This window comes from Leiobunum rupestre, chromosome 7 (genome assembly GCF_980474605.1).
Source record: "Leiobunum rupestre chromosome 7, qqLeiRupe1.1.hap1, whole genome shotgun sequence".
NCBI lineage: Eukaryota > Metazoa > Arthropoda > Arachnida > Opiliones > Sclerosomatidae > Leiobunum > Leiobunum rupestre.
Window position 1 is genome coordinate 58649491 of NC_143390.1, and position 72089 is coordinate 58721579.

General features: G+C 37.3%; 1 protein-coding gene across 1 annotated transcript; it reads left to right on the forward strand.

Moving 5' to 3' along the window:
• The first annotated feature begins 39107 nt into the window (after window positions 1-39107).
• LOC149937581 (uncharacterized) lies at window positions 39108-40599 on the forward strand. Its single transcript, XM_090153849.1, has 3 exons — window positions 39108-39270; window positions 39340-40028; window positions 40594-40599. The coding sequence occupies exons 1-3, from the start codon at window positions 39252-39254 to the stop codon at window positions 40597-40599; spliced, it is 714 nt and encodes a 237-aa protein (XP_090009975.1). The 5' UTR covers window positions 39108-39251.
• The last annotated feature ends 31490 nt before the right edge of the window (window positions 40600-72089 follow it).

A 72089-nucleotide genomic window follows, 5' to 3' on the forward strand; every position in this document is an offset into this window, starting at 1 on the left:
ACATTTTCCATCGTCAATTCATATAAATTTTAAGTAACCGCTGTCTTGACCAAAACCGCTGTTTCAAAATCGCTAATTTGAGAAACGCTATATTCAGAAACGCTGTTTTGACAAACCGCTCTACTGAGGAACGCTTAACCAAAAAACTCTGACTCAACAAAACGCTCTTTCGACAAACCGACGAGTGTCTCAATCCCGATCCTGTACGCATCTCTGATTCGCTCTTTTTCTTGTCTGGTTTCGTGGCGTCGTCTGCTTTTTGTGGTTATATAAACTATCTTTTACAAACACATTTTTATCTTGAATGTATAAGAACTTGACGTGTTAATTTCTTAAACACTAAAATTTTCTCATGCATATTCAACTTTATTTTCTGTTTATTATAGTATCAAATGTGATAATTTTTGACTTTACTAAGTTCATGTCAATAAAATTTACAACTTTACCAAATGTGTTAATATTTGACTTTACTAAGTTCATGTCAATAAAATTTAGGTTTGAAATTCATGAAGACACTAATAGGCTAGTGTAGATGTAATATTTAAAACTATGAAACATGAAACGCACCTTTTTAAAATAAAAAATAATTTTATAGTGTACGATAAACCGTTGTTTTTCTATATAATTACTAAAACTAACTTTTACACTAGTCGTGGAGTACCAAAGTCATATGATAATGATGTTAAAATATCTGTAAAATTTAATTTTTTAGTCTTTAACTGTCAGTTTACTAATCTATTTTACAAAATGTACAACCCTGAATTTTAAACTTCCCTAAATCGCTAATAGTGGAAAATGCAATATATTTAAAATTATATTATATTTTCATAATATCTGTAAATAGTCTTCCCTACACTGTCACAGTTTACTGACTTTATTTTCTAGAAATTGTCACCCCTGAAATGGAAATTGAAGAAGTCCGCTAATAGCGGAAAATGCTATATTTTTAAGAAATGTTTATGTACATGTATAATTTTTATTAGTCCTTCCAAGAATGTATTTAATTAAATTCAGGGAGAATGAATATGTCGAGATTATTTTTAGCGTTTCTCCAATTCCATATTCATTCTATCTGAGTATAAATAAATACATTCTTGGTCCTTCCTAATCTGTTAAAAATTATTGATGTATGATCTCTTTTCAAATGACTGGTTAAAGACGATTAAATTCTTTAGAACAAAACCCGCAACAATAATTTTTATCCATCGTCGATAAATTAAATTAAAATCTGGATAAACGCGAAAATGCATATTCGTTAAACAGAAAACGCCACGAAGCAGACGAGAAAAACAGCGAATCAGAGATGCGTACAGGATCGGGATTGAGACACTCGTGACAAACCGCGGTATTAAGAAACGCTATTTCAACAACCGCTGTTTTAACAAAGCGCCGTTGCAACAAAATGTGGTTTTGAAAACGCTATTTTAACAAATGCTATTTTAGTCAAGCGCTCTATTCCCTACATACCGTTCATCACATTGGGTCACCGAAATAGAAAGAGGGCCGGTAGCGGAGTAAAGATCACGCCCTTAAAAGGGGCTTTCGTAGAAAAATTTAAAACTGAGCCAAGGGCGAGAATGGAGACATCTACCGTTTTCTCTTCGAATCATTGATCAAAAATTTTTAACAATGGTTAAATAAGGATTTACGAATTTAATTACAGCTGTAGCTATGCATTCAACGCGTCGATTGCAGTTTAAATTGTGAAAATCGATGGAAGTACGCTTTAAAAACTACCCTTTATTAAAATTATTTAATTTAATTAATGGAGATATGTTTGAACCCTTAAATTAAATAACGCTGTAGCCAAGATTTTAAAGATGGTTTGCACCAAATTTTGACTTTATATCTTTAATAATATTAAAAAAATTATGGAAGTCCCAAGCGTAATATTTTTGTAAAATCAGTTACTTCCCCCTTAACGTCGCTCGATTCATGTTAATAAATCGCGGATTGGAGAGAGGCAGCTTTATTACTGGGCGCTCCGTTCACAATCAACGTATTGAAAGACTATGGCGTGAAGTTTACCGGCTGGTCAGCGCGCGCTATAGAAGTATCTTCGAGTTTATGGCAGAAGAAGATTTATTAGACGTAGAAAATGAAATATATATATTCGCCTTGCATTACATTTTCAGCCAAGAATTCGAAACTCCTGCCAGTCTCTTTTAAATACCTAGAACCACCATGCTTTAAGCACAGAAAACCATTTCTCTCCATTACAGTTATACTTCATATCACGATGAATGCCGTGGATGTGGATAATCAAAACCGGGAATATGAATGCCAACCGGAAATTTACGGTGTAGAATAACCTATGGGAGAGGCGATTCCGATAGAATTTGACAATAATATTGTAGTATGAATGTCAATTTCTTTGAACCAACGAAACTTACGCGCAACTACACCATATTTTCGATCCAATGGAGGATGACGGAAATCATGGCATAAGCCACTTTGTTTTAGTTATAAACTTTGTAAGAAAATGGTTTGTAGTGTTATCAGATAAAAGATGTCAATAAAACATTTTGAATATAACCGCAAAGTAAGCTTAAATGAAAAAAATATATTATAATTAACAGGCGTTTAGCACTACAAATGTTTACCGCAAATCATTTACTGAATATTTTGTAGAAATGTGGGGAATAGAAACAGCGAATACTGGAAAAACCTTTATTAGAAACACATACACATTACGTTCCATTATTTTGTCAAAAAAGCAAAATTGGGAAAAAATATAAAAATGGAAAATATACTTTTTTTCAATTTTAAAAAACTTATTTCACAAGTTTTTACGTCTTCAAATATGGCAAATAAAACACATCGTAGGAAAAAATATAAAATGTCAAACTTCGGTAAATATCACTTAATTGTTTTTTTTTAAAAAAATCGTTAATCGGTTAAAGGTAATCCAAATTCAAAGGCACTTTTTATCCCTTCGTCCATGTTATTCTGAAATTCTTCGAAGGAATCGAAAATGGTTGGGAGATATAACTTTTCCGCACATGTGTTGGCCTTCGGAAATTTTTTTCCCCGCTTCTGGATCCAGGAAGCCAATAGATGGCGTGGTGTCGAACCTCATCGGAGGAATGGTGTTAGCTCCACAACAAAAGACCAAGACTTCCGTGATGGTTGTTGCCAATTTTTCAGCTTCAGTGTTGGAAAAATGTCACCGTTCCATTCACAACGGAAAATTAATTCACGGAAATACGCGTACGCGCTGCATTCCACACGATATTTGTTACTTCTTTCTTCCGAAAACTCAATATCAGAGAATAAATTCAAGAATTCCACTGCCGTTATTGGTTTTTCAACGTGACACCATAGAGAACGAAAGTCCTTGGGATACTGGGTAATTTCCTGCAATACTCAGAGTTTCTAAGCCTTCTTTAAATCTCGAACGAGCTTCCGTTACTCGACTGAAAATCAAGTAATGAAGGAGGTCTTTTACGATAGTATCTTTATCAGCGAGGCCTTTAATTCTTCTTCTGTCAGAACCACTGTCGGCCATTAATTTTGATAAAGCATTAATTGCGCTGTATAGTTCTTCCATACCTGAACTTTTCTGCAGACGCGTTAATTTCGAGGGGTAAGATAGTCTCAGATAAATGCAAAATTTGTTATTGTCCATGGTTAAAAACTATAGTTAGTAATTTAAAAATAAAAGAATTACACATGGAGATTAGAGTTTAAAAACCTTTATTAGGTTATTATCGTAGGAGCTTTCGAGCTCGAGGCTCTTTATCAACTGAAGGAGAATTTTAAATTTACAATATTGCACCGTTTGAGCCTGCACATGCGCAGATTTACAAGTTTTTTTTATATAATGCTACCCCATTTTTTTAGGTCGATATTTTGACTGTCGTCGAGATTTAAGTTTCAGATAATCTGTACACCGAGTTAGGGCATTTAGCACTGTTAAAGGTACATATTTTCAAGAGTTCGCGAGTTCCATATAGTACTGTCAAAGGTACGGCAGTGTACATTGAGTTCGCAGAGTGTCTTACCCCTCGGTTAATTTGCTCCTATTTTCTTCTTCTTCAACGACGTTAATTGAAATCTTTATGTTACGACATTCACATTTGACTATTGACTCATACGTCAGTTGCGAAATGCAAGACGGACCAGGGCCACCGTGCACTACTGATATTGCTATGGTGAGTCCAGAAAAAAGTACGCTTTCTTGTCGAAAGCAACGACCTGCTGTGCTCTCGTACGGAAAAAATATAACTTTTCATGCAACCTTTAATTAATAAACGGTAAAATTATCTGGTAGGTCCTCCTTCGTCGATTGCACCTTCTGAATCTTTCAGAGTAGATTGACCGGGAATTCCCACAAAACACAAATCTACGAGACGTATTCGGCTAATGTTGAAATGTGTATTATGATTGGTATCGATTTGTTGTTTTAAGGACAGAAGAATGTCTCGAATATTTATCGAAATCTTTTCACGTGCAAGGATTTCGGGTAAAGGAGGAGCTTGAAGTGATTCCAAATCTTTTATATCAGGTGGAATATCTTCTTCGTTGAACCAAATAAGTTACTTTCATACCAGTCATTGTAACCCAATGGAGTTCGTTGCTTCTTCAATTTTCTTTTCACTTGCATCCGTTTTATCTATTACGTTAGTTTCTTCTCTCGTTTGTTGTTTCTTTGTGTTGCGCAAGTCAACGGTATTGCTAATTTCACCTATACTTTCGTCGTTAGTTTTCTTGGTTTAGTTCAAACCGGGACTTGGTAGCTCTGAGTCGGTTAAATCGGCCGATTCGTCAGAACAACGAGGGAGGGTGTCCTCGGAATCTTAACTTTGGTTTATATTGATACAAGGTCGAACGAAAAGCGCTTTTTTACTTTGCTTCCAGATTGTGTGCTAAAGTTGGCCATTACTTCTCGAATAATTTTCTTTCCCCAAATTCGGTTTGCAAAATTCTTTCTTTCCCCCGAAAAGCAACTCGAGTGTTATGTCAGTTGAACGATTGTCTCGAAAGTTCTTTCGAAGATGATCTATGAATTTATCCGAAGACCATTCTCTTTAAAAAATGATCCAGTTTATTATGTAACCAATTCTTTGGAACCTTGTTCTAGTTTCATTCTTTGGCACTTTCTGGCAACTTGATCCAAAAAGCAGAATGGTTTCTAAGCCAAAACTTCCAGCAACCTTAGTTTTCTTTTCTGTCATTCCAGAGCAGGTACTTCTACAATAAAAAAAATACAAAATTAGGAGGATAACTCTACACACTAAAAATAAATTTAAAATGGGAATTAATATAAGATCCGAAAATTATCACCGAAATGAAACAACAACAAAAACATTGGAATGCTTTCTAAATTACGATGTACGGTAAATTTCAGCGGATCGGTAAAGGCTATCTATCTACTTTATATAAAAGTTTCATCCGCGCGTATCAATCAGACCTACGAGAGAATCATTCTGTGAAGGTCGTTTGGGGAGAAAGGGGGTAAAACCGATAAAAAAGGACGGAGGAGTATGGAACGCCAAACCGGAAGAAACTGAAATAAAAAATTATATTAAAGAGCAATATAATATAGTATGGCACGCCAAACCGAAAAAAACTTCGTTATAGCAGAAAAGTCATCTATAATATAATTTATTTATAATATGGTAGAAAAATCATCTAAAATATGGTAGAAATTTTATTATAAAATGAATCCTTCACTAAAATATAGTTTTCCGTGGAACAAAACGCTTCTACTATATGTTAGATAATTTTTCTTCCGTATTATAGATGGCAATGATAATCAGATAGGCTAATACCCAAGGCACCACCTTAACTATAACTCTTCAAGCGACTTTTAAAGCCATTAATTCATGTGGCCGGGTTACCGTATTAGAGATGATTTTTCTACCTAATTTTAAATATATTTCCTTCCCTATAAATGAATTTTTCTTCTATAATAAAGAGTTTTTTCCGGGTTAGCGTTCCATAATAACTGAACTAAGCACCCACGACCAGATGAAGCAGGGCTCCTAGCCAATACCCTCTAAAAATGATAGGTGTGAAAAATCCCCAAAATTATCAATGTATAGGATTTTATCGGACCAAAATTCACGGATACTTTAAAAAAGAAATATCACAAAACTATCACTAAAATTACGACAGAAGTATATCACCAACTACAATTAGGAACGAAATTATATCCCGTAATGTGGCGCCCCAAGCGGAAAAATTTCGCGTAAATCGCCAACTTCCATTGTGGTTGTCTCTTCCCTTCACTCGGGAATCGAGATGGAAATGCTTCTCTCGAAGAGTGCCAGGAGTTTCGAGAAAAAATCAAAATTTTTTCTAAACTGTCTAAGTAGAATTTTAACAAAATGTAGGATTAAAAAAGGAATTAAAGGTTTATATAGGACCATTTCAGAATTATAGGTAAATATCTGTATTATAGATTTGCTAGGAGTCCTTGACTGAAGATGAAAAAGGGGGAAATGATCTTAGAAGAAAAAAAGGGATGGGACTACGCATTTGTAGCACTGAGCTCTTTTACGCATTGTAACCCTGAATTAAAAGCTTTAAAAGTCGCTCGATGACTTAAGCCTAGGATTGTGCCTTGGGTATTAGCCTAGCTGATTATTATTATTATTATTATTTAATCCAAGCCGAAAATAGAGTCCCACTTTTCTTTAAACATGGTGATAGTAAAGACTTCTATATCTATTTTCATTTAAGTAAGTCATGGAAAATGTGTTGCAATTGTTCGATTTAAGAGAAGAAGTGATTTCCCGCCATATCGTTTAGGCGCGAAAATCCGTAAAAAGTGACGCCTTGGGAAAGCCCAGTAGATTCGTACTTCCCCCTATATTCTTCCTGTTAATTTCCCTCTGCAATCGGCGTTAACGACCACTTTCTGTGATATTGACCAGAATTTGATTAAAATGAATAACCTTATAAATTTAGACAAAGGACAGTATATGATTCGAACAAAAATGTTGGGTATTTTCATTATTAATTTAAGCTTTTGTTGATAGTTTAATAACTTTATCACCAGCGGTGTTTTTGTTAAACACATACTCATTTAAACCCTCTTTCTTTCATCTCCCAGATAATGTGCAATTACGGCCAATCGAGATTTTTGACTTGAGTCACGAATTTGGTAAATTACTTTCTTGAAAGCGATTTCGTAATCTTTGTGTCTAGGCCCGGTACCCCAGTAGTAATACGTCTGAAATAATGACTTTCTTATTTTCCTCTGTATTGCTTTTTGTACTTTTGTTCTTTTTCCATGTAGTACCATCAATCGATATGTCTCTAAATCCGCTTTCAGGAATCAAAAACGCAAACATGTCGCCACCACTTATTTTAATATGCTTAGGCAGTGCACTTCTAAAAACTGACCCTGGTTCGAATGTTTCGTCTTCAATTGAAATTAAATATCTTTCAGCTGCTTTTCAGAAAGAGTATGTCTAACTTTCGTTCGAAATGCACCTACAGACTCCCTTGTTTTGACTGGTGTCATTTTGTTTCAAAACTCTTTTGGAATGGTCTTGGTTTGCAGAGTATAGATGAGGGGTAAGAGGGGTTGAATCATCCAAAAGGCATACGTTTCCGTTTATATTAGGCTCGTCAGTGGTAAATTTAAGAATACGTTAAGAAGTAGGACGCTCGTGCTCCTCAGTTTGTGTGGAAATCGTAGACATTGTTGGAGCTGTCACCGGAATTGATTCTATGGCAGCTCGATGGTGTACTAGAATTGAAATATCGTAATCCTCCCGTTTGGGTGAGGCAACAAACACACGGACAAAAAGAAAGTTGCATTAGAGCCAACGTATGGGAGCCGAAAGCTTCGTCGGCGTCGGCTATAACGATAGCTTCAGCGAGGATGGTTGTTTGGCTCGCAATTTCTACTTGGACATTACCTACGCTTCCGAGTAACTTATGGCCGGGAAAATTCGGAAAGTGGTATACAAAGATCGTTAGGAGTCCCTCCGACGGAAGGAGCACCTCCAAATTTAATTGCACTATTAGAGCGGATATAAAGAGTTCCAACGGAACGCTTATGTCGAGCTAGGAAGATTCAGCTGTGACCCTTCCTTCTATTTTAATATTGACCTGATGGGTCATGCGAAACTCCTTAAAAGAAGAATAATGGTTCTATAAGTAGTCTATTTTTCGACCTAGTACTTCTTGAACACGCTCCCACGGAGGCTTCGAGATCGATAGTCGACTAAAAGTAAAATTATCAATTGTAAGACTTAGCTCGGGTTTCGTTTTAAAGAATTTAGCTACTTCGGGTTTTGAACGAAGTCGTTTTCGTGACCCAGGGGGGTAATAATAAATATCGAGAGATGGTCCACTTGCTCGAACTGTTGCTCATGGGTATATCTCTCGGATCCAACCTGCTAGCAATGGTTTTTCCTAAGCTTCGCGTTGGTCATCCGTTAATGAGGATTCAGTAGCTATTAAAGACTCTCGTACCTTTGGAATAGTTTCGACAGGATCAGGGATATCCTTTTGATTTTCGGGACCAGCCGAGAACTGTGGTTCGGATAGGTCATGATCTGGTTGTGGGAACTCTTCATCGTGCAACGGACGAGACGGGATTTCAGGTCTGGGTTCTAACAGAACCTGAGAAGGAGGTTGGTACTCAGGTCGAGCCGAAGTTAAGGGAGCTTCTAAGTCTAGAAGATCCTCCTCCCGTTCAATGGGAGCGATCAATGGAGGTAGCGGAGTAGGTAGAGGGGCTACCAGCTAGGTAGGAAGAGTCAGTGAGGTATAATTTTAATTGCGCGTTATTACTAGTACCGCGTTTGTCGCCAGTTATGGGGTCCTCGAGTTCGTATAGAAGAGGCGAAAGTTTGCCACATCTCTTGCACTTGCTGAGTGAAGCTTCATCGTAGCTAAGCTTAAGGGGGCTCTGGATGCCGCGTCGGCTACCACGTTTTCGACTTCCTTTTTGTACGCTATATTGAATTTGAACGGACTAATCGCGCATTAGGATCTTTAACATTGAAAAGCCATTGCAAAGATTTGTGGTCGGTGATTACTAAAAACGGTTTGGATTATAAATAGGGACTACATTTCTTAATAGCCCAGTAAATGGCTAAACACTCCTTTTCGGTGGTAGTGTATTTTATCTCGGCGTCATTTAGTATTCGGCTAGGTTAGGCAAGCTGGACTACGACATCGTCTTGCTTCTGGGATAGCATAGCTCCTATCGAAAGAGTGTTGATGTTCGTCCGACCAACGGAAGGGAACATCTTTTCTCTTTAGTATATGTAACGGTTCGGCGAGTAGAGAAAATTTGGGTATAAGCCTCGAATGCCATCCCACAAGCCCTAGAAATCTTTGCAATTGTTTGATATTCGTTGGGTAGGGAATTTATCAATGGCTTCGAAACAAATTCCCGTTTCGTTCACTGTATGACCGAGGATCTGTGCTTCATTTAAGGCAAATTGGGACTTTTGGCTTTAAGAGTTTGTCCGGCATTGTTAAGCTGGGAAAGAGCGTATTTTAAAGCTCGAATATGGAAACCACCAGAATATCGTCGAGATAGACGCTTAAATCAAATTCTTAAACATCGCGGAATAGTTCGTCGACTAAACGCTGAAAAGTGCTTGGCGCGTTCATCAAACCAAAAGGTAAAACATTAAACTTCTATTTACCAGAACTGGTAACAAAAGCCGTTTTAGGGATGCTGTTGGGAAGCATTTGAATTAGCCAGTATCCGGAGCGAAGATCCAAGCCGGTTATAAATCTACCTTTTTTCATACGTGTTAACATATCTTCGATATGAGGTAGGGGATACGGGTCTTTAATAGTAACTTAATTTAATTTCCGGTAGTCGACACAAAAACGTATCATATTCAGTCAGGTGGGCTGATATACTAGCACGGGACTTGACCACGGACTAGTTGAGGGTTTAACGATATTATTACGTAACATCCCTCGAACGTGTTCTTCAATAATTTTATTTTTCTCGTCACTTACTTGGTAAGGACGACTTTTTATAGGTGGACTATTTTCTGTTTTTATTTCGTGATAAACCAGGTTAGTTCGGCCATATTTTTCACTAAATACTTCAGGGAACCGAAAATTTATTGAGTGAAGCTCTTGCGCCTTCCGCGGGGGAAGCTCAGATTTCCCTATTGTATGGTCAATTAATTCAATATTAAGGAGTGTTGGTTTATTCCAAGTGTCTTCTTGGGAAAATTTTACCTTCGAGTTTGCTACCGTACAGGTATGATCACAGAAATCTAATACTACATAATCAATAAGTAAAACACTTTGTAAGTAGGGAACCAAAAAGCGTATGCGTGATATAACTATACGACATTCACAAAATTATGTGGGGACAATACATTTTAGTGACCTTTTTCCAACACGTAGGTGATCCTTAAAAAGAGCGGTTTTTTTTTGTTATCCTCACCTAAATGGGAAGTGAGGTTTTAATATTACGAAGAGATTTTCTTCACCAAACTAACAGATAATACCAAAAGTCTGATAAGACTTCATACAAAAAGTACAGACGACACTAATATATAGTAACTAATCAGAACGAGACAGCTAAATTTAAAACTATCCAATAGTTAGGCGAGTTATCGTGACGTCCTGAAAATAGTACGAAGTAAAGGTTTCTCAAATGTAAACGAACGTTTTAAAGCTCGCGTCTTAGTTCTCTAAACGATTTATTAAACTTAGATTCTTCTTAGCATCAGGTAAAAAAAGTTTTTGATCAAGAACTCAGGTAAAAATTGTTTTTTTTTCCCTTATAAAGCTAATAATCTTCTAACCCTTGGCTATGCCGCCTCGAAGAAAACTGTCATTAACACCACTTATTCAACCCCAAAATTAGTCAACACAGTGTGATTTTCATCTGAAAGAAACTTCTTCTAAAGCTGTTCAGAATAACCCTTTTTTTCGAAATGCTGAAACACAAACAAAACACCAAAGATTTAAAAATACTTGGACACAAACAATTGAAAAAAAGAATATACCTGAAACACAGATATCAACTTCGCAAACTGATTATGTTTATACCAGTAATATAGCAACACTGTGTTTCACTTGAAAATAACACATTCCATAGAGACGCAAACTAGCCCTTTGAAAAGGAAATCTGTACATTCAAGTGATCAAGTATCGAAACGATTGAAATTATGCCACGACAAATCATTTACTACATCTGCATTGGACCTCATTTACGATTATATCTCAAAATTAGAACTTAGTAAGTATAATAATAGAATAATTAATAATTTGTGACGTGTATATTAATGTTATTTTTTATTTAAGCCTGTATTGTTTTCCAATGTATGAAAAGTGTGGATGGTACGTTATGTCATTTGGACTTCACCCGATCTGACAATTTAGTAACTCTGGGAAACTACCACGATACCGCTGTCATAATATTTTTTACTATGGATGGATTCTTGACTATTCTATCCCCATTCAAAAAGCTGAGCGGAAAGAAGTATTTAGATCTACTGATGAACGAGGAATAAAAGTCAATTATAACGTTATTGATGAAGCATTAAAACAGCTATTTCAAAATCGTGTATTTTGTCCTGGGATTACCGAGGTTTGTGTAACTTTCTAAGCTAAAGAATAATAAGTATGTGACAAATAATTTAAATTTATTTGTTTTGTTTCTCTTTAAATAGAAAGACTGTTAAAATATTAAAACCAAGAAACTTGAGGAAATTAAATATCCTTTTAGAAGACATCAGTCTATCGATTGCCCAGTTTTTTATGCCGCACCGAAAAATGTACCAAAAGAACAGTTAAAAGCTCAAAGTTATCAGCATCAGTGTGAAAAATGTCGTTTTCTTAATCGGTAAATATTTGGTTTTTGTGTAGATATATTTTAGAGCAAAAGGACTGAAGTCACACTACGAACCCATCTTAAAAGGCGAAGCGTGATTTCAAGGTGCATAATTAGTGTTTTAACGCCCAGGTCAAGAAAGAAACGGTTCATTGAAAATCGTACTCAATCCGGATCAACACAAAAAATGCCGGAAGTAATTGCCAGTATTAATACTACTTGAAGTGAGTAACTTGAAAATGTTTTCCAACAAGCGAGTGAAAAATACATATGCTAGGCATTGCCTTGAAAAAAAAGCTGGAATATAAATGATCAGATGAGATGGGAAAAAGGGAGTAAAGGAAACCGTTGGATTCCATTAACATACTGTATTGCCCTAAGCGTGTTTTAAAGATCTCCAGCTGCTTATGAAGTATTAGCTTCCTTTGACATCCTTAAGTTGCCCAGTGTTTATTCATTCGGTGAAAGCAAGGTATTGACCTTATGTTTCTAAAAGTTGAAGCAAAGAGATTTGAAGAATTAGTTGAAAATTATCCAGGAAAGAATAAACTCCCTTAAGAAGGAGTGCTAATTTTTGATGAGATCAAAGTTATAGGGAAGTTTATGTGGAACTCGAGCACCAACGAGTTTATTGGCTGTTGTATAGATCCGGCAGAATACCCTTCAATGGACGATTTATTTAAGGAAAATACCGTTTCTGACACTTTAGAGGCAGAATATGTTTTACAATATTTATGGAGGTGCGTTTCTAGCAAATTTGATATAATTGGTCCCCATTTTATGCTGTTCAAAGCTGCTTCGAATTCTTTTCTAATTAACACCTCATACGATGTTATCTGGGCATTTCAATGTGTTGGTTTGGAAACATCTGCTCTGGTGTGTGATGGTGTTACTTCCAATATTGCAGCATTAAGACACTCGATAGGAAAAGAGAAGCCGTTCACTCACTCCGAAAATGAGGATGGAACCTTCAATTTTCGGTTTAAACACCCATTTCTCAAGGGAAGGCAAATATTTTGGATTGTTTGCCCAACACACCAATTAAAGAACATGATTAATGCGTTGAACCACTCCAAGGATAACGTTTCTAAAGAATTTACAATTTTAGGAGATATATCAACGATTTGTAACCAACCGAATGCTATGTATGAAAGGGAAGTTGACAGACGTAATTGCAATTAATTGGTACAAGTGAAAGGTTTAATTTCGGCGTTCATCGAAAGAGATCCGTGGATAAAATTAAATGTAACTTCAGCGAAAATTATGCAAACTCTGAAGGTGTTGGGTGAATTATTTAATTACGCAAACCCCATGGCAGAAGATCCTCCCGAGGATAGAGATAATCAGATAAAGTTATGGCACGGCACGGTTACTTATTTGCGTGCCATAAAATATTTGAGAAGGGTTTGCTAGCGCACGAGAAAGTTCGAGTCATTAGCTTCTGCACCTGTAAAATCTATGCTGAAAGGACTGGAATTTTTTGAGTCTTGGGCTACGGATAGATTTTTATGTGAAGAAAATCTAACTGAAAAATCTGGCCAGAAATTTTGAGCGTGGCAAACATGGGAGCTTTTAAGAATTTCCATATGTGGTTTCTGTGACTTTGCTGAAGATTTCACATCACGTAACCCTACCATTAATGATTCTGCGATGGAAACTATGTTAAGCCAACAAACATATGTAACAGCCGGTAAACTCACTACGATACTTCTAGGCGGGCATTACCAATAAAAGGGTGTACAAAAACATCGCAAAACGCAGAATCTGCATATCGTAAAGTTGGAGTTGATCTTTAATGTAAATTATGCAATTCTATTCAGCCAAAATAAAATTTCAATTTTTATTTTAAACTAAGATAATACTTATTTCACAAATCTTTGTATCCATAATACTAAAAGGCCTAAGTTGGCTTCTGCCTGTCCCCCTTTAAATGAACTTGTCTTGAAAGCAAACACCCTGGTGGGGGCCAACATGTTGAACGTTGGCCTACCACCAGGGGGGGGGGACACGCAGAAGCCAACAAATCTTTGTTTTCATAATACTTAATATCAAAATAGATCAATACTTCAATTGTAAATGAATTCATCCATCAATGCCTTTCGCCGCAGGAGCCTACCATTTCGAGACTGTTTTGGACTCGCTTCTTTTTTAATTTTGATCGAAGGCTCCTTAGGAACAGATTTACGTTCAATCACAGAATCATTAGGAATATTTTTTCTAGGTTTCTTTGGCAATACTGACTTTGGGGGCTTACACTGCTTTCGCATTACTGATTTTTTATTTTAGTGATTGTTATTTTTCCCTTTCTCTGGCTTTTTAACTGTATTTCTTTATAAGTAGCACCTCAGATTCTGCCCACCGATACCCCTTTTTCCTTTTATGTCATTTCGTGACTGAATTTTTGCCCTAAGTCACCAAGCGTGACCAATCTTTCTCTGATATATCTTTCTGAATTGTTCTAGTTCGTCAAACGAAAAATCCCTATTTACTATTTCCGTTATTTTGGATAAAGCGTCTAAAGAAAAAATACAACGGTTAGGATAAACATTTAAAATTATATGTCAAAATTCTTACTTAGTACTTATCCTGGTTTAATCTTTTCCCATTTTAAACAATCATCCACAACCAGATCATGAACTTTATCAATTTAAGTGTTAAGGGCAACATGAGATATTACTAATCCACTTTAGTTGATTTGTATTAAAGCTGGAGGGAGATCTTTGGCAAATTGATCCATGTTGCGTAGTGACAGGCTGATTTGGTATAATTTATGCGCAATGTCTCTTTGCTTTTGGGTCAGGGGCTTCTTTCCTTGCCTGATTTTTTAATATACTTGCATCTTTTTTCTATTCACTCGCCACATCTCTCCAAGGCAGCCACCACCCAGTCATTGCAAAGAATAAATCCTGTCGGAATTCTTATTGCGTAAAACTTCCTTCTTAGGTGCAATGTTAACTTGAGTAAAGCTGGCTTTACTTTGACTAGAAGTTGAGCTGGATCTCTGTTGTTTAGCATGTTTTTCCAGTATTTTTTTAGCAATCCAATAAATTAATAATGTTAATTCAATTTCAACACAATTTAGCTTCAAAAATAAATAAATAAATGATTTATTAATTAATAATTTTAATTATTGACTTGAAATATTTTTACCAGAAAAATTACTTTAAATTTCATTTCTTATTTGTTGCCATCACTTTAAATTTGGTAAAAGCTGTGTTATATGTAAAATCCGGAGTAACTATTTTTTGTAGCTCGTTGCCACCATTGTCTTTATACATTTGGTGAAGTGGCGCGAAAGTCACGTGATTTTAAGGGGCCACTTTACAGAGATACCTACCCACGCTGAGGAAGGGGAAAGGATTGAAAACAACACGTTTCACGCCCCCGCGACAGATACGTACTTTTTGTATGAAGTCTATAAGACTTTTGATAATACTTACTATAACTATTCCTTGACCATCAAGATGTACGAAAGGTTTCTTATGATTAGTCTACTCCTTCTGTAGCGGAAAATGGACCCTGCCACGGAAAACGTGCGCTCCACGTCGGCGCTGGAGGCGGGAATCCCGAGGATTCGTCCAGCCAACTTCTCTAGGGTTGGGTACTTTCCCCGATGTGAAAAATGTCTTTTGGCCGCTATCGCGTCCAAAGAACGGACAATAGGGTCTCCATTGACCGTGTTACAATCATCGAGTGGAAATGATTCTGTGAAGTTTGACCGTTAATAACGTTTCTCAGAGAAAAAGTTGAAATGTTTGGAGTTTTTTCCTGGTAAGAAAATATTATCATTTTCCGTCGCGGATCGACAAGAGCAGCCACGACATAGTCGGAATCGACGATTTGCTCCCAAAAGCGGGTTTTTAGGAGACCCAGCAATTCTTTTTTTAATTACTCCGAAGAAGGGAGCGGTAAATGCCAGCATTTCGTCATATACTAGAAGACGTTGTCCAATGACGAGATGGGCAACGGGCTCTTTCTTTTGTAACATTTACCGTTGATGGTCTTCCGTCGGGAGGGCCATCTTTGGGCAATTTGGCCCACTTGAAGCCTCGACTTAGGCTTCCGCGAGAGCCTGTCGTATTCCGGGCTATAGTTAAAGAAATAAGAAAATCGTAATTAGCGAATAAACTTGAAAAATGATAATGGTGTAATTTACCAAAGATAATCGCTCCATCGCCGTATATATGGAGTTCCGTCGAGTTATCACTGGAGCCTTTAAATAAAGCCCCTGTGGAGACTTTTAACGGAATACCTCGCTCCACTTTGGCGAGCGCCTCAAGAACGTCACCCAATCATTCACCAGCTTGACCATCGAGTCCGCTCTTGGATCTTCCTTAATTTCGCCATTTACTACGAGCTGAAGCGAATGGGCAACGATTTCGTATCCATGTAGAAGAAGGCCCAGGTGTTGTCTCGTCCTCGGCGGGTGGAAAGATATGGAGCATTGTGTCCCAAGCTATAAAATTTTCAAATACATATTAGGATGATCTTTTTCACATTTACCAAGAAGATGAAAAAACTTGCCATCATCTAAAGCAAAATCATTCGAGTTCCCGCTTGAAAGCTCCGAATCCGAGAAAACATGATCATCTACATCCCAGGGCTCTTCGACAATGTCCAATATGTTGATGGCCTTGGTGATATTGGCAGCGTTTTCAGCGCACACGCGAGAAATCTGGAAATTAAAATTATTACTATATTGATATCGATATACGTGTATATTTTAAATAGCAGCTCTTACCGAAGAGGGCTCGAGTCTCGAGACCGGCCTCGGCTAGAACAGCGTAAATTTTTTCCAATATCGCCTCGCCAGTGTGACTTCCTGGGAAGTGCTCGAATGACAGCAAAAGGTTGTAAAATTTGAAATCCTCGTCAATAAATTGAGCTCTGACTCCCATCCCCGATTGCTGCCTCGGATTAGACCAAATATCCAGCGTTATGTGGATGGCGCCATCCGGCAATCCAGTTAAGCGGCGCTGAAATATCATGAATACAAAATTAAACACGAGGCGGAATAATATTGCGTTTCAGAATTATTAGGCAATTACCTTGATTTTAGGTTTGATTTCATCTTCCACTATTTGGTGTAACTCATTGACCACGGTTCGACGACTATATTCCCCCAGCTGTAGATTTGCAATAGAAATCGCTTTGCGAAATCCTTTACCTTCCACTACGCTGAAAGGCAAGCCGTCGACCGTGATCATGTACACTAGGGCTCTCCTAAATGAACTTCGAAGTTGCTTGAGACCCGTTTCGTTCACTCTCAGTGGGGGGAGCGGCGTCTTCCACAAACAAAACATCGTCGACGGAATCGGCGGAAGGCGACACTTTAGACAAGTGAATGCCATGGACAGTTTCCTACAAAAAGAAGCGAGGCCAAACTTAAAATTGTAAGTATAAAAGCGTCGTTTCCTTAGACCCATGACATTCTATTGCGGCATACCAAAAATGGTTCCTAATGGGTGGTACCCAGTGGGCCAATGCTTCAAACCCTTTTTTCTGTGATAGCTATATATATAAGAACCATTATGGTATAATCGATTTTAATATAAACTAAAAGAAAAATAATACATACTTCCATTAATTTCTTCGAAATATTTTTAGAAGCGTGCCATATGTCCCAAGAATGTTTTACTTCTTCACATATACCTTGTTTTTTTTCTATTTTCATAAATAACTATTAGATTAAATGTCTAAATTACGTTTACTTCCATGTCTGTCCCCTTTCCTTGGCGTGCCTTACATCCCTGGATTTAATGGATACTATTTTTTGGATGTCGTGGCTGCTAGTGTATACTGGCAATCCTTGGCAGAGTGACCCGGAGAATCGTTCCTTGCATCGCCAGCTAATATTAAATTTTGACCCCTAAGTTCCTCAAATGTTTTTAACTGACTTTTCTCCCAGAATTCGTTGACACACGGTGCAATTAAATGTTATTGATAGCTTAAAAAAATTTAAATTATATAATTTTGTTTTGTAACGGGTGTTAGCAAAAATATTGGCGAAAATACGCTAAAATGATTAAATGGGCTATATATTAGACAACAGTTACGGTGAGGTCGTCAAACGTCTCTACAAAATCAATTATCTTAAAGGGAATATAATATTTGGTATTTTTGTCGCCCTCCAAGGGTTACAATATTTCCCGCTGCCTCCTATGACGTTTCACACGCTGAAAAAGGTTGGGTTAAATATTCTGGGTAAAGTTTATTTTTACCCAGTTAGAGTTAATTTTAACCCATTTTAGGTTGTTCTAAAACTTCTGGGTTATTGTGAAAGGGTTATGTGTTTGGGTTTATATCCGGATTGGTCTTATTAACAACCTTGGGTAAAATGTACCCAAAAACTAGTTAAACTCCATTATGTCGGCTGCTAAACGTTCTGATTGTTTGAATGTTCAGTTTTTATTGGTTTATTTAACGTGTACGCGCCAAATAACCGAAACTAAAACTTTTCTGGAAATGTCAGGATCTTTTAATGTTCCCGGAACGTTTTAGTTTTAAATTCCACAAAACAACCATTGAATTATACGGTAATTTTAAATTATTCTTCATTTAGCTATAAGCAGTATGAACTTGGATATTTTTAAACATTGCATTATGTTCTAAACTAAATTTGATGCATTTCCTTTCCGTTACTAATAAACGTAATTATGTTAATTAGTTGTTGGCTTAAAGTTATTTTTTGAAGTGTTTAGGGGCCTTGCTTGTTTGTTGTGTGAACATGTTTTTTACTTCCAAACATCAGTAAAATTTTACTCGGGTGTATTTGTTTAAAAATATAAGCTTATATGAATACAAAATGTGAACAGGAATTGCTCTTAAATCAAGGCAATTACTATGTTGTAATATCACCAATGTCATTAATGTGTTCAGTTTACAGACAATAAATTACTCAACGAGTTTAATGCTATAAGCATTTAAATAATGCATTTGAAACTCGGAAATGACAAACCAAGTTCTTGTAAACGGAGAGTAACGTTTGATTTTTTTCTCATTTCGTGCATTTGGTAAGCTAAAATTTTGAGGGAAGGGCAAAACTGATATTTTTTCTGGTCATAAATGTGGTTCTGTATTTTGGATAGTATGAGAGGAATTGGTGGAGTTTTTACCTTTACGGGTCGTAGTCGGCTAGCCGGTCCAAATGTCACCGTCGGCCGACTGCACGGTTTGTGGTCGACCTCGAGTCTTTATGTCGGTGTCGGCCCAACTTATTTCTGGATGGGTGGCCCACCCGCATAAATGTACGCCTGCCAACTCATTAACAACTGCATAACAGTCGGCCCTACCTATTAATTCATCTTGCTTACCAGTCGACTCTACCTATATTCATTCATGTTGCGTACCAGTCGGTCCAACCGCGTTTTACTGACTAATAATTATCGTCTTGTCTACTCTACAGGTATATAGGTGTATTATGTATAAAGTTATAAAGAACAATATAATACAGAGCAATAATATGAGTTTCTTATGATTTATAACGCAGATCTTGTTAACTTAGAAACCAATTTGATCACAAAAAATTATATATAAAAATTATGAATTTTTCAAATTGTAATTAAATTTTTACATTTACCACAATCGCAAAACAAAATTATAAAACATTAATTTTATGAACTCAATGAAATTTCACATTTAAAAAAATACCATAAGGAAACAATGAGTTGGCGATCCATTTAACAGACCACATCTAAAAGCCCAAAACTTAACCCTAAAATACTGAAAATATTTTCTTTTATGAACTTTGTTCTTCTTCGTCATTTGCTATTATGTCGCACGCAGCTTAGCTTTGGTTTTAAAATTTCGCCTTTTGCATGCTTTAATTGTACTTTCCACTTCAATTTCTTTCACAACTTTAAGGTTTGTGCTCATTTTGATGGCATCTAGGTATGAAGTACTTAAGTCACTATGCTGAATCGATTTAAATTTCTGTTAAACCAATCATTCCGATTATTACACTCCTCAGCTTCAGATCTTCAAATGGAAATTTCTCATTCGCACCCTTCCAATTGCAGGAAAGAGAAAGCTCGTGCGAAAGGAGTTTAATAATAATTCTTCTTGTTGAGTCCTTGACATTTTTAGCACCCCAGCTTGCAAACGTGGTTACCTAATTTAAAATAATTACAATAAAATTTAGTTAAAACTATAATTTAGTACAGTGGCCTATGACATGAAAAATTATCTGGCGTTTGCTATTCTTTCAACTTAATAGATAACCTTTCTCTATAGCTCTATCATCCTGACTTAAGTAAATAAATCTTTGACCACTCACAGATTTCATTCTAATGTCATCGTCCAAGAGCAAATTCTCAAATTCTTTTAAATTTTCAATATTTGTTATGGGAAAATTAGGCAAGCCAGTGGTACCTAACTCCTGCTTTCCACCAGAAAAAACCGAGTCGTTCACAACTTTAGTAATCCCTTTTAGATTTTCATTCATGTCACACAACATTGATATCATTTTCCTCTTAAAGAACTTACTTGGAATATCTGAAAGACAGCTTTGTAGTTGGAGTTGTATATATCAAAAGGTTTTTACAAGAATGCATTACAGTAATCGGATATTTTGGCTTTGCCGCATTCAGCTGGCAATTAACAAAGCAATGATAGTAAAGAAACGAGAGGTATAAGTTGCGCCTAAATATTCTCTGTTTACCTTAATTAATTATAGTTTTTAAAATTAAGGCAGAAAGACTTAACATGTAAAAGCCCACTAATTGTTGAGGTGAACACCCGTTTTTGAACTTTAGATCTGTAATTGCTATCAGATGTAGAAGATGAACCTGATACGAACAATTCAGAATATATATTAAAAAATAATAATAAAAGATTCGCAAATTAAAAGTAATTTAAACTTAGGTTTTGGAAACTTGAACTTTGATTCCCTACAGTACAAATACGATCATCATTGGGACCAATACTCATATCTAAAAATTGAAACAAACCATAATAAGGTATTATGGAGTAAAAAATGTCAAACTTACCCATATCAAGTAAAGACTTGGATTGTGGTCTATAAATGTTTGAGTCGTTATCACAATTTTCATAAACATCGGGTGTATGGGTATGACCTAAATTCCAAACTTTGTTTTACCACAGTTCACGAATTTTAGTTTTGAAATTCAAATTTACGCTTACAAGATTTGGTAGCTGAATTTTGTATCTTGCTATTTCTACTTTGGTCCTTTGGCGAGAGATCAAAATAAGATGGATAAAAATTAGAAACAAAACATACCATACTTTTACTTTGTTTAGATAGAGTTGATGACAAGTGGCTTGATTTTGAACAAATCAGAGTAGATCGTCGACTTGCTACCGGGGTTTTTCTCTTTCTATAAAATATTAATTTGAAAAAAAATATATTACTACTTTTCATAACATTATATATACATTGATATATTATAATACCATGAGGTGACAGTTCCTCAGATTCTGCATCGCTTGTGATGGGGTTATTAAAAATGGTTGGTTTACATTCAGCATTCAGGAAATTAATATCACTGTTGCTATGAAAGCTGCTTCCTTCTATATTTAAATGTGGTTTGTAAACAAATAAAATAATGAATGTCTATCAGAATGGAAATTTACCCAAATATGGATTACAATACACCCAAAGTAATTGGAATTTAGAACTACCCAAATATAGTATAAAACAGAACTACAATAAAAAGTCCCTAATTTAAACTAGACATTTCCAGGTTTAGCCAACTTTTGATGTTCTTCGAATGTGTACTTCCGAGATTATATCTGGCTACCAGCCATTTATAATTTCACAAAAATATATAGTAATTAGAGGATGAAAATCGAAAAAATATAAGATAATTATTACCAATTTATGGAATGTTTTTTAGGTTAAACTAATGAAATTTATTATATAAACTAGTTTTCAGAAATATTTAATAGTTTTGAGACATCATAACGGAAAATTCTACTTAACTGCGTGTTTACCTTGTATTGTCTAAACTGACTGTGGTCCCACGTACTAAATAAATTTTTAAATTAACGTATACTCCAAATGAGCAACGTCTTTTGAAAAAATACCAAATTTAAAATATTTATGTTTGGTGTTATCAATATTTTTATAACCTGCAGGTCATTTTCATACAATTTCATTTTGTTAAAATATAGTAATTATCGGATAAAAATCATAATATGATTTAAAATGACTGTTTCAGAATTACAGGAAAATATAGGACTATTGCATGGGATCCCTGCCTGAATTTTGTTTATAGAAAAGTGTATAGGGGGAAATTTGTAAGAATAATTGTCAGGTTTTGGAAAGAAGCCGCATTTTTGCTTTAACAACATATAGGGAAATTTTTTATGTTGCCTTGATATTTCAGCTTCGTCTCTTTTATAACCGCTCGGGCTGGCGTATCTTAAATAAATGGGCCTTCAAGATTGATTATCCTTGGTTTATTTTGATAGATGAAACCATTGTCTTGTAGAGTTTGCAGATGTTCCATAAATTTATCAAGAAACTTAATTAAAGAACCTGGTTTGGAATTCCCAAAAAATCCCTACTGCAAACGGCTCTTCAATTAAAGCTAAAAACGCACCCCAAAATAGGCCAGAATTACATGTTTGTGCTTTTATGTATAGGCATGCCATCTATGTTAATAGCTAAAGATATTGGTTCATTATAATAGGGATTTTACTCAAAAAAATTAGTAAGGCCCAAATCAAACCCAATGTGCCAATATTCCCCATTAGAAACTAAGATTATATCAGAGCTATTGTCCCGCCTTAGCTTCCAGGTAATCCGATTTACCAGGCTTAGGTATAAAGATTGTCTGACACAGTTTCTAGGTGCTAGGTATATGCCCTAGAGCAATACAAGCCATATAGATTCTCAGCAGCAGAGGGCAGAGAATATCACTGCCCTCCTGTAAAAGGATAGGAAAAATCCCGTCCTATCCCGGGAACTTATACGGTTTAAATGACTTTTAAGCCCATATAAGCCTAGAATGCGTGACGACCTTATTCGCCACAGCCTAATCTTCCCTTTCGGTTCGATTGATCCTCAAAGGGAGAGTTGTAACAGGATATTTATCCCATTAACAATTTATTGTTGCTCCGGATACTCGCATAACTGACACTATTGGGGTCAGCGAGATAATAACTTTTACTTGGCTGAAAAATCTTAGGGATGTGTTTCGGCTTAGCTACGAAGGAAATAAAACTACTCATTGAGAATTGCCATAAGTAAAATTTAATTAAACAAAACAAGAAATGGCGCAAAGGCCGTGAAAAGGTTATACACTCAAATACATCACAAATTAACCCGTAGGGTTTATGCCAGAGGCATTTAAAATGGTAAATTGACCAAAATACTAAAATAGCATAATTACTAAAACAACACTTACCATGTTCGACGCCCGAAGGCCATTGAAAGTTTTTGGGTGCCGTATTATCGGCTTATAACCCGATTGCACACCGCTAACCATAGTTTGTGGTTAACGCGGAAGTAGCGACGAATCGCCATTATGAGTTAAAATTATACTTACTTTTATTATACTTAAAAAAGGCAAGGTCCAACGAGGTACGTAGTCCGTCGAGAGGGAGGATCGTCGGCTCCTGTTATCGCGGACCGCACAAAGTTAGAGTTGGCGTCGAGGCACCGGTGAACACTTCGATGTCTTTTTTTAACCTTATTTTGGAGTGGTTGGTCGGTCTCTCTTGGACCGAGAGCTAGGAGAGAGAGAGAGAAACTCCAACTTCTACTGATTCTATTTCTAGTTTTCGTTCTGGTTCTCTAAAGCACTGACTTCTGATTTTAATTTGAAGGGGGCCGTTACCCATTTCATCCTGGTCAGATATCGTGTCATACATTGCCTTGTAATTGGTGTCATATATTACTAAAGCCGATATGGAATACCAATCTTTAAAATTATAATAGTCTGTCACGAACGCTGTCGGAGGGGGGGGGGGATTGTGGAAGTGGCATTCGTCTATCGCTCCTACCGTCATTGGGAAGTTCCAATTAGATTCAAACTCTTTAGCCTTTTTCTGCATTTCTTCGTGTGTAGGCCATATGATATGGACGGGCATAAGGCGTTTACACGCTGACGAAATAAACGCTTTGAAGCACTGTAGTTTTCCCGACTCCAAATAATGATACAATCACATGGTTTCAGCTTGAGATGCGAAGCCTGTAAGTGCTATTCCTACTTTCTTGTTCACAGGGAAAGCTTTTTTCATTACCTTATCCTGAGTAAACATATCGTCATTCACTTTGCCTACTGTATATAAAGTCTTCTCTGAAAAACGAAAATGGGCCACGAAATCTTTCTCTGTAAATTTTGGTACCACTACGTCCCACCACACAGACTAAGATTTTTTTCCATTTTCGCAGTACTTCTAGTTCAACTGCTCTGTACAAATTTAATTCCAAAGTTACATAACAAAACTTTTAAAAAATTGGATTTGTTTTGCCATATATTTGTCATTGCTGCATCAGGGACTGGAAACCGGGGAAATATTTTTGGGGGTGAAGTCGAACGTGTCGATGTAAACAAAACGTGAAGTTGGTTCACGTGGAGTTGGAACGTCGTCTGCTAGACTTTATTATCTAAATTAACCCAGGGCCTTAACCATAAGCGTCAACGGATTCCAGGTGTTCAAATTTAGATTTTCAAGTTGTTAGTTTGTTTTTTGATCACACAATGAACAGTCCACACAAATAACAACCGACGTTTGTTATCGACAACATAAATGAAGACAAGAGTTGCAGAAAATCATCTGCGTCTGTGAGGAAACACTAAAAACATCCTTATTAGAGAGAAGGGTGTCTATCCGGTGATTGAGAATTTCATTCTCAATCACCGGATAGACACAAAGCTGTAGCTCCCGCCGTTCACCCGCGCCTCTCCCGTTCCTCCCCCACCCGCGCCTCTTCCCCATCTCAATCACCAGAATTTCTAATCACCAGAATTTCTAATCACCAGAATTTCCAATCACCAGAATTTCTAATCACCAGAATTTCTAATCACCAGATTCCCCCGTTCACCGGTTGCTGTCCCCCAAACCCCATTCACTGGATACTTTATCTCTCGTTCACCAGCTCCTTTCCCCCATTGCTTTCATCCCTTCTAATCACCAGTTGCTTTCCCCCATCCCCATTCTCCAGAATTAGTTTTCCTCGTGCAGATATCTGGAGATTAGATTTTTACCCGTTTGCTTATCGCTTCTGAACCCCTTAATTTCTAATCTCTAGTTAATAAAAACAAGAAATATACATTTCCAATTTTATTTTACTTTTAATTACATGATTGCGTAAAACAGGTTCTAATATTAGACCGACAATATAAATAACGCGTTTAAATCGCATTTTATCAATATAAAAAAAATTAACTCGATCTTCGTAAGGAATATGTACAATTTCATTTAATGGGCTGAAACGAACTACCTTCTGCAAGTGCGGATTGTATAAATAATTTTATTAAAAGTTCTACCTCACCACGTCTGACCGGAATAGATATGAAATCGTCATCCTCCAGTGCCGCTGCCCTTGGTGGTGCCGGGATCTCCCATTCTTGCGAAAGGTACTTTTTTTCCGATGGTGAATTATCCCTCGACGGACAGTGTGGAAAGAATCTAGTATGTTCCCATTCTGGTACGTCTCCTGATTCCCATCCTTCTAATACGCCGTGGCACTTGTAACATCGTACTTCATCGCCCCGCTGAATATAGTAGAATCCAGCCTTCGCTAGTTGTTCCTTAGTAACGTGCGGATTTCTCCAGTGACGAAAAGTTTCAAGTCGATACGCTTCGATGTCCATACTGTAAACTGATAGTTTCTATAAGCTATTGTCAACATTCTTAAGCCTAATTGGTTAAGCCTAAATTTCAATAAATGTTTTTCTATTTATTTTGGTTAGACTCTATGACTATTTGACTAGAATCTAAGTCTATTTACTTCAATTTAAACAAGGCCTAATTTCCCTCTACAGTAAAATAATAAAGTCACTTACTTTTACGGAAATCCTGAAGCCTTTGCCTGTAAATAGAGTCGAGAAGGCGGGGAACGGAGCGCGAAAATCTACGTGTCTCTTCTCGATGAGGTCCAGGAACTAAAAGAACGCTGAGTCGTATATCTAGAGATCAAATAACACTCGAAACTTCAAGTAAATCCTGATTTCTCATTGGTTGAAACCAATTGATGTCACGGGAGAATGTAAAATGTAACCAAAAATAGAGGTTACTGCTCATCGGTTAGCGATAAAAAATTCGTCACGTGTTAAATTAGGCAGATTAGAATAGCTGAAAATACATTGCGCTTACTTCCCCCCCCTAATTTACTTCTGATACAACTTTGATAAAAATTAATCCTGTTTCGGGGGAACCCCCAGGAGGAAATCTTAGAGACTATTAACTCGGTAGAATACACTATTTTAGCAATTGCAATTGCATATAATCCTTGTTATTGTAATGTTTGATATATACTGAAATGATTATTGTTGGATAGGAAAATAAAAGAATCGTGATAAAAGTTAATTTTTTTATTCCATATTAATTGGTATGGATAGTAGAATCCTACTACTATGGACGGAGCTCCTATCATCCCAGTATAATTGATGTTCTACAAATTGTAGGAACATCCGATTTCCTGCTACGTCCTCTCTCTCCTCAATCCTAACAGAACAATACATAAAATTTTAACTTTAGTACAGCATATATAATTCGTGAAATTTAATTTATTACCTTATTCTAAGCTCATATTTTATAGTATCGTCATTTCGGCTCGTCCATAAAACTCTATTTATAATCTCTTCAATTCTACATGAAGAAAATTAAAATCTTTAATTTTTTTTGTCCCAAAAGTTATTTAAATGTTAAAATAATATTTACCGCATTTTGATTTCTTTTTCATCGGTCCAGATCAGAATAATTTGTTCTAATTGATTTACTCCCTTTTTATACCATTTTCCATCCCCACCATTTCCTAGCCCCTATATCCTATCTCCTTCTTTTCCGTGATGAAATCTAAGTTAGTGATTGAGTGTGGAATCTATTCAGTGTGGGTAAAGTCGGTAAATTTTTCCATTGGTTAAATAGTGTTCGTAGATAATTAATTTCGTGAGACTGGGAATTTCCACCATCTTCCTCTTAGCGTACGTCACGAGAAGATGGTTTAGGTTCGTGCAAAGTCTAACAAATTTACAGATAAGAGTCCGCATTGTAGTACGTTCTTGCATTGGACTGGTTGACTTAACGAAATTCTGGAAAAAAAGGGTAAGCGATTTTCAATAAAGAGTCTTTTTTTTGTTACGTTTTTTAAAGTATTTATTAAGAGTGAAAAAAGTTACATAGGAAAAATTGTTTACAATTGTTTTTTTCGCGTACATGAGTTTATATTATTAAATAAAATGGCAGAGTCTTATTTTGCGTGTACTAAAGATATTTTGTTAATGACGGGTAGAAAACATATTTCAATGGTTCAAGACGGTAACAGATTTCAATGACTTTTAGAAAGTACTTTAAATAGAACGTACAGGAATAATGCAATAATATATTTCTACCAATGTTTTGTTTTCATGCTAGATTGCGTAAACCACCCACGTTGTCCTAACTAGTTTACCAATACTTTCTGATTCTATTTTAATTTTTTTGTTTTTGGATGGTTTATTTTATTCGAAAGTAAATGGTTTGGCGCCCATAGAAGCGCTCGCATGTTTTCGAAAGAGGACGGGTCATATCTCTAAAAGATACCAGATAGCGTGGGAATATATTGTTTTATCCTCTGGAACCGGATTTTTTCCAGTCAGTCACCATACCTCTCTCTCTAGCTAATGGATTCGCTAAATTCGATGTGATGATTTTTCTAGCATGATTTGCGAAAGATAAAAATATCTTGCTGTCGTTTTTTTCCCAATTTTTGGAAAACTTTTGGTAGTACGTTTTTGTACTCTGTCCTTTAGTTCTATGCAAAATATACATTACGCAATATTCGCCGCAAACGTTACTAGTTAGTCCTTGCAATCGTCTTTTGCTAAATGTCCACGTCTTGCACATTGAATTTAAATATTTTCTGATTGTGGGTAAAAATGGGGGAAGCCCCATTGAATCAAAATAGAATCCCCGTTTTCGGCCATCGACGTAGACGCAAATCCAATGAGAACCTGTTTCGCCCCTTTTATCAAAATTAATGATAAGCGATTGCGGATATTTCACCATGGGTTTTAAATTATCTGAAGAAAACCCGCCTAAAAAGTTCGGTGTTTTATACAGTGCCTGAGATAAGTCCACGTTTGTCGTAGTCATTTTAATAGTCTCGAATAATGTTCCTATTTTTATCTATCTGTAAACAAGATTGAAATTCAGCGTACACGATAACGACCGTAGAATCTTTTAAAGGGGTACCAAATCCTAAATCTAAACGTAGTTGCCCTCTCTTTACGGGGTTCCAAAACGTGACGTCACTGGCCGAATTGTCGGGGGTTAAATCAAAAGCATATAGGGCAAAGCCTAGAGGAAAGTGAGCCAACGCGATGTGATTTCCCTCGTCTTGGTAGAGTATCCCAGATCCCGAGAATAGCGAATGATAGGCCAGCGTAAATTGTTTACTATTAAAATTAGGGGTCAACGCTTTCGAAGGGATTTGTTCGTTATCAACGTATAGAGCCAGATAATTTAGGTCGAAATTTTCAAAATTATAAGGATTAGACTTAACGGAGCCCTTATACGCTTTGTTGGTGGCTAAACCAATAATGACTCTGTTGGGCATCGGACCTAAGAATATATTGTCAAAACTATCGTTCTGAATAGAACTAGCTAATGTTTTAACTTTAATTTCAGTACGAGTAAAGGGATATTTGGCATTGCTACGTAATAATCCTTGCTGATGGGCTAATAAAATTTTAGGCATAATTTTAACTTTACGTACAATTAGAGCAGCGTCTATAAATTCGACTTTATACGCGTCGACAGTGTCGCTAAAAAGGGTAAAATTATCGCTATTTCTAGTGAGTGAAACCTTAAGTTGTACGCCATTAATTAAATATTTGTTGAAATTAAAAATGTCACAAAAAATGTTCCCGTAAAGTTCAATTTCTTTTGATTCAGCAGCTAGAACCTGACGTTTTATGAATCCGGCGTTTGTTATCAGATCCATACTTCCAGCCGTGTCATCGTACCATCCAGATGTCGCAAGGTGAGTGTTTTTTGCATCGTACCCAAAGTTGAGCAAGGTTTCGATATAGGCCCTATAGGGGTAATTTGAGGCCGATGGTGAAACCGTCGTATCATTGAGTTTCACTTCGCATTGTTTGAATAGCGAATGCAGAGAATTGTTCACGAGCGAAACGTTAGACCCAGCATCCAAGTTGTCACCGTTGGTTTTGACGATTTTTACTTTACAATATATCATTGTCATTGCCAAATCTGTGTAAGAGTCTCCCGTACCCGGTACCACGAATTCGATGATAGAACTGCTGTCGATAGATGAAATTGGCTTACACCATACCGTTTGACCTTTTTCAACGCTGAGTTGAGTTGGTAGTTCGTTGAAAATATTTAATTCGCTTTTAAGTACTTCCATTTTTTTAGAGAGCAAAAATATCGCGAACCGTACGCGTGAACTTGCGGCGTTTAACTGAACTCTTTTTCTTTTTCTTCAATGGTTTCTTAGTAGTTTTTCTTCTCTTGCGACGATCCGAACCTTCTTGCGCTGCCATTTCGTCCACAGTTTCTGTCATTCGTTTATTGGCTGACGTTTTTAAGTCCTGACCTTGCAAGACGTCTCCGAGTACTTTCTTTCCTGTAGAAAGAGCCCTTTTTCCCACGTATTTGGCAGACTGTTTTAGGAATGGGAATACAAACCTAGCTAGCCCTGAAAAAAAGCTACCAATTCCGTGTCCTTTTTGTCCCGCAAACCCAGAGAAATAAGGTAAATCTACTCCTCCCCCCGCCTGATTTAAATAATATTTCATGTAGGGACAATTTCTATCAACGTACTGATAAGCCATTCTTTTTTTTTTTTTACTGAGCTCGTCGTAAATGCACTTTACACGTGACTGAACCAAACTGAAATGGCACGTATTCACCTAAACTAGTTCTTATATTAATGTCGATACAGTCAAAATAATTTCTACTCAGTTTAAGGTAATGCGGAGAATCGAAAGTTTTTGAAACGGTTGATCCATTGGGGGCGTTTTGGTCTACAACAATTGTTCGCAAAAGGGGGGCTAATGTATCCCCAACCATTTCATTTCCTACCAAATCGGAATACACGAACATAAGATCGGGGATGAATAAGTTTAATTGCATAGGGGAATCTGATCTGAATGCTACCTTAGGTGAAATATCAGTAACATTATCTCTAAATCCTAAAATTTTCCTCAACTTTGGCGTTAACTCGAGTTGATAATAATGTTTACTATAGGAAGTGTATTGTACGTGTCCACTTTCTAAACTATATTCAAATTTTCCTAATGAATCATTATCGAACTCTGAATTAGCGCTTTCCTTTAAATCAAGGTTCAAACTTTTAATACTTTCATTAAGTACTGCCAAAAGTTCATGAGGATTTTTGTAGTAGCCCTGAGGTATCTCGCGGAAGTCGTAGGTATATTTGTAATCTACTATGTGGGCTGGAGGTTTCGATAGTAATTCCTTAATTTCTATTCCACATCCCATTGGCTCGCTTACGTTATAAAAAGATAAAGGATAAATAATTTCTACCAGAGCAATTTCCCAATCTCCGCGTAAACTAATGGGTTTGGCCAACGTTGTAGAATACGAGGCTAGAGTATTTTCTGAATTATTCTTATTCTTATCTCTAGTATTACTAGGAAGAGTTATGTAAATCCCAGACGTCATCTTGATTAACCCAACTATTAAACGATGGAGGATATCCTAGCCAACTAACGTACAATTGTTTTACTCCGTTTTTAGTTCTCTGACGTAAAATCTTGTTTAACTTGAACGAACGAGGCGCACTGACCTTTTGAAGCTCTCGAAAATAGAACGTTCCTTTTATATCGGTTTCTGCCAAGTCTTTTATTTTATAAACGGGGGGATGTCTTTTAACTATAGCTACGACTTTAAATATTTCTTCGGTATAATTAGCTTCGAAACCCTTTTGAAATATCATTTTAGTTGTATTTATTCTAACCAAATCCCCTACTTGGAATTGCGGTTTCATTTTCAGTTTCTCGGCATAATATTTAGAGTAGATATTATTGTACACACGTAATACGTTATTTTCCGAAACGTCATTAGGGGCCATTTTAATTGAGCTATGATAAGAGGAATTGTACGCTTCGACCAAGTCCTGTAAGACTTCCAAATATCTATTTGTGGAGTGATGGGTAAAATATCTATACATTTTTGTTTTTAACGTTCTATTAAACCTTTCTACGATAGAGGCTTTTATTTCGTCATTTTCGGTACTAAAAAATTTAACTTTATTCTTTTTGAAATATCCTTGTACTTCTTTATTCCTAAATTCCGTGCCCTTGTCCGATTGAAATTTATATGGAATTCCGTCTTTAAAAACAATTTTTATATTTTTCAAAACCTCTTTCCCCGATTTAGTTTTAAGAGGTAACCCCCACGCTTTTCTACTAAAACAGTCTATAATTGTTAAAATGTATTTGTATCCGTCATTATCTGCCTCTAACGAGCGCATATCGTTAATATCAGCCTGGTATTGTCCCTTATATTACTAATTACTATTTTATTTCGTTGAAACTTTTTATATTTCGGCCTATGCATCGTAAAAGCGTCGATTCCTCTTAACCATTTTTCTACAGTTTCCCTACTTAAGCCGTGAGACTTTACGGACTGGAATAACCTTTCAGCGCCTCCGAAAGAAGCCGGATGCTTCGGGTTAAAATATATTTTTTCTAAAATAGCTTCGCCCATACTTTAGACTTTTGCGCGCGACTCCTTGTTTGTTTATAAGAGTGAAGTCGGACGAGGAGTGATCTCGGTCAAGGCTACGAGTGGGGCGGGGCTTATCTGTCCTGCGCGCACGCCCACTTTGAGGAACCGGATACTCGCGCTTAACGGGAGAACGTCGTTGTCGGGTTCTCGGAGCTAGCGGGGAGGGAAAGCCTTGGATAGCCGGTGAAGAGTTAAATTGGGTTAAATTGGAAATAAACGCGAAATATCCGATAGGTTTTGGGTGGGTTTTAGGATTTAAATACGCTTTGGTAATTTCGCTAATATTGGAACCTTTAATAGGTCGACCGTTTATTACGAGCTCCCCGTTTTCATCCCACCGTATTCTTTCGGGTACAGTTTCCAACTGATCCACTATGCTTTGCGCTTTTTGGTAATATATCAAAGGCAAATCGTCTATCCAGTCCCTACTTAGCGAGTCGAATGCGGGGGCAATTTCGATTTCTTTAGGAGCCGAGGCTTGCTTACGTAGATTTCCGTGTGTCATTAAAGCTTGTTCGTATAAAATCCATTTCGAGGCGTCGTCTAAATCTTTCATATTTAATATTTGGTCCATCTTAACGTCTAATTCAGAGACTGTCAGAGCGAGGGGGTGCGGGAACGGGTCTGGCTTTAAAACGCCGCTAGGGACGAGAATTTTTCTGGCGTGTTTCATTGTTTACTACCAAATATAGAACCAAGAAGGGTTGAAACGACGGGTAGAAGAAACGAGAAAAATCCGCCCCCAGACTGAACTAACAATTTCTTTTTACTTTTCCAAGCTACCCGCTTACTAGCTAGTTTTCGAAGGGTATTTTTATGACGAGATAACCTGGTTTTTTGGGTATTTGATAGTTTTACGTTACCAATTAAAGTGTTATGAATACATTCACTGATAGCGTCTATGAGGGATTTGTCGGCTTTAGCTAAAATGGCTTTTCTTTGAACGGGTTTGCAACGACCGAGATATCGGAGAGCGTCTCTCTCGATACGTACTCTACGAGACATGATTCATAACTGATTGAAGTTACGAAATGTAAGTTCTATTTATTTATTTATTTAGGGAGATAACCGTAGCACGTTTCTCCCGGTAAAATATTAGTCAAGACTCTTTGATCTTCGGGACAAGTTTGAGTTAAATTGAATACTAGGTAACCGTGAGGTCTCGAAGTCGCGTCTTCGTAAGCGTCAACTACAAAACGCCACTTATCAGGGAACATTTGTCTAGCGAGATAAGCCACTTGCTGACGGTCTCGGGGACTTTTCAATAAAATTATGTAATGCGAATTCAGGGATATGGATCTGCTATCTTTTGATTGATGGAATAAGTTCTGTGTAATAAAAATAACGCTTAGAGAACGGTGATGGGTGCCTTTCACGAATAAATCACCAATTTGACCTTTACTCTCGCTCATCTGGTCGTCGATAACTAATAATATAGGATCTTTTCCGTCATAATCAGATAAAACAGGCAATCCTTCTTTAAAAACTACCCTGTGCTTCATTTTATCGTATAGAGCTTGCCATTCTCCGTAATACCAATGTATTTCTTTGAAACCCGGAACAAACATTTCCTCTTCGTGATTAATTATAGATTCAATTAAATAGCTTTTGCCACTCTGACTCGGGCCTGCCGTTACGCAATTAAACGGATGAATAAATTGCATGGTTATCTCCCTTCGAGTACTAGCGTACAAATGAAAATGTAAATTAAAATTCGGTTAAATTTATGGGACTCTTCAGCGGAGGAAAAATATAATCGAATAACCTATTGCCTCCCTTACCCCCGTATAGGTTTGATATTCACATTAGAGTCGCAAGACTATATTTACTTTAGAGTCGTAAGACTGAAACCTATATTCACTTTAGAGTGGTGAGACTAATTTTAAACGAGAATTAGCGATTGGAGGGCTCTACGTCCCCGTCCTCAGGAGCAATTAGATTCGCTTTATAGCCGTAGGGTACCGTAGTGAAGTCGTCCAGTAACCGTACCTTGTCTACGACGGGTCTATAGATTTTAGTACGGTCGACGGAAACGACCGTATGATCAGGTAGACGCAAAATCTGCCTCGGCTGGGGTACGGTTACTGGCTCGTTCGTTTCTCCGTCGACACCTATTAATCTTTTAAGCGTGTCCATATTAACCAAATCTTTAATGCCATGATTTATACGGAACCCTTTGACTTTCATTTCGTAGGAGACTTTACCGGTCGTAGGGTTCAGTACTTTAAAGGCGTAATTTTTTGCGCCACCTGTTGCCAATTCTTGGATGTACGAGCCTTTTCCGTACTTTGCCAACTCATCGGTCATGTCTCCGAGATAGTTGCCTGTATCAATCTCTATTCCATCTCGTTCTTTTAGATAAATGCAACTATCCGTATCATAATAATACGTAAGCTGGCCTAATCTCCTTAAATAAGAGTATAACTTGATCCTAGCCATTGCGGTCGTATAGGCTGCAATTACTACGTTCGTGTTTGGGTAAACAAGATCAATATCTTTCAAAAACGCCCACTAGATCACGCAATGCGTTTGACTTAAGGGAATAACCGATTTAACTTCTATGTCGGGGTCTAAGAATAAATCGAAAAACTTTTTGGGATCGCTAATAATAGCCGATTGGTCTTTGCGAGGGTTTAAACCAAAACGACCCCAAAAAGAGTTAAGACAAAGCTTCGCGATGGTACGAAGACCAGGGTTCTTTTTAATATTGGTAGGATCAAGTTTTACTCCTTCCTTTTCGTAATATTCGTCAACGTATTTCTTAATCTCTTCATCGGTCTCTATTCCCGCGGGTAAGCCGCTGGATTCCTGTTTGAGTTTAAGAAACGCGTTGACGTACTCGGAGAAAAGACCGCCCTCTTTCGATATCGGGTCGTATTTTACTACCTCGTATTCCCAAATTTCGTGAATAGAAATGACCTTGTAACCCATTTCGATTGCCAACTGTACCTCGTCTGCTACCCAAGTACCTGTTATTTGTCGCTCTGAGTCTTCGTGGGGACAATCCTGCTGGTTTCGAGACTCACTACATTTTTGGCAGTTGGCAAACACTAGTTTCGATCCTATTCTTTGGGGTAAAACGGGATGGTAGAGAGCTTGAGGCGGTAACATTGTGGCTTTTATTAATCCGTTTACGGTAGAAATGTCAGGGAAAGGAGCTTTTACATGTATTTTAGGGTGTCCCACGGGTAACTTGCAATACTTGTTACACCACGGATAGAGTGAACAAATATCAATGTATTTAATTTCCTCCCCCTCTTTACACTTGTGATGTAATTTCAAGGCTGACGTACGTCCTCCGAAAAAGGCTTCGCGGGGGCGGATTGGTTCTTTAATTTTTAATTTTTAATTTTCGGTAGAAAGATATGCGTTGATGGCGGGGTTAGTACTCCTCTCAGCTTTGAAGGTACATTCCCATTTTTCATGGACAGTGTATCCCAATTGTTTCAAACGGTTAGTGGTAGCAATGGTTGACGCGTATCGCGAATTATGGGTCTGAGTGTGGTCGCCGTATAACGCTAAGTTTCTATTGATAGGAAAACACTTTACACCCGTGAAAATAACATCCGTGATATTGAAAGACTTCGTTATCGAGAAGTCCGTCCACGTTAATGTTAAGAATTCTAGGTTCAAATCCATTAAAAGCAGACTGAATTTCCTTCCCTCGTAAGTGAGACATCCATTCAATCCATTCGATCGCTACAAAACTCTGGTTGCAGTTCATACGATAGCCGAAAGGGGGCACTACGCCAATCGTATCGGACTGTAAAAAGTGTTTCCTAAAGATAAAACTGCATACTCCCGCAATCGTTATCGCAGTTAAGAACGGGTCTATTTCAAATTTATCCATGAAAATAGAACGATATGATAAACAGCCTTGCAAAAGAATGTTTACGTCCTGGCGACAGTACCGGATTAAATCTCTTTTATAATCAAAATAATTAAAGTTGGGGTCCGAATTTCCGCAAGCTTCGGACCGGGAATCGTTATACCACTGGATAAATTCATCGTAGGCCTTACCGCTTAAACGATTAGGGTCGTACGCCTCCATCGGAGGCATGTCATTATGTAGTACGTAATTGGTTTCGTTCGAACGGGCTGGATCAAATTCATGGACTACGGTATTAAACAGTAAATGTGGGAAATGTCCCTTATTTAAATTATTATCTAAACCAAATGTGGAAACGAATTGAGAAAGGGCAAAGGGCATAAAATTTAAGGAATCTAAGAATTTTAATTTTTTATACTGTACATTCATGAATTTGGTCCCTTCTGTCAAGACTTTAGGGGTCCACTTTAAATCGATCATTTTACGTACTATAAATTGCGCGTCGTAACCTTTAGCGTTATGGGCAATACATATTATCTTATCGGCCACTCTGTTAAGCGTACGAAGATACTCTAGAAAGTCGCCGACGGGGTCTTTAGAGAGAAATATTTTCTCCCGAGGACCACTACCGCATTTAGCGCATGCGTACTGACTATCTTTTTCTTCGAAACAGAATTTACACGCTTTTTGCGAAACGCATAAAATTGGTTCGTGAATCAAAGCATTGGCGTCAGTACGATTTGTTTGTTTACATTCCAAGTCATAAAAAACAAAGACTTCCGTTTTTGGAGTACTTCTCTTGGTCAGTGGTGATTGTTCATTGTCGGAGTCGTGGACCCGTTTATTATTGCTATTTATTCGAGAACGAGTAGTTTTATCGGCAGAATCTTTACGGACGGTCTTTAAGGGTTGCATGTAACATAGATGACCTGCGGGGTTAAACTCACTACACGAAAGACAATAGGTCTCTCCGCAAACGTGTACAGCCTTACGCTTAAACATACTGATAAATTTTCCGCAAAGATTACAAACGTAAATTTTATTACATAAGGGCTCGGGTCCTGATAAATGGTAATCTAAACAATTTTGATTAGGGAAAACTCTTAAACATGTTTGGCAAGTTATTTTATCTACCTCCTTCCTGCAATCTTGTTTTCTACAACAAGCGTGACAGAAAAGAATGCATTTATGCTCACTGAGATGATTAAAACCTACTAAACATTTTTCGCAAAAGTAATTAAACGCGAAAAGGGGTTTAGGGTTAGTAATTACGTTGAAATGTGTGTCAATATTTAGAAGATAAAGACGTTTGCGGAGAGGCCCTTCTAGTTCCCTCTCTTCTTTGACGTCGCCGAAAATAACTAAGGGTACGGGATCGCGTAATCGAAAAACGATAATACTGTATTCGGGCAAGATTTCTTGGAACCGAGTTAAAGCGTCCGGACCCGCGCATTCTTCGCCTGTTAATGCAGAATATGCCAAAAGGGTCCTAGCTTCGCGGGTCTGTAATAGCATTTCAATATTTTTTCCTCTACACTGTCTTATAGTAGTATATTTTCTTTTAAGTTCTCCATCATTTTTATTATCCATGTATTCTCTATGAGCTATGGCTACTACAAGAGCGCGTGCTAAACAAATTTTATCCTGGTTATTTATCGTTATCGTGCAATGTTTATAAAAAGAAAACTCTTTTTCAAGGGAAATCCCTAAGCTAACTGATCTAGTTCCTCCTTGCGGTAATCTGACTCGATTAAACGTAACCGTAACTATTCCTTCAAAAAAACTACCATCGTTCTCGGATCTATAGCTTTTTTCATCGATATACGTCATCAACCATTGCAAGTCTAATTGGTCCCGACGCCGGAAACTGACGTTAGTTTGAAAACCGGGGTTAGTGACGTTCACGAATGAAACCGAAACCATATCTGAAGGCAAACAGTCCTCCAATAGGGTTTCCATCAATATATAAATACCATTTTCTATATTATTTTCTAACCGGACATTTAAAGTCCGTCCCATTAGTCCAAAATTTGGGAAATTTTGGATATTATTATTCAATATTTTAACAGAACCTGGTAAATTAGGAAAGGACGGAGGCGTTATTGGAACGTCAACCAACCCACCTCCAACTTGAGGAGGAGGAGACGAAGTGGGGGCAGCCAAATTTGCGTTCTCGGGGTTCGCGTTTTTTTCAGCAGTCTGAGACGATGGAGGTGAATACTGCGGAGCTCGTGAGGGGCCTGCGACCGCTATAGGGTCATTATTACGCTGAGGAGAAATATTATGAGGTGGCCTACTACTACTACTACTACTACTACTAGCCGTACGAGCAGCTAACAACGCTTTAGCTTCCTCGAACATTTCAGCGGCCCTTGCGGCTGCGGCTGCAAGTTCCTCAGCGTCCCGTCGGGCAACTTGTACGTTCTCAGCTAAGCGCTGAATGCTGTCCGTACTGAGGGACGACATGATAAAATTATCTTCCAAAGATAAAGAGTGGCATGTGTCATCTGATTCTAGAAAGGGTGAGGGAGCATCCATAGGCGTATACGAGGGCGAAAAACGTACTTCGTCAGGTGGAATAGAACTAGGTCTTAAAAGGGGTGAAGGTAAATTAACGATAGAGGGCGAACAGATTTGATGAGTTAGTTGATATTCTCTAAGATAATCTCGTACCATTGTCATTTCTTTTAAACGTTCCAATTGCGAATCAGTTACTGTAGTTAAGGAAAGGGTAGGGTCTTGGGTATCAGTTAAATCTATTATTTCCATTTCTGGAGAATCGGGTAAAGTTACTATGGGTACTTCCGGGAGCTCGTTATCAGTTATATCAATCAATTCAGGGGAGTCGATTATAATCATTTCCGGGGTATCAACTAAATTAATTTCTGGGTATTGTACACCTTTCATTTTAATGCCAATTTACGTAAACCTTATTCAAAAAATTACGATAAAAAAAAATCAAAATAAACTTACGTAGAGAGAGAGAGAGCGCGCTTCAAAAATCCTGGTACTAGACGCACAAAGAACAACAATAGAGTGACGTTCCCCCGGTTCAGGCACCCCCCTTATATAGGGCCTAGGGGAAGATAGTAAGCTTATCTCTTATTCCCAAAGAACTTGTTCAGTTCTCGAGAATATATTAGGGTTATGCTAAAATTTATACTTATTTACGCAAAATATTCCATTTAACTTCATTTCCGATATGGACACTGAAGTACAAACATCTGCCATAATCACCGTCCTGAAACAACCTTCTAAAATTATAGCCGTAGTGATTATTTTAATTACAATTTTCTTATTTGAGTTCATTTTGTGGTATTTTGAAAACGTTTCTACCGTAAAATTGTAACTTTTTTCACTGTAGTTCACAAAATGGTATTAAAAGTATACTAATTTTATGTTAATTTCTATTAATTGTATTGTTTTCTAGGATATGATTGCATCACAAGCTCTCGAGAGGAAACTACAATGGGTTTTTTTTCTTCTTCCAAGTGGATTAATATGTGACGTCAATGGGAATAATTAGAGGCAGTTTCGAGCACGGGACGGTTTAATTTCGAGTGTCTAGAACTGTTATCTCAGAGAAAGAGAGAGAGAGAGCCGATAGAATTTGAGGGTTATTTGAAGTTTAGATCACGTGATGAATTAATCTCAACAAGATAGGAACTGATTAATCTCCCATGCGTCATTTCTCTCTGAGACGCTGAACTGAAAAGAAGTGCATCGGCTTTGCTCTCGTCATCTACCGTAAACATGGAAAAACGATCTATTGGTAAGCATTATTTTATTAATACTATTACTATTTCAATAGACAAAGGCTTAACATTTTCATTTTCTATAGCCGAGACGCATACCGTATCCAAACGCAGGGGCAAAGAAAGACGTATCAACATAAAAATCACGTTAGGAGGATCAGTCTACATTTCTTTTGGTTTCGACGGGTCAAAATTACAAGTTCTCTTCTTCAAAAAATCGAACGAAAATATTCTGTTCCTGACCTCCGAAGCTTTCACCAATCTACTCTCTCTTTGGGGAGATCTTTTCGCCGCTACGCAAACCGGAGCATCGTCTCTAACCCACAACATCATCGACTATCACGACAACAACGTATCCGTCGTCGCCACGAGCAACAACATCAAATTGACCTCTGCCTACGGTCATGTTCTGGATCTGGGAGCTCGCGAAATCGGTGAGTTCCAAAAAAAAATTGATTTTATTCGGTTTCAAATAAATCTTTTAAACGAACATAAAAATGTTATCGAATGCATGTACTTAGCTATTGTTAAAAACCTTAAAAAAATTCACGAATTATTATATGGAAAACCTTTCGAGGGTTTATTTTTGTACCCAGATCAATTTAATTCGTACCATCAAGTAAAATCTTATTTTGGCTGTTTTAAATCACCCTCGGAAGTACTACAAGATTTTACTAATTTACTCGTAGATAATCAATTAACCTGTAAACTTAGCTACTTTAATTTGTTTTCATTGTGTAATGCACAAGATAACCATCTAATGGAATATCTGATAGTACCTACTAACATGTAAACAAAGTTCTAAAATAAAATAAAAAATTAATTAAATTGAAAATAACTTGTTATTATTGCCTAGAGATTACAAATTAAGGAGTTCTGAAGCGATAAGCAAACGGGTAAAAATCTAATCTCCAGATATCTGCACGAGGAAAACTAATTCTGGAGAATGGGGATGGGGGAAAGCAACTGGTGATTAGAAGGGATGAAAGCAATGGGGGAAAGGAGCTAGTGAACGAGAGATAAAGTATCCAGTGAATGGGGTTTGGGGGACAGCAACCGGTGAACGGGGGAATCTGGTGATTAGAAATTCTGGTGATTGGAAATTCTGGTGATTAGAAATTCTGGTGATTAGAAATTCTGGTGATTGAGATGGGGAAGAGGCGCGGGTGGGGGAGGAACGGGAGAGGCGCGGGTGAACGGCGGGAGCCAAGCTACAGCTTTGTGTCTATCCGGTGATTGAGAATGAAATTCTCAATCACCGGATAGACACCCTTCTCTCTCTTATTATTTATAATATGATAATAATGGTAATAATATAATATTTAAAAAATTCTTTGTAGGACTAAGCCTAACACTTTCCAAATTTTACTAAAAGACAATCAAATATAATTCATGTTGGAGTAAATTATTACAAACCTTCTAACTATAAAGAAATAGCTTCTTACACTCTCAGAAAAAGGTGTCCAAAATCGGACAAAATAGAATCCAAATCGCTGACACTGAGAACGCACATATTTTGGTCCAATTTTGGATAATAAAGATTTGAAAATATTTGTTTCCATTTTCGTTTCAAAAATGCTCCGAAAACGGACATTTGTTAGTACGAATTTGGATATATTCGTGTCATTTTGGTCAGAAAAGAGTCCCTTTTTGAACCGTTACCTATGCGGATGAAATTGAATTCAAATTCGGATGGATTCAAGGCCCAATTCGGGGAGATTGGAGGCCAAATTCGGTTAGTTTCGTGGCCCACTTCGGTCAAAATCCTAGCCCAATTCGGACGGAATCCTTAGCCAATTCAGGCGCTTTTCCGGTTTTCAACTGATTTCAACAATTTCTTTGAAAAAGGTTCGAAATGGTGTAATATTTTCTTCCCTGCAGATGGTCTAATATTTTGCAGAAGATTAAATTCCTTTATTAGCTGAAAAATTAACAAATTATTCCTGGGCTGCAAATAGTTTCCAGGTTTCGGTTAAAAAACAACTTTACCATGTTTTTTTAAATTAATACGGGAAAAATCTCAAACACTTCCTTAACGGGTTTTGTAAAAGCCAAACTTGGACGATACGTTGCTGTCCTTAACATCTTTTCCTTAACTAGGCGTTCATCGTAAGTGACTTTCTCTAATTCCTTATTTAGTATTTTTAAATGAGCTTTCAAGCTCTCTTCGTCCTCAGTCGTTGCAGTCATAAGCTAACAAAATAATGGTACTTCAAATTAGGTTTCGAAACTCAATTTCAAAATTATATTTGAACTACAACAGGGTTCATACAACACTTGGAAAATCAATTTCCCTGATATTTCCAGGTCCCCCCCCCCCTCCCCCAGTAGTTTCCCTATTTCCAGTTGCTGGTGCACCTTATGTTTTAGTTTAATAGAAATGAAAAATATTATTTATGCTTAGAATATGTAAAAACTACACGAAGCGGTGTTAGCGTAGTATTAACGGACCACTGTAGCATAAGGGAGTAGAAGGCCAACGCCAATGCTTGGGGTTGACGCACTTACAGATGGCCACGTGGCGGATACATATGGGGGCCACCACCCCTTGACGCGGACTTTTGCATGTGGCTTGATGATTTAATACACCCATATAGCTCTAGATTTATTTCGCACCCCCGTTGAGATTTTTCTGTATCCACCACTGAGACGACCCCATTTCTCGGCTTTATTTTGAAAAAATTTAATTCACTGATATTTCCAGGTCCGTATGAACCCTGTACAAAATTTTATTAAAAATCAATTATTGCCATGGATTACCTTTTCCTCTTGGTGGAATTTGTACTTTCGCTTTGGTCAGCTTGTTTTTCATTTTGTTCTGGGTGTTGTCTCTTGCTATTCTTAGCTTTTTCTTTCATTTCAAATTTATCATCATCGTTTGAGCGAACTTTCTTCTTTTGCGATTTCTGATGTCCGAATCTGGTTGTCAAAGCTACAATCCAAGACTCCTAAGATAAAAATAGATCCCATTATATCCTATTTCATTAATATGACATTAATATTTCTTACATGTCCAACGTTTCCCGGAATTTTTAAGTTCTTCAAGGAATGGAATTTTGTTAAAAGCGCCTCACCAATTCTATTATATTCAGAGGGACTTAGTTTCCTAAAAAGGTATTTAGAAGATTAAATTGATAAATATATCAACCTATTTAATTCAAGTGTTACTTGTTAAATCCTCAGATAATATTCGAATGATTTTCGCAACGATCAATTTGTTTATATCCTTATGAAATCTTGGGACTAAATACTTTGTGGTTCAGTTGTGCAGTTATTTTCCAAACTAAAATAATTTATATTACTTTAATTTCCAACCAACACAAAAAATATGAATTGTACCATTTTTGGACTCCTGTCTCTCTAATATGCTTACACAGCTTAGGCTGGTCCAAAACTGTAACGATGAAGTTCAACTTTGACTTATTGGGGGGTAAACCATCTCCAAAATCGTGATCAACCCAGCCATCAGAAAAAGTTGTATCAAACACTTGAACTTTTTCTGTATTATATATATTAATATGTTTTTGAAGTGTGGTCACAAACTCCTCTGATGTAATATTTTCCGGACAAGTAAATATTTTTTTTTGATCTTCCACAAGTTACGTGATAATTCATTTTTGAAAATATGAAACTGAAATAATTAATAGGTTAAGATCAAATTATTTGTTAAAGGCATTATAATGGAATATACAGCACGCATATTAGAAATATTTTAATTAGTGCATATTACAGATTTTATGGTTAAAAATCACGTCATTTGTATATCAAGTGTATATGTTTGCATAGGAGAGCTATCAAATTGATCACCTGGCCTTAAAAATGCCATTCATTCAGTTCATCAATTTCATAGCAATTTTAATGACTTTTATAGCTAAAACAACGTGTAATTCGTCCACAAATTAGCCACTGATTTTTATCTCACAAATATAATATACTTTCATCAAAAAAGGAACTCTCTTTTGTAGGTAACATAATCTTGTCTAAGGATCGAAACAAACTGAGTAATAATTGGATCCTTTTCAGAGTTGAAATAATTGTGTAATGATTCTCTTAAAACAATTGGGGCTTTGAGTTATTGAGTTTTATAGACTTTGAATAATCGTCAACTTCAAATGCCTGGTCGCCAGTTCTTTCCCCACATTGAAGCATCTAATGTCTTTTATAAATATTGATGTTTTGCTTGGAAACGCATACACCAAAGATGTATAAGTGGACCATAAAATGAAATTAACCGGGCGTAATGAGTTAAGTTATAAAACTATGGCGTAAAGTGCGAATCCGGTATATCTTTAAATAGGTTATTTAAGTTAATAATAATGTTATACAAGTAGGGCAGTCAAAATTTATCAATGATCGGAGCAGTAATAATTTCTTTAACATCTACCAAAGTTAAAATCAATTGCCAGTGTTTATCATTCGGTACTTATAACTCCTTAAGTTTGAATTCTTGGAGACCTGGTTTTCAACAATAATATAAATATAAAAAATAAAATTGAACTAGCGCTAGGTAAATATAAACTACTTGGGGGGGAGGGAATTTGGCGGAGACTGGAAGTTCAGAGTTCAGTTCACCATGGACTCTAGATCAGGACTGCCACCCTATAATACAAACAATCAAGCCACTTTTGTGAGATAATGTAAGGTCAAAAAACAATTAACCACCCACAACACTATTTTGATAATGAGAGAGGCGTCTCCTCTATTCCTCCGGGGTCACCCGTGACCCCTTTGGCATATGAGGGAAACACAAAACTCGCTTAAACTGTCTCCAGACTTCCCATGGAGTACCAACAATACATTGAAGAGTGAACCTTTTTTAACTAAAATGGGGTGGCCCTTAAAAGGGCCGTTTTGTTTTATTTTTTCCAAAACCTTAAAGTTATCTTTTATTATTATAATGATAACTTACCCAAAAAATATTTGGCATAACTTACGAAAATTTCGTCAGTCTGTATATTAACAATCCAGCAACTCGAGCCAGGGTGATCCTGCTACGGAAAACATCCGCTCTACGTCCCCCGTGTACGCTGGTATCAAGAGCACCCTCGCAGCTACTGCACTAATCAAATGTCCCGGAAAAAGTAATTCCGCGGGATCTATTTTTTCTGTTTTGACCTACGGTGGCTGCGTCCCGTCGGCCTTAACTACAGCTGCGAGATACGCCTTTAGCGTCTTCCTCGCTTGCTATTTCGTCACGCAGTGAAAGTTCGGTAAACCTAAGTAGCAATAATAATATAATTGTTATGTAAAAAGCGGAAAGTTACCAGTGCCACAAGCTGGGATCGAACCCGGCTCCTCTTGCTGCGAGGTGAATGTGCTAACCACTCCGCCACCCTACCTTTTGGAGGGGGTCCCATTATCTAGGGGCTTACTCCCTAAATAGTCGAAGTTATTGGAAATTCCGTAGGTTCCGAAATAAGCAAACTCATTGCGAAATATGTCGTCTTTCACTAAATTAGTGAGTTTTGAAGGTACCGCGTCCTCCGTCGGTGTGAACGCAACGAACTTCTTTACAGGCGCAGGATGTCTCGAAGTGACCTTTCTTTTCGACGTTAAATGCGTTGATTCCCAGGAGAAGCGCGGAACTGCTAAAACTCGGGAATTGGTGTCGCTTGACCTGTTACCCCGAATAATTGGAGGAGTGTTAGTATAGAGATATAAAGACAATAAAAATAAATAAATATTAAATTTGAAACATTACATCATAGATGTCCAAAGATTAAGAAGAACGAAATATCGAACTAAAACTTGGTAAGCAGTTTTATAGCCCTTCAAATGAATGGTTTACAAGAAACGGTGATAAACTGAAATTAGATGAAACTATTTATACTTAGATTATTAAATTCAGCAAAATATGTTTTAGAAAAACCCATTGGATTTTGGAATTAGCGTTTAGTCGGCAAAGTTTTTTTAAATTATATTTCTCGTATGTGCTTAAAAATATTTATTTATATTTAAAAAAGGCGCGGTTTTTAAGTCGGGGAGGTGTTGGCTCTTAATTGAATCGTTGAAATAAAAATAATTATTTAATAAAAATAATATTTATAGTTCGGTAAGTATTCCTTTGTAATTTTTTTTAAAGAATTTAAATGAAGATTCATAAAATTTTGCCAAATTTCCATGAAAGGTACAGGTTTTGTAGATGGGTAAGCGTTGGCATATAATTATGAATTAATTGGTAGAAATTGTTTAAAAAATTTTGGTATAATAATATTATTTTAATTCGAAATATTTGTAGTAGACCATGTTTTTTATAAGTGTTTTAATTTAAATAGATCATAGAATAAAACACGTCGGGAAAGTCTAGTTTTGGGAATTGGCTCGGTTTTCTCTTGGTCGGGTCAGTGTTGGTTAACGACTGCAAAACCAACTACGACAGATAACCTACCGCACGACTCTTAGCCACAAGGTTGGTGCTACTAGAGTAGGAAAAAAAATAAACCAATTATTAATTATAACGTAAAAATAAATGTTATTAGTAAAAACGCGTAGATTTTTTCGTATTTTTAAATATATAACGCTTAGATTCATTTTTCGGTATAAAAATAATTATTGATATTTAAAGTAAAAGTAAAAAGGTTGATTTGTCGGGTTTTTTTAATAAATGGTTATCTTTGCTTTCGGTTTGATTATTTTATATTTCGTTCTGTGAGAGTCCAGCGATATCAAGAGAAAAAGCAGAACAAAGTCTTTTACGTTTCGCCATTTTTAGTTTAACATCGTATATATACGAAGTGACACTATTATTATGGACGGATTGTCGTTAAGTGTTGTTGTTGTTGTTGTTGTTGGCGTTGTGGAGAAGACACCAAGGCACGTGGGCTACGAAAAATGATTTGCAGTTTGGCGTAACCGGGATTCGAAGTCACAAACGGCCAGTCAAAAACTCCAATTAATGACGCCTTTACGCTCTCGGCCACTGGAAGCTTACCATAATAATCTAATCTATTCTCGTCAGTTTTAGCGACGCGGGGGGAGTTGGCTAGTTAAGTTGTCGAAATTCTTGTCACTTTTTCCGCCTTATTTTACGTATATTTTCGGAGTTTAAGGTCAAGTGAACCTCAAACTTCGCGTCGGGTGGTGGGTGGTGGACACACTCGCTTAAGATGCCTCGCTCGAAAGTGAGTACTCGAATAAACGAGCTCGAAAATTTTAAATGTTCGGGTGGTGAGCAGTGGTAGCTGGGCACACTCGTTTAAGATGCCTCGCTCGAAAGTGAGTACTCGAATAAACGAGCTCGAAAATTTTAAATGTTCGGGTGGTGAGCAGTGGTAGGTGGGCACACTCGTTTAAGATGCCTCGCTCGAAAGTGAGTACTCGATTAAACGAGCTCGAAAATTTTAAATGTTCGGGTGGTGAGCAGTGGTAGGTGGGCACACTCGCTTAAGATGCCTCGCTCGAAAGTGAGTACTCGAATAAACGAGCTCGAAAATTTTAATTGTTAGGGTGGTGAGCAGTGGTAGGTGGGCACACTCGCTTAAGATGCCTCGCTCGAAAGTGAGTACTCCAATAAACGAGCTCGAAAATTTTAAATTGTTCGGGTGGTGAGCAGTGGTAGGTGGGCACACTCGCTTAAGTTGCCTCGCTCGAAAGTGAATACTCGAATAAACGAGCTCGAAAATTTTAAATGTTCGGGTGGTGAGCAGTGGTATGTGGGCACACTCGCTTAAGATGCCTCGCTCGAAAGTGAGTACTCGAATAAACGAGCTCGAAAATTTTAAATGCCCTCTTCCCCATATGTACCTATAAATGCGCTAAAATCCCCACACTGAGATACTTCTTTTCTTATTTAAATAAATAAATAAATAAATACACAATAAAGTTCTTTCAGTTTGTAGCTCACGACGTCGCCAATGTTATATGCGTATTGAACGAAAACGATAAACTTAACAAATGAAAATCTATATTTTATTCATCGTAAACATTAAGATCAGGTTTAATTATTTAAAAAATTGAACATTTGCAACATCAGGTTTGTTTTCGCCTTAGTGTCCTGGCTATGACAACCCCCGTTGTTATGATCTTGACGTTTGCGACCTTCTCCATAATTTAGGTTTGTCCTTGCACGCCCCCCATTGTACTGGGTTTGATGATGGTGACGCCTCTTAGCTTTTTTGTCCATAGGCCCATTTCGTGCTGATATTTTCTCTTTCGTGCCATTTGGATCATCCTTTTGCTTGATAGGACTGATTTCTCCTGCTATTTTAACAAAATTATAAGTTTTATACTTGCATTATAACCAAACACAGAACGTAGGCATATTTCAGGTTATAAATCATAATAGGGACTTATGTGGGGAGAAAAATATGACCACAATGGCGGCCACCTTGGATTAATTATATGACTATAAGTCATATAATTAATCCAAGCGGCCACGGCCAAAGCTAAGTAGTGGCAAGTCTCTCTTGACGTTTTTAGTCTATTACACCTCTATCTTTAAATACGGTTTTTTACATTAAGAAAGCATTTACCATTGGCATCGGTTAACATATTTTCGCTTGATGTTTCGCTCATCGTAAAGGTTGTTTCACTTTGAGTCTTCGACTGCACAATGGCAAAAATTGGTTATTCCAGAGAGAATTTATTCTTTATCGTTTGAATATGACACCTGACGGCATAGCTTAGGACTAGGCAGGGAATTATCGTAAATAACATTTTACCCAGAGTCACTTGAAATTTTTTTAAATACCGTCTTCTATCGTTATGTTTGTTATCAACACGTTTCAGTCGTCACATTTAAAATTAGCGGGATATTATAAAAATCATAAATTTATATATTTAAAATAGGTATTGTATTTATTTATATTATTAACTAAATTTCACGCAAAACAGGAAAACTGCCGTTCATTGGCAACACTGCTTTCCGGCGAGAAAAAGCGCGAGTGACGTCAGAGGCACGTGTTACCTGGTTTTTAATAAGCCTAAAAACAGGAAAACGGCCGATCATTGGCAACACTACTTTCCGGCGCATCGCAATATAGCTTTGGTCATGGCTTTCTTGGGGGGAGGGGGGGTTCCTGTAAGAAAAAGCGGTAATGACGTCACAAGCACGTGTTACCAGGTTTTTAATTAGCCTAAAAGTGTATATATATATTTTTTGTTATTTCAGGTTTATTAAAAATAAGATTTTCAAAGATCCTACTTACATATATAACATATAGCAACACTTAACAACTTTTGTTTTAATGTCCCATTAAACCAGAAGTTCATTTACTTCTGGTTAAACTAAACCAAAAAATTAACGAAATATAATATTATATTGTGATATTATTACAGTGTTTTTAAATTGAAATTTGTCTATCGTAATATGATAATATTGAAAAACGTACTTTTATATTTAAGGAATATGTATATTTATATATGTCAAAAAATGTATATTTGTTATGTCGGTCCAAGTTACATCACCAACGGTGTGAGTACCATCATCGACGGTCCAAGTACCATCATCGACGGTCAAAGTGCCACCTACGACGGCCCAAGTACGATCATCGAGGGTTTAAGTACCATCATCGACATTTCAAGTACCGTCATCGACATTCCAAAAACGATCATCGACGGTTCAAGTACCATCACCAAAGGTGCAAGTACATCACCGACGGTGTGAATACCATAATCGACATTCCCAAGTACCATTATCGACGTTCCAAGTGCCATTATCAACGGTCCAAGTTAAATCGTCGACGGCGTGAATGCCATCAACGATGGTTCAAGTACGATCATCGACGGTTTAAGTACAATCATCGATGTTTCAAGTACCATCATCGATGTTTCAAGTACCATCATCGACATTCCAAGTACCGTCATCGACGGTCCAAGTACCATCTACGACATTCCAAGTATGATCATCGACGGTTCAAGTACCATCACCGACGGCGCAAGTACATCACCGACAGTGTGAGTACCATCATCGACATTCCAAGTACGATCATCGACGGTCCAAGTGCCATCTACGACGCTCCAAGTACGATCATCGACGTTTCAAGTACCGTCATCGACATTCCAAAAACGATCACCGACGGTTCAAGCACACCACCGACTGTGTGAATACCATCATTGACGGTTCAAGTACCATCACCGACGGTACAAGTACATCACCGACAGTGTGAGAACCATCATCGACATTAAAAGTTCCATCATCGACGGTCCAAGGACCATCATCGACATTTCAAGTACGATCACTGACGGTGCAAGTACATCACCGACAGTGTGAGTACCATCTACGACATTCCAAGTACGATCATCAACGGTTCAAGTACCATCATCGACATTCCAAATACGATTATCGACGGTGTGAGTACGATCATCGATGGTTCAAGTACCATCATCGACGGTTCAAGTACTATCATCGACCGTTCAAGTACCATCATCGACGGTGCAAGTACATCACCGACGGTGTGAGCACCATCTACGACATTCCAAGTACGATCATCAACGGTTCAAGTACCATCATCGACGGTCCAAGTAACATCATCGAAGCTCCATGTACTATCACCGACGGTGCAATCACATCCACGACGGTTCAAGTACCATCATCGACGATGCAAGTACATCCCCGACGGTTCAAGTACCATCATCGACGTTGCAAGTACATCACCGACGGTGTAAGTACCATCATCGAAGGTTCAAGTACCATCATCGAAGGTTCAAGTACCATCATCGACGGTTCAAGTACCATCATCGGCGGTCCAAGTACCATCATTGACAGTTCAACTACCATCACCAACGGTGCAAGTACATAACCGACAGTGTGAGTACCATCATCAACGGTCCACGTACCATCATCGACTGTCTAATCACCATCATTGACGGTCCAAGTGCCATCTACGACGGTCCAAGTACGATCATCGAGGGTTTAAGTAACATCATCGACGTTTCAAGTACCGTCATCGACATTCCAAAAACGATCACCGACGGTTCAAGCACCCTTAATGGATGGTGCAAGTACCATCATCGGCGGTCCAAGTACCATCATTGACAGTTCAACTACCATCACCAACGGTGCAAGTACATAACCGACGGTGTGAGTACCATCATCAACGGTCCAATCACCATCATCGACGGTCCAAGTACCATTATCGACGGACAAAGTGCCATCTACGACGGCCCAAGTACCATCATCGACTTTCTAATCACCATCATCGACGGTCCAAGTGCCATTATCGACAATCAAAGTGCCATCTACGACGGCCCAAGTACGATCATCGACGGTTTAATGACCATAATCGAATTTTCAAGAACCATCATCCACATTTCATAAACGATCATCGACGGTTAGAGTACGATCATCGACGTTTCAAGTGCCGTCATCGACATTCCAAAAACGATCACCGACGGTTCAAGCACCCTTAATGGATGGTGCAAGTACACCACCGACTGTGTGAATACCATCATTGACGGTTCAAGTGCCATCACCGACGGTACAAGTACATCACCGACAGTGTGAGAACCATCATCGACATTAAAAGTTCCATCATCGACGGTCCAAGGACCATCATCGACATTTCAAGTACGATCACTGACGGTGCAAGTACATCACCGACAGTGTGAGTACCATCTACGACATTCCAAGTACGATCATCAACGGTTCAAGTACCATCATCGACATTCCAAATACGATTATCGACGGTGTGAGTACCATCATCGACGGTGTGAGTACGATCATCAATGGTTCAAGTACTATCATCGACCGTTCAAGTACCATCATCGACGGTGCAAGTACATCACCGACGGTGTGAGCACCATCTACGACATTCCAAGTACGATCATCAACGGTTCAAGTACCATCATCGACATTCCAAATACGATTATCGACGGTTCAAGTACCATCATCGACGGTCCAAGTAACATCATCGACGCTCCATGTACTATCACCGACGGTGCAATCACATCCACGACGGTTCAAGTACCATCATCGACGATGCAAGTACCATCATCGACGTTACAAGTACATCATCGAAGGTTCAAGTACCATCATCGACGGTTCAAGTACCATCATCGACGGTTCAAGTACCATCATCGACGGTTCAAGTACCATCATCGGCGGTCCAAGTACCATCATTGACAGTTCAACTACCATCACCAACGGTGCAAGTACATAACAGACAGTGTGAGTACCATCATCAACGGTCCACGTACCATCATCGACTGTCTAATCACCATCATTGACGGTCCAAGTGCCATCTACGACGGTCCAAGTACGATCATCGAGACTTTAAGTAACATCATCGACGTTTCAAGTACCGTCATCGACATTCCAAAAACGATCACCGACGGTTCAAGCACCCTTAATGGATGGTGCAAGTACCATCATCGGCGGTCCAAGTACCATCATTGACAGTTCAACTACCATCACCAACGGTGCAAGTACATAACCGACGGTGTGAGTACCATCATCAACGGTCCACGTACCATCATCGACTGTCTAATCACCATCATCGACGGTCCAAGTACCATTATCGACGGACAAAGTGCCATCTACGACGGCCCAAGTACCATCATCGACTTTCTAATCACCATCATCGACGGTCCAAGTGCCATTATCGACAATCAAAGTGCCATCTACGACGGCCCAAGTACGATCATCGACGGTTTAATGACCATAATCGAATTTTCAAGAACCATCATCCACATTTCATAAACGATCATCGACGGTTAGAGTACCATCACCGACCGTGCAAGTACATCACCGACGGTTTAATGACCATAATCAAATTTTCAAGAACCATCATCGACATTTCATAAACGATCATCGACGGTTCAAGTACCATCACCGACGGTGCAAGTACATCAACGACGGTGTGAGTACCATCATCGACGGTCTAATCACCATCATTGACGGTCCAAGTGCCATTATCGACGGTCCAAGTGCAATTTTTGACGGTCCAAGTGTCATCTACGACGGTCCAAGTACCATCGTTGACGGTGCAATAACCATCATCGAAGGTGTGAATATCATCATCGACGGTGTGAATATCATCATCGACGTTTAAAGTACTATCACCGACGGTGTGAATACCATCAACGATGGTTCAAGTACGATCATCGACGGTTTAATGACCATCATCGAAGTTTCAAGAATCATCATTGACATTTCATAAAATATCATCGACGGTTCAAGTACCCTCAACGATGGTTCAAGTACTATCATCGACATTCCAAGTACCTTCGTTGACGGTCCAAGTGCCATCACCGACGGCCAAAGTACTATCATCGACGGTCCAAGTACCATCGTCGACGGTGCATAAACCATCATCGACGTTGCAAGTACATCACCGACGGTTCAAGTACCATCATCGATGGTGCAAGTAACATCATCGACGGTGCAAGTACATCATCAACGGTGCAAGTACACTACCGACGGTCCTAGTAAATGCATCGACATTCCAAGTACGATCATCGACGGTCCAAATACCATCATCGACGGTGTGAATATCATCATCGACGTCTCAAGTACCATCACCGACGGTGTGAGTACCATCATCGACGGTCTAATCACCATCATTGACGGTCCAAGTGCCATAATCGACGGTGTGAGTACCATCATTGACGGTCCAAGCAAGATCATCGACGGTCCAAGCAAGATCATCGACGGTACAAGTACCATCATTGACGGTCCAAGTACCATCATCGACGGTGCAAGTATCATCATTGTCGGTTCAAATACCATCATCGACGGTTCAAGCACCATCATCGAAGGTCCAAGTACCATCGTCGACGGTGCATAAACCATCATCGACGGTGTGAATATCATCATCGACGTTTCAAGTACAATCACCGACGGTGCAAGTACCATCACCGACGTAGATTGTACCATCATCGACGGTTCAAGTACCATCATCGACGGTTCAAGTACCATCATCGACGGTCCAAGTACCATCATCGACGGTCCAAGTACCATCATCGACGGTGTGAATATCATAATCGACGTTTCAAGTACAATCACCGACGGTGCAAGTACCATCATCGACGGTGTGAGTACCATCATCAATGGTTCAAGTATCATCACCGACGGTGTAAGAACCATCACCGACGGTGTAAGTACCATCACCGACGGTGCAAGTACCATCATCGACGGTTCAAAAACCATCATCGACGGTCCAAGTACCATCATCGACGGTCTTACCACCATCATTGACGGTCCAAGTACCATCATCGACGGTCCAAGTGCCATCATCGACGGTCCAAGTGCCATCATCGACGGTCCAAGTACCATCGTCGACGGTGCAATAACCATCATCGACGGTGTGAATATCATCATCGACGTTTCAAGTACAATCACCGACGGTGCAAGTACATCACCGACGGTGTGAATACCATCAACGATGGTTCCTGTACGATCATCGACGGTTTAAGTACCATCATCGATGTTTCAAGTACCATCATCGACGGTCCGTGTACCATCATCGACATTCCAAGTATGATCATCGACGGTTCAAGTACCATCACCGACGGTGAAAGTACATATCTGGTCACGAACTTCAACAGGCTCTTTTACTCCTCGAATTGGTTTCCGCCTATGCTCAAATACCAACCAATCCGGTATTCCCTCCTTAGCGAATTTAGTGGTTTTTTAATAAGTTTAGGAGGAAATAGGAGAATTTTTCTTTCAAGTATGGCGGTAATTCTGCTGAGTTTGGATCGTATTTAGCATAATGTTTATTTAAATAACTGAACAATCTTAATCATAAGGTAATTAACGTTATTGCTGGAAAGTCCTAATCATGGTTTTCAACCGTTAGAAGTCGTGAAGAATTTTTTGTTAATTTACAAATCGATAAATTAGTTCACATGACAAATGTTTATTTTATAATTTATTTTTTGCACCGGAAGTTAGAAACTTAGGTGGTGTAAAGTTTTGAATCGTAACTATTATAGGTACCTACTATATTCTTGGGAGAGTTGTTACGGGCGATTGAAAAACCGTGTAAAATTTTGTGCTTATTTAACTATTTCCGGCAAAAAGATAAACTGCACTATTACAATGAAATTATTACTATTTTTTTGATTTAAATTAGTTTTAATTTCAACTTTTAAAAAAGCGTTGTTTGAGCGAATTTTTTGGCACTTAATGGAGACGTCTTTCTAAACTCTGACTTATTAAGACGAAGCAGCGAAATTCGCTCCCTCGACTTATAAATTATAAAAAGAGCCCCCAACATTTGAGGGGGTTACAATATGCCAGCACCAGACGATGGGTGGTTAAGGGCTTCCAATTTTTTTAAGAACCCAGCTGCATATTGTTAGCGGGACTTTTTAACTCTGCACATGACATTCCAAGCCTGGATACAGACCCAATTTTTGTTTAATAGAGGGTCATGAAAGACGTAGAAAAGAGCGACTACGAAATAGTTGGGAAATTTTTCAACAAGATTCAAAACAATATATCTACCAAATTGATACGATACCGTTAAAGTCAAATCGTTACCCAAATACGCAAGACAATTTAAATTACAATTTTTTTATGTTAAATATAACGATATATCGAGTGCGATTTTCAACAGGTAGGGTAATATATTATTTTTACAACCCACTCATTTGTAATAAATTTGTTTTTTGAATCCATGGGATCCAATACAAATTACATGGAACCAATGTCGAAAAATGACGCAAAATACCATCTATATTCCGCTTGATTCATTGTTTTTGCAAAACATTTTAGTTTTCCGACACTGCAAAAGTCAGCTATTTTTACATTTACATTCTAAATACATTTTCAAGCTTGCCAATTGGAAAATATTTTGTTACTGCTAATACATTGAATCGCTCTAGTTCTCCGTAATTTGTTTTCATTATTGAAGTATATGTATCTAGTTCTAGGTATACTGATAACAGTTTCAATAATATTTTTCTACCGTTCTCTATGTTTTCCGGCACTTGTGTTTTTTTGCCCATAATATGCTACTCAAACCACTTGTAGTATACCACTGGCGAGGGCAATCATTGCTCGAAGCGCATGTCAATTTTGTAACATCAACCATTATTCCAGCTCTGTGTAAACTAAGGAAGGATCTCAAGGAATTAGCACTGCTAAAATATCCTTATTAACAGATTCTACCTTATGTAAAAAACTAGAGTATTTTTTATGACATTATTGAAATATCTTTTTTGACTCTCTAGATGTATATTTTTCAGTCCTTTATAGAACCTATGAAAACTGTCACAATCGATAAGATGTAAATATTTTCGGTATGGAGATACAGGCCGGATGGCAGGCAAGGCTGCCAGATTTCGATAGACCGAAAACACCAACTCTCTCAAATGTTTTTGTTTTGAAAACGAAAATTTTGTGGCGTAGATATCGACTAAGACTATTTTCAAGTCAGTTCTATACGAGTACTATTATAGCCGAAATCCATATGCTAGGAGAAATAAAATAAACCAATAATTAATTATAATATAATAATAAATGATATTAGTAAAAACGCTTGGTTTTGGTCGTATTTTAAAATATATAAGGTTTAGTTTCGGTTTTCGGTATAAAAATAATTATCGATATTTAAAGTTAAAAGTAAAAACATGTTTAGTTTTGCTTTCGGTTTGAATATTTTATATTTCTTTCTGTGGGAGTCCAGCGATATCCAGAGAAAAAGCAGAAAAAGTCTTTTACCGTTTCCCCCTTTTTTCTCTGTCAGATCGTCGTTGGTCAACTTGGTCCTTTTTATTCATTTCCGAGCCGGCAGCGTGTCGACAGAATCCTCATCGCTTCCTCCTAGAGGTTAAAAGGAACCTTAATGCGCTCACAGAATTTCGGAACAAGTTTCATTTTATATTCAATCAAGAATTTCAACCAATGAAAACGACGCTTGCCTAGCTTCAGTACTAATGAACAGTGCAAATTTACTAAGCCTAACCAATGCTGTGCCGCGCACGACAAGTTTGTCAACATAATTCCTAGTCTCTTACTTTCCCAAAAGATTTCAATTATTTTATCGAATTTAAAGAATTGAAGAGTTTTTACATTCTAAGTATGAAATTTTGGGAAATAAACAAGGCGTTAATAAACTTCTGTTTACAGGCTACGGGGCTTCGGAAACCTTTTTTGTTATGAATCTGGACTAAAGACGAAGGAATTTGTTTAACCTTACCTATTTATCTTTCAATATAAATAATAATACAATGATAAATTCCCTTGTATGAAGTAATATTTCATGGTTATGATTATCTCCTGTTTCAGTGATTAATATCTCTAAATTTAATTTGGCAAGGGGTTTTATGGATTGCAACGGGAAAGGGGTCCAATATTGGAAGAAATTTCAAAGATATTAATTTTTCTATCTGTACTTGAATCTGCCTTTACCTTTTTACGTGTTATCTTATAGTGGTATTTCAGTTAATACCCACCTCTTTATAAATTATTCTGGTGGTTTTATGTGATGCTGCAGCTTTAAGTTGCTCATTTAATGGTTTTCGTAACTTTTTTCTCAACATTTAGGAAAGTTTAACATACTTTTACATTTCTGTATTTTCTGTTTGCCTTAGTTTTATTTAGGTTTAATACCACATTTTCCACTAATCTTTAAGCAGTTCCATCCTATTAATTCTGACTAGTTTCCCTGTGCCATAGTAATGGTGTTCTTTGACATTTTCCCGCTTCAATGTCCAGTATGATTTTATGGAAATGATTACACAAGTTCAGTTCTTATCTAAGTATTAGTTTAAAATAAAGTATCTTTCTAATACGATTCTTAGAAAATACTAAAAATTGGATCGGAAAATCTTATTTAGAAAACGAAAAACCACCTAAAATCGTACCAAATCTTCGATATTTAATCGTTTTTTTAACAAAGAACGGGCAGGTACAGATCAACCATTTCTTTTGAAATAGTTATAGGACAAGTCTCTTTATTTTTCCCGCTGAGAAACCTTTGGGTTCAAGACTCATTTGTAATAATTTTTTATAATTAAAATAAATTTGAGTGTTCAAAAGTTCAAAACACAGTAAAATTGGTATTAAATAAATAAATAACAGCTTTATTAGGATCACCACCACAGTTTCTCATAGATTTACAGTTGGGTCCTCTACTTTAAGTCAATAATAAAATAAGTAGTGTAACTTTTCAACGTATTTTGGCATTTCGGCTGAGAATCCTAAGCCTAGCGGGAGCAAATTTCCAAACTTTCCTTTTTTTAAATTTCAAATTGGGTGTCACATGCTATTAACTGTAGTTATGCATACACTTATATTTTTTTCATATTTGTGCGTTTAGTTCCAAAAGATTCTATCAAATATGAGATGGGAAATCCCATCAGATTAGTTGGTCATTAAACTTGAGGATGTTGCATAAAGGGAATAAAAAAACTAGATTTAACCTAATTATTAACCTCAAATTTTCAACATATACGAGATTCCATCCTTCAATCATGGCAGGTACAATCATCTAACCATTTTCTTAAAGACTTACATTAAATTTTATTTTTTTTTAGTACGCTCGCAAATTGGCCTATCTGACCGGCAATAGTATACACTCGGCACCAGCCAAAGAATTGTCCGACAGACTTCCCCTAACCTCCTCACTCAAATTTGGACAATCCATTTCGAATAATCACCAATTAATCACTGCCAACGAAACTACCGCCATCTTTGACGAATGGTGTCCACGCTCAAGCAAAAATTATTGAATTAAGCTTTAGAAGTCCCTCTGTTTATCTGAAGCCGCCGTCCGCCATTTTGCATAATTCCAAGTAACGGGCCATTGCAGAAGTTGTCTTCACACTATCCTGGTTTGTAATTGATCAAGTTCCCCAGCGGAGATGCCATTTGTTGAATTAATAGTTTAATTCGTTAATAACAAAACATGATAATAAAACTGCAATTAAGCGGCCTCTGATATGGGCTATAGTTAGAGACCTTTTGGAAACATTTTCGAATTGTATAATTTTAAGCCATGATATCTGGGCGAGGGAGCACAAGGGAGATATAGAGGTCAAAAGGTCAAATTCTCAGATTTTCAAACGCTCGTAACTCTTTTGGATTTCGTCGGATTTTTAAGGCGTTTGTTTCATTGTTCTAGGAATTGAAGTCGGCCTCGGACGCGGAGGTCGCTAGATGGCCAAAACTATAACCCATGACGTTAGAATAGTCGAGAAACTAGTCAAATTAAAGCTTTTGAGCCTGGGAATACGAATATTTAGGTTTTAAGTGGGTTACCTTTACATATGCATAACAATTTGCAACAAAAAGCAATATTTATGATAAAAAATAATCCTAACATCATTTTAATTAAGAAAATAATAATTATACCACTATATAACGACTTTATTATTTGTGGATGTTTACCCTGTCACCTGGTGGCACTGTATATATATTTGTTAAAACATGAATCCGTGACTTTAAAATAGTCGAGTAAGATTTCATTTTGAAGCGTTTGATCACGGGAATACGAATTTATTAACTGCAGACAAGTTATCTTTACACCTGCCAATAAATATGCAAAAACGTTTTCATTGTAAATAAAACAATCACTGCGTTACGTGAAATATTTCTTTTTTCAATTATAACACAAAAATAAAGCTTTCAATAAGCCTAAACCAGGGACGAACCGCATTACAACGGTTTTTAAATATCGTCAAGGAATTTAAAAATATTAGTTCTGCAAGCTTATCCTGCCACCTGGTGGTTCTAACATGTTTTAGGAACGGTTTGGCAAAATTTGGCTTTATTAAAACAATTTTAATAAACTACAATATATATGCAAAAATAAAATGGAAATAAATGAAAGTTATATCGGCGAATACCGGTATATGGCCTACTATAATGGTTGCTATGTCAAGACACATCTTGTAATGAGAGTGCCATTTATAAAACCAATGTAAACATGCAGGCATTTTGATTGCTTTACAAGGAACATTGAATATACTTTCAGTATTTTCTATTAAATCGATTTAATTTTTACAAGATTGGTAAGTAACTGATTTAGTTTTTATTTAACAAACTAGCGGGGTTTCGTACGGATTCATATTTTAGTTTACACTTTTTCTAAGCCTTGGGCCCTATATAAACCTACCTTATAGAATTAATTCTTAAATTATACGATTTAATTTTAGTTGTCGCGCTTAGTTTAGCTAAACGATGGAGGAACACCACCCAATTACTTCATTTATTGCCGAAAACAAAACAGGGTGCTTTATACATATTACTCCAGAAGATACCGAAGAAAACCTAGTCAAAATAAAAGACTTAGACTCCTGGAAATCTTTACTCAGTGCAGCTGAAATTAGACGACACAAACCGATCCTAGAGCTTTCAAAAAACCTGTTGGAAGGAGAAATACCCGATAGTAGATATCATAGGAAATGCCGTTCGATATTCACCATGACGAAAACACTCGGGTTGCTTCAAACGAAAGAGGCGGAGTGCGGCTCTAACCAAGAAGAAAATGTGCAAGTTCCTCGAAGATCTTTTTGGCAGGCTTCAACAACGTCTCTAGTGTACAAAGCCGAATGTATATTTTGTAAAAAAGCTAACAAATTTCTAAAAGGTGTTAAAAGCCGCGAACCACTAGTCCAGTGTACAACTTTGAACGCGGACGAAGCAATACGAACAGCGGCTAGAATTAATTCTGTCGATCGGATATTAAGTCTCGCGAGTCGCGATATTGTAGCTGCCGAAGCCCATTACCATCGTAGCTGCTACCGCGCCTATACGAGGGGTAAAGAAAACGAGGCACACGCCGATCTTTTCGGATACGTTAGAAATGAGCTGTTCACAAATCCGCAAGCGGTATACATGACCGAATTAAAAGATTTTTTTATTTCTAAACTACCATCTGACATTGCCGAAGAAAATAATTCGTAAACGATTAGAGGTAAAGTTCAGAGAGTCTATTCACATAATTTCTGACGACAAAGGGAAGCGTATTGTTTATCCAGATTACATTAGTACAGCCGAGTTTGTGAAAGAGAATTTGTTCTTAAAACGCAAGCTCAGCACCATGGAATCTAAACCAAATCTCGGAGAAATGCTACAAATGATTAGCTTAAAAATTAGATCTGACCTAAAGACGGAAGTTCCCGAAACACCATGGCCTCCCCAGCCGTCAGAATTAAACGAAAATTCCATCAAGATTTCGAATTATTTAAAGTCGTTCCTTCGTCTCGTACTTACTGGGAAAGACAGAGGAACACTGTCGGAATAAACTCAATTGGACAAGATTTAATCTATTTAGCTTTTGTTGGACGAAACCGCCCTCCAAAACACGTCATACTTCCATTCGTTATAAAATATCATACCGGTAATGTGGAACTCATACGTATTCTAAATAGAGTAGGCCACTGTGTTTCTTATACCGTTTACGAAGAAATTGACACTGCCTTATGCCTCCAAAAACTGCAATCAGCTGTAGAAGACCAGGTCACCGTCCTTCCTTCAAATATTTTCCCGTTGACATTTACCACGCTCGTTTGAGATAATATCGATCGTCTTGAAGAAACAATAACGGGGGAAGGAACCTCACACCGTGTCAATGGAATCGCAATTCAACAACCAATGATTGGTCCCAAACCAGACTCGTCCGTTAGCTTTCAGAAAACTAAACAAAGAAGCATAACACCTACGTCGCTTCCTTTGGCTGACTACTTCGCCGGGGAAAGATCGGGGCCACCTCCGTTGAAGCCACTTAATTTTAAAGATAGCGCTTGCGTTGAAAATTCAAAAATCATTTCTGGATCATGGCTCGCGTTTACAGTTCCGATACACCAAGTTGGACCGGTTTTAATATTTTAATGAGAAGCAATGATGAGGTTTTTAAAGATTCAATTGGTTATCTGCCAACTATCAACGCACCAGCTACCGACCTGAATACTGTCAACGAAATTTTAGAACGGTCGTTACGAATTATGTCTCAAATTGGATTAAATAGTGTAGTTTGGGTTTTTGACCAAGCTATATATGAAAAAGCGACCGAAATAGCCTGTTAACACCCAGATAAATTTGACTAAATAGTTCTCAGAATGGGAGAATTCCATACTATCTGCGTTCTGCTATCAACAATTGGAAAAAGGTTTAAAGATGCGGGGCTTCGAGAAATATGCATCGAATCGGGAATTATAGCTGAAGGGACTGTTGAAAGCGTTTTAGAAGGTCGTCAGTACAACAGCGGTTTATGAAGCTCTTCTTAGGCTAACTTGGGAGGAATTTATTACGTGGATTTCACAACATCACCCAAAAGTCAATGAAACCTTTGAAAAAGTAAAAAAGAATTTTGAGGACATTGCCCATGACCTTAAACAACACACACTTGAAAATCTGCTCAGAGAAGAATCGAGTAAAGAAATTTTAATTTTGTTTGAAGAATTTCTTGATCTTATGCGTAATGCAGGCAAAGGAAATTTAGCTGCTTTTTGGATGTCGTATATTGATATGGTGAAAAATATTTTGGACATCTTGAGAGCTTCGAGAGAAGGAAATTGGCCTTTACATTTGCAATCCATTAGAGCAATGATTCCTTGGGTATTTGCCTACGATAAGGTGAACTACGCTCGGTATTTACCGGTTTATTTAGGTCAAATGACTAATCTTGAAGAGACTCATCCTGATGTATTCGACCATTTCAACAATGGCGGATTTTCCTTTCAGATTGGAAATACGAACACATTCGGTAAAATACCGGCAGATCAAACCATAGAAGTAACGATAAACCGAGACAGCCAGACGTCTGGTGGAACCAAGGGTTTCAGTCTTAAAACAGGGGCCCTAGACCGATATTATTTAACAGCGGAATACAGAAGTCTATGTGTCAAGCAGTTACGAGAACTTACCTACTGCTCCGGCTCTCCGTTTTCGCACAAAGACTTGCAAAAAACCAGAATAGATTAAGATCAGAATGCAGTTAAATCTTTGAATAGACTTTTTAACGAATGGGTTAATCCAATGAGTCCAGAAAACACCGAACTAATTAGTCTATCTACTTCGATGCTAGTCCCACCAGAGGTGACTGACAGCCTTCTGAACGCGGTAAGAGTTGGAGAAACGGCGTAAAAACTGTTTTGTGAAAGTAGGCTCGAAAGTGAAAATCTTGCAGAATCGTTCCATAGCACCCTCCATAATCAAAAACTGAAGAAATTCACGGACGTCACTAAAAATCACGAAGACTTAAAAGCAGAAGTGCGGAAGTGGTTTTAAAAGCGGATCGAAATCTCTTTGCCCATATGATTTTAGTCGCTCAGAGTCGTAGCCTCAATTTCCGCGATGTTCTCGCCCATCGTTTAGGTCCAGTTCCATGGGCCTTAGCAACAGCAGACGGTTTTCTACGAAAAACCAACAAATCTACATTCGCGCACGGTATAGCGAAAAGTGCCAGTTTCGTCGATTAAATTCCTTTTCCAAGTGCCCTTATTATAGATGGAATTAGTCTGATTCAAAGGATTAAGGGTGACGAACAAACCTTCGAAGGCATTGCCAATTACGCTTTGGCGATGGTTCTGAAGGAAGGGCGAGACAGCGCGCGAATCGATGTAGTCTTCGATGTTTACAAAAACAACTCGATTAAAACATTTGATAGAAATATTCGAGGCTCGGAGGGTGGACCAAAATTCATAAACATTGTACCATCACAGAAAGTGAAACAATGGAGACAGTTTTTAAAAGTTCCTCACAACAAGACCAGCCTGAATAAGTTTATTGTTGAAGAGTGGAAAAAAATTAGATTAAAAAAAAAATAATGAACAAAACACTTTTCGTTACAAAAGAAGAACAATGCTTTCAAATAACTATGGAATGTTGGAATGAAGTATCGGATCTAAAATCCACTCACGAAGAGGCCGATACTCGTATATTTCTTTACCCTAACCACGCTTCAAAAGAGGGACACAAAGCTATTGTTGTATCCGCGGTAGATACGGACATTCTAGTCTTAAGTCTATCCATGTGCAATAAAATGTCTAGTCAAATATACCAAAAGGTGAACTACAAAGGACGTCGTCATCTTCGAGATATATCCAAGTTGTACAGTGCCCTAGGGTCTGACGTTTCTGACGCACTAGTCGGTCTCCACGCGTTTACTGGCTGCGATACGGTGAGTGCTTTTGCCGGAAAAGGAAAACTTAAGGCGCTAGAAATTGTCAAGAAGGAAAAAAATTCCAAGGTACCTTCTCAAGACTGGGAAAGTCGTGGGAAGTGTCCGAAGATATACTAAAACAACATGAAGAATTCACCTGCCGAATATACGGTTTCAAAATCTGCGATAAAAATGAATGTCGATATTTATTATTTTGTACAAAAAAAGGCCAACCGTCATCAGTTCAGTTGCCTCCTTGCAAGGACTGCCTTCGTCAACACTCGGTACGTGCCAACTACCAATGTGGAATATGGAGAAGATCCTTAGTTGTCAATTACATTCTTCCAGATCCAACGGGACATTGTTGGAAATTAGAGGATAGCGGAAAAATAGATGTTATGTGGATGACTGGCTCACCAGCTCCAACTTCAGTATTAGAATTCATGAAATGCAGTTGCAGCCGAATTTGCAAGTTTGGAAACTGCAATTGCATAGATAATGGGTTAAAATGCACCAAACTGTGCAAGTTAAACAAATGCGCTAACCAAAAACCAAGTTGAAGATTTCAAGTTAATATCAGATGATTCTGACTTTGCTGACATTATTAAAATCTCTTTGGCAGTTTTCTTTAAATATTTTTAAATTTTAATAATTAATTTTAAAGCGAGACTGTGATTTTCTATTTCCAATAAATACTTTTTTACTTATTTGTTTTCGTGTGTGTGAAATTTATATATTCACATTCCCCTTATCAAACGCTTCATAATGAAATCTTACTCGACTATTTTAAAGTCACGGATTCATGTTTTAACAAATATATATACAGTGCCACCAGGTGGAAGGTAAACATGCACAAATAATAAACTATCTAGCGGAATTAATAAAGTCGTTATATAGTGCTATAAAATTATTTTCTTAATTAAAGTGATGTTAGGATTATTTTTATCATAAATATTGCTTTTTGTTGCAAATTGTTATGCATGTGTAAAGATAAGCCACTTAAAACCTAAATATTCGTATTCCCCGGCTCAAAAGCTTTAATTTGACTAGTTTCTCGACTATTCTAACGTCATGGGTTCTAGTTTGGCCAATAGAAGGTCAACAGCGCCATCTAGCGACCGCCGCGTCCGAGGCCGACTTCAAAAGCCCGTCGAATTCCTAGAACATTGAAACAAACACCTTCAAAATCCGACGAAATCCAAAAGAGTTACGAGCGTTTGAAAATCTGACAATTTGACCTTTTGACCTCTATATCTCGCTTGAGCTCCCTCGCCCAGAGGGCTATCATGGCTTAAAATTATACTGGAGTCATAAGCTATCGAGTGGCATAGGTCCAAATTAGCCCCCCCCCCCATCCGGAGGTGCACGACAAATCGCCTGGCTTATGGACTAATAAGGTTGGCTCTTGTAAGAGTGGCGGGAAGGTGTATTTCGGCAGCCGTTGGGAAAGGGGAAAGAGAGCATTGTTTCCCCTAGAAGACGTGGCGTGATGTTATATTTGTTATATCTACGGCGCAGGTGCAAAGGAATAAAAGAACAACTTCCAACTGCAGAGCTTCCACTGAATGGATATGTCAGCCAAATTTGATTATAAACAACAAAAATAGATATTTCTGATTTACTTTATAAAACGTTTCATATTGATATCTGTTTTTTAGAATTGATTGTATTTTTTTAAAGCTCATACATACTATAAGCTTTAAATTAATATTGGAGGTCTGTAACGTAAAGATGGTACATGTTAATCTTATTTTATTGGGTGAATTTTTAAGGATATGTGCGGGCTCAGTTAGGGCTAATGGTTACGATTTCCTGCAAACCACGTGGCGACGGTGGCATTGTTATGATTTTCAAATTGATAATAAATTTTTAGGTAAGAAAATAATTTAACAATGAATTTAATTTTTTTTAATATAATATCTACGTTTAAATTTAATTGAATTCCAGGCTTCTTTTTAAGTTCTTCTTATCTCTAAAAAAACCACAAAGCAGCGGCTTTCAAGTATAACCGAAGGAAAATTTATATCTTATTTTATAGGATTTGTTACATTAAATTAAGGTAAAAAACAAGTGGCAAATGATTAACATAGGCATATGGTAATGCATGTTGGTTTCAGAGATGCGCCCCCGTTGCAGCAGGCCTAGGTTCGAGCTAGGAAAATGAAAGAGCTCGAAATAATTCTTACGAGAGTTAAGGTTTATTAAATCCTTCAACATACACCAAGTTTTTAATGATCTCTTATTGAGTTAAAGCAATATTTTATGTGTATTTACGGTTATTAAAAGATGAATAAATATATCTCACCAACAAATGAAAGGCCGTATTCACTAGACGATTACCCAGGCGACTAACTCTGTTGTGAAGGAAGTTTCAGGCAGAAGAAAGCCTAGGCCTTTAAGTGATGACGGAAATGTCTATGGCCAATTATGCCTTGGTGAGAGATAAGATAGTTGGAATGTCAGGCTGTCAAGTGAGTAGTCTTTTACTTCACTTGCATAGGTCTAAATAAATAAGCTAGGGAATCCCAACGGTTTCACAATTAATTATTGATTTATATTATTTTTAGTGTCGCTAGGTTTACGCAACTTAGTTTTAGGAATGCCCTGGACCACAATTATGGAACTAACAAAACTAACGTTAATCTACTAATAAAAACCATTGGCCCATTGTGTAATTTTAAGTGATCTGAATTATGGGAAATAATATTTTTTCTAGTTGAGGTGGTACTGAGGTGCTCAACGGAATGTCAGTTCAATTCTTGGTGAATTTCTCTGAAAATAAAGTTCTAATGTTACAATAGTTGCAATAAAGTATTCGGTTTCAATGTAAAACATAACTTGGATGGCAATTACAAGTTCAATTTTTTCTTGACAGTGTTTGAAGGTGGAAAAAACCAGGTGGAAAATAGTGCATTTTCCCAGCTTGGACAATAATGAACTTACTGGCCAATTTTGAAAAAACTCAGAAAAATCATAACTATTCTAAAAAGCCCTTCTATAAAGTCAATACGCTTGCCGAAGTTGTTTTTATGTATCGCTTTCGTCATGAGATACGTAGGAGTTCAGATCAGATTGAAGGTTAGATCTTTATAAAAAGGGCGACTCGTCGAATTTTAATTGGCTATCATTGTGAAATGTTACATCACTCGTGACGCGCCCGATACATCTAAACTAGAAGGCGAATGTTACTTTATAGAAAGGGCTATTGCATTTTAGGCTAATTTAGGGAGACATATAAGCAGATAGGGCTTATAATCAATGGCCCTTTCACTTTGCACCTATGGTATATATGCTCAGGAGGGAGTTGATCGTGAGACTGACACAAAATAAATATGAGAAGCACCTCGACTTTGATATTCTACCCTCCAAAAAAAATGTTAAACTTCCCCCAAAACTGGGTTTTCTTTACTCATAATGAGTTTTTGCCAAACAGCTTGAAACCTTTTATGAAAATATCGTGTTATGGCAACTGGGTCATTACTGTAAAGTTCACCAACGGGAATTTTAGAACCTTTTTCATTGTATGAGTAAAAAGATCGCCAATAAACATGTAGCTCAATCCATTCGTATTCTGCATGATTAAGAGTTATAAACCACGTAGGTGGACCATAATAAAAACACATTGTTTTCACTTCACCGCATCGCTTATACCAATATTCTTGACTGCATCGCACATTTTGCATGTAAGCTGTCAAACTAGCTTCCAACTCTTTATCATTGCTTTCAATTTGATTAACTAACGAACTAACTGAAAGATTTTTGTTTGCACTCATACGTGACAAATGCTCGATACTATTGGACAAACCTTTGATTTCACTGTCATAAAGAAGATGAAAGAGGTAATGTTCATTTTTAGAGAACCTGCTATCCTTGTTTAAAATTATTTGAAGACAAAAATCTGATTCAGACAGCTTAGCAAATGGTGTTTCAGAGTATTTTCCATAATTACCAGTTACAAATAAGTCCGGAAAGCACATTAAAACCAGATTTATTTCCCCAAATGCTCATTCCAATTTCCTTCACTTGGAAAAAATACCCTCCGCATTTTTGACTTTGCTGAAGATTTCACATCACGTAACCCTACCATTAATGATTCTGCGATGGAAACTATTTTTAGCCAACAAAAATATGTAACAGCCGGTAAACTCACTACGATACTTCTAGGCGGGCATTACTAATAAAAGGGTGTACAAAAACATCGCAAAACGCAGAATCTGCATATCGTAAAGTTGGAGTTGATCTTTAATGTAAATTATGCAATTCTATTCAGCCAAAATAAAATTTAAATTGTTATTTTAAACTAAGATAATACTTATTTCACAAATCTTTGTATCCATAATACTAAAAGGCCTAAGTTGGCTTCTGCCTGTCCCCCTTTAAATTAACTTGTCTTGAAAGCAAACACCCTGGTGGGGGCCAACATGTTGAACGGTTGGCCTACCACCAGGGGGGGGGGACACGCAGAAGCCAACAAATCTTTGTTTTCATAATACTTAATATCAAAATAGATCAATACTTCAATTGTAAATGAATTCATCCATCAATGCCTTTCGCCGCAGGAGCCTACCACTTCGAGACTGTTTTGGACTCGCTTCTTTTTTAATTTTGATCGAAGGCTCATTAGGAACAGATTTACGTTCAATCACAGAATCATTCAGAGTTGTTATAGGACTGTAAGATTGCAATTCTTTTTGTTCGCAAGATGTGTTACTGCGAGAGTCTCTTACATAGTTGAAAGTTGTAATAATTTCAGTTTTTTTAATTCTGAGGCGACCAAGTCGCATCGAATTTTCTTCACATTGAAAGTATACGCTTCTTCATCTCCGCAGATGGATCTCAAAATTTTGGCTCTCTCTCGGTACAGGCCGGCAGTGACATCTTTTGCCATTGGGTAATTCCATGCCAAATCACCCGTTTACGGAAAAATTTTCCCACGGCACCATGCGCGATTTCGACGTTACTTTACACGTTAGTAATATAGATAGTTTTAGTGGGAAATCCAAATTTTTAGCTCAAAATTCAACGTAGTTTTTAAAATATGATTTTTTGGAAAAATGATGTCTAGGGTGTACATTTTCGAAATGCCGAAAATCTTGGTATGTGCGTACGAATAACTCAAAACGTATTCAAGATAGACCCACGAAACTTTTTATACTATAAATATAGGTAACAGTGAGTAACTAGGAAGTTTTTTTCCGAAATATGTAAATTAGGTTTTTAATAAAAACTATTTGAAAATGGCGATTTTAACTGAAATTTCGTTTTTTGAGGTATACTAAAGATGATGTTGTCGCCAAGATATTAAATCGGAGATAAATATGAGAATTGATATTATGTTAAATGGACCCAATGAACACGAAAATAGCGCTGAAAGAAATCTCAGGAATTTAGTTTTTGAGTGATAGCTACGTGAACCGACCTATTTTTTTGAAAAACTACCAAACATGGTAGTGATTGCGGCAAAATTACGGTACGTAGGGAGTTGAAAATCAAAAAAAATTGCCACCGCTAAAAAGCTAAGATTTTAAGCTACAAAATACGTAAAGAAAAAAGTTGTTTATGGGAGACCTAAATAACCAAAATCAAGATTCAATTTTATTTCAACTTGCTACGTAAGTTCCAAAACTTCGCACACGTGTCGCAGCAAACTGTAACGTTTGTTACTAGTTTCTACCCTTAGATATTCCTTTTTTACGGATTATGTCGTGGGATTATCAGATTATAAACAGATAAACTAAAGATTTGGTCTGCTACAAACTTCCAAAATATCGTCTAGTAACAGTATACAGGGTGATAACTAAAAAACGATACAGAGCCAATTACTCAAAATATATTTTAGGAAATTTGCAGGTTACATAGAGGGTGCAGGGGGACAAATGACAATGGAAATTTCAATGACCTTGAACCAGGTCTTATAGGTCATTCAAATTTTATCTCTAGAATCGTTAGGATTAAAAGAATGGTTCCAATTAGAAATGTGTTCTACATTTAATTTTAAGTCTAAACAGCTTTGACCCGATCTAATTTGACTATTGGGAAGCCGAGAAATGTAAGACCAAAAACCATAAGGTCGTGTGTGGTATTCTAATCAAGACACGACCTTTAAGGGCTTATAAATCGAAAACTACCAGATGTAATGAATCAAAATTGTCGTGAAACTCTAAACTGAGTTCGTAAATTGTAACTTGTGATGACCTTGAAACATTAGTTCAAGGTCATTCAAAATTTATCTCGAGAACCATTTTGCAATAAACGAACTTAAGAATGGTTCTAATTAGGAAAATACTCGCCAAGGTTTTTTAAGTCACATTACTTTTTACCGGAGGTAAATATACCAATAAAAGACGTAACAAGTACTTTTATTAACATTTTTTTTAGTTTTAATGTTTTAAACACAAAAGAAACTAAATAAGTAATTGAAATAAATTCTAAAGTTAGAATTGGGGGTACCGTGAAACGGCTAGTGGCCAAGGCGAGCCTACAGGCAACGAAAACCTCCCAAATACAAAAACCTGAAGAAATGTTCATGTAGTGTACACAAAATGTTAAAAACATCCATTTTAGCTGTTTAGACTTAAAATTAAACGTAGAACACATTTAGAATTGGAACCATTCTTTTAATCCTAACGATTCTAGAGATAAAATTTGAATGACCTTGAAGACCTGGTTCAAGGTCATTGAAATTTCCATTGTCATTTGTCCCCCTGCACCCTCTATGTAACCTGCAAATTTCAAATTCTTACATAAAACACATTTTGAGTAATTGGCTCTGTATCGTTTTTTAGTTAACACCCTGTATACTGTGACTAGACGATATTTTGGAAGTTTGTAGCAGACCAAATCTTTAGTTTATCTGTTTATAATCTGATAAGCCCACGACATAATCCGTAAAAAAGGAATATCTAAGAGTAGAAACTAGAAACAAACGTTATAGTTTGCCGCGACACGTGTGCGAAGTTTTGGAATTTACGTAGCAAGTTGAAATAAGTTAAAATTGAATCTTGATTTTGGTTATTTAGGTCTCCCATAAACAACTTTTTTACTTACGTAGTTTGTAGCTTAAAATCTCAGCTTTTTAGCGGTGGCAATCTTTTTTTGATTTTCAACTCCCTACGTACCGTAATTTTGCCGCAATCACTACCATGTTTGGTAGTTTTTCAAAAAAATAGGTCGGTTCACGTAGCTATAACTCAAAAACTAAATTCCTGAGATTTCTTTCAGCGCTATTTTCGTGTTCATTGGGTCCATTTAACATAATATCAACTCTCATATTTATCTCCGATTTAATATCTTGGCGACAACATCTTTAGTATACCTCAAAAAACGAAATTTCAGTTAAAATCGCCATTTTCAAATATTTTTTATTAAAAACTTAATTGATATATTTCGGAAAAAAACTTTCGAGTTACTCACTGTTACCTATATTTACAGTATAAAACGTTTCGTGGGTCTATCTTGAATACGTTTTGAGTTATTCGTACGCATATACCAAGATTTTCGGCATTTCGAAAATGTACACCCTAGACATCGTTTTTTCAAAAAATCATATTTTAAAAACTACGTTGAATTTTGAGCTAAAAATTTGGATTTCCCACTAAAACTATCTATATTACTAACGTGTAAAGTAACGTTGAAATCGCGCATGGTGCCGTGGGAAAATTTTTCCGAAAACCGGTGATTTGGCATGGAATTACCCCATTATACTTTTTACAAATTCAAACATTTCGTGTTCACTTTGGTCAATTAGGTTTTTCATTAAGTCGGAGTCGCACTACCCAACACATAAATATTGAACAATCGCGTCAAAAGCGCACGTGTTGCTTATTGAATAGCGAATTTTGTCAATTTTTACGGCTTGAAGGGATTTTATATTAGCGTTTGTTTAAAAACCGATAAATCGAATGTCGTTAATTTTTAGCTATCTGTTCTTCTCATTTCCGGTAACGTATCTAAGTATGACTTTCGTGGCCTACGCTTCGAAGGGCTTTTCCCCATGTATCGCCAGTTGTCCTTGGCATTTCTTTCCTCCGCGGGTTTTCTTCGGTATAGCCTACAAATTCGTAATCCTTGCCATTTGTTTTCTTCGTTTATTTGTAACGAACATTCCGGAAGAAGATGAACGTTAACCTAAAAATATACGTCCAAATATTGTTTTATGAACGTTAATACCAAATATAATGGATAAATAATCACATGCTGGTAAATTGTACATTGCAATATTTGCACACAAACGTAGAATCTGGGTATTCTCCTTGCTCCCATAGGACACACGAGTAGTCTATCTCGGTTGACTTAACGAATTGGTATAACATTTTGACATTTACCAAGATTTTGCCTAATTTGTTTTGTAAATTGGTTATTAAGCATATCCAGGTGGCTTATACCACAGTCCATTTTTAATGTCCAAAATGTACTTACATCACAATAGATACATCTATTATCAATGGGATCACCAGCCGGTGAACACGGCTTAGACGACTCTTTATGGAAATTGCAGTTGAAGGCAGTCGGTGAAGACGATTGATCTAAATCGCCAGGCGGTGAAGACGATTTATTTAAAGTTGAATTGCTTTTGCAATTTACATTATTAAATCACCATTTATACTTAATGTTGCTATAATAATTCAATATTAATTAGTAAAACGTACCTTTCTCTTCTTTTCTTGATGCATCTTTAAGTTTCATTCCACCATCCAAACTTGTGTGTTTCCTAAAAAGCGTTAACTCTTAAGGGTAATATTTCATGAGAGAACACTATTTTTAAAATTGTTGAAACTGCTTTCCACGGGAGCGCTGCTGGCCACAATTTTTCCACGTTTGAAGAGCGGTCCAAAGTGGAATTA